The 60,948-nt window shown below is 39.5% G+C and overlaps 3 protein-coding genes, 2 non-coding genes and 2 pseudogenes across 9 annotated transcripts in view; 1 reads left to right on the top strand and 6 right to left on the bottom strand.

Annotated features, from left to right (window-relative positions):
* Nucleotides 1–6,444: 6,444 nt before the first annotated feature.
* LOC144636779 (uncharacterized) lies at nucleotides 6,445–13,117 on the bottom strand. Of its 3 annotated transcripts, none has more exons than XM_078495979.1 (7): nucleotides 12,352–13,117; nucleotides 11,022–11,332; nucleotides 9,135–9,179; nucleotides 8,376–8,551; nucleotides 7,817–8,150; nucleotides 6,889–6,933; nucleotides 6,445–6,656 (listed from the first exon to the last, which is right to left on the bottom strand). In XM_078495979.1, the coding sequence occupies exons 2-6, from the start codon at nucleotides 11,317–11,319 to the stop codon at nucleotides 6,890–6,892; spliced, it is 897 nt and encodes a 298-aa protein (XP_078352105.1). In that variant the 5' UTR covers nucleotides 11,320–11,332; nucleotides 12,352–13,117; the 3' UTR covers nucleotides 6,445–6,656; nucleotide 6,889. The 3 variants fall into 3 exon arrangements, with proteins under 3 accessions (XP_078352105.1, XP_078352106.1, XP_078352103.1); XM_078495980.1 differs by lacking the exon at nucleotides 12,352–13,117 and adding an exon at nucleotides 12,208–12,248; XM_078495977.1 differs by lacking the exon at nucleotides 12,352–13,117 and having other exon boundaries at nucleotides 11,022–11,696.
* A 445-nt stretch (nucleotides 13,118–13,562) lies between these two features.
* LOC144636759 (uncharacterized) lies at nucleotides 13,563–26,693 on the bottom strand. The gene is made up of 10 exons (XM_078495955.1): nucleotides 26,636–26,693; nucleotides 23,489–23,781; nucleotides 22,308–22,536; nucleotides 21,483–21,678; nucleotides 20,157–20,375; nucleotides 18,606–18,740; nucleotides 17,660–17,769; nucleotides 16,378–16,489; nucleotides 15,919–15,991; nucleotides 13,563–15,126 (listed from the first exon to the last, which is right to left on the bottom strand). The coding sequence occupies exons 2-10, from the start codon at nucleotides 23,777–23,779 to the stop codon at nucleotides 14,950–14,952; spliced, it is 1,542 nt and encodes a 513-aa protein (XP_078352081.1). The 5' UTR covers nucleotides 23,780–23,781; nucleotides 26,636–26,693; the 3' UTR covers nucleotides 13,563–14,949.
* Nucleotides 26,694–27,169: 476 nt separating this feature from the next.
* Trnal-uag (transfer RNA leucine (anticodon UAG)) lies at nucleotides 27,170–27,242 on the bottom strand. The gene has a single exon. It is a non-coding gene; the product is annotated as a tRNA-Leu (tRNA).
* A 165-nt stretch (nucleotides 27,243–27,407) lies between these two features.
* Trnal-uag (transfer RNA leucine (anticodon UAG)) lies at nucleotides 27,408–27,480 on the top strand. Its single transcript has one exon. It is a non-coding gene; the product is annotated as a tRNA-Leu (tRNA).
* Nucleotides 27,481–30,344: 2,864 nt separating this feature from the next.
* Nucleotides 30,345–37,827, bottom strand: LOC144636773 (acyl-CoA dehydrogenase family member 11-like). The gene is made up of 9 exons (XM_078495972.1): nucleotides 37,650–37,827; nucleotides 36,660–36,759; nucleotides 35,272–35,397; nucleotides 34,661–34,822; nucleotides 33,432–33,543; nucleotides 32,918–32,970; nucleotides 31,867–31,993; nucleotides 31,382–31,518; nucleotides 30,345–30,535 (listed from the first exon to the last, which is right to left on the bottom strand). Exons 1-9 carry the CDS (start codon nucleotides 37,808–37,810, stop codon nucleotides 30,419–30,421), a joined length of 1,095 nt encoding a protein of 364 aa, XP_078352098.1. The 5' UTR covers nucleotides 37,811–37,827; the 3' UTR covers nucleotides 30,345–30,418.
* Nucleotides 37,828–38,861: 1,034 nt separating this feature from the next.
* On the bottom strand, nucleotides 38,862–47,618 carry LOC144636761 (uncharacterized; annotated as a pseudogene). Its single transcript, XR_013567616.1, has 11 exons — nucleotides 47,588–47,618; nucleotides 47,440–47,508; nucleotides 46,962–47,015; nucleotides 46,788–46,871; nucleotides 45,733–45,967; nucleotides 45,221–45,374; nucleotides 43,140–43,364; nucleotides 42,429–42,494; nucleotides 41,935–42,072; nucleotides 40,127–40,408; nucleotides 38,862–39,580 (listed from the first exon to the last, which is right to left on the bottom strand). The product of XR_013567616.1 is annotated as an uncharacterized LOC144636761 (transcript).
* Nucleotides 47,619–53,497: 5,879 nt separating this feature from the next.
* LOC144636751 (uncharacterized) overlaps nucleotides 53,498–60,948 on the bottom strand; it is a 38,007-nt pseudogene continuing 30,556 nt past the window's right edge. The window contains exons 15-21 of the transcript XR_013567615.1: nucleotides 59,818–59,928; nucleotides 59,660–59,726; nucleotides 59,448–59,527; nucleotides 58,630–58,651; nucleotides 58,393–58,467; nucleotides 56,649–56,688; nucleotides 53,498–56,020 (exon numbers count right to left, since the gene is read on the bottom strand). The product of XR_013567615.1 is annotated as an uncharacterized LOC144636751 (transcript). The remainder of the gene's footprint in view (nucleotides 56,021–56,648; nucleotides 56,689–58,392; nucleotides 58,468–58,629; nucleotides 58,652–59,447; nucleotides 59,528–59,659; nucleotides 59,727–59,817; nucleotides 59,929–60,948) is intronic.

Below are 60,948 nucleotides of genomic sequence, written 5' to 3'. Positions count from 1 at the left end.
TGTGTCTTTTGCTTTTTAAAAATTGTCGATTTTACTCCTCATACGTACCCAATATCTACTAGGCTTTTCGTAATTCATTTCCGGCGTCTGATGGTTTTAATTTTTTACTGACTGTACAGCTTAAGCTTTCAAAGGATGTTGCCGATGGAAAGAAATGCTTATAAGAATCGAGCAAGAGAGTTAGGACATATTTGATATTCGATATTTAAAGTTTGAAATTTAATTTTTGATGTTGAATATTTGATGTTTGAATTATTTGAAGTTTGATATTTGATGTTTGATGTTTCATATTTGATGTTTGATGCTTGATATTTGATATTTAATGTTTGAATTGTTTGAAGTTTGATATTTGATGCTTGATGCTTGCAGTACAGTAGAACCCCGGTAACTCGAACTAACTTCCATTTCCCTTGGATTTGACCCCACTTTTCAATCATTTTTGCTCGGTTAACTCGAACACCCCGCTAACTCGAACTAAATTTCGTTTCCTTTGATCAAAATTTGGGTCAAATTTTACCCCGATAACTCGATATTCCGGTTCTTGCAACTCGCCACGGATGCCCATTGATAATGGAGCAACGAACAGATCGCGTATTTGACAGCCATACGCTGTATTGCATCAAACATCAAGCGGCGTGTATTGATTTGCTTAGGATCAATGTTGATGTTTGATGACTTATCAAGGAACAATAGTTTTTTTCGCCTGACAAAAAATTCTGAGCCTCCAAAGCTACTCCACGCACTTGACAAAATTTTGGTAGGCGAAAAAAATCCCTCGCACTTTAAATGGTTTCGTGTTGTCAGATCTTTTGTAAAACAAACAAAATTTCGCGTGATACTTCGTAAGTGTTTATATTAATTCTGTTTTCAATAATAGCCCAATTTCGATATTTTAAAATTCAGCCTAAAAGAGTAGACATCACTACGAGGCTCCGGGGAATAAACCCCACAAACTCTATAGTTTGGTCCCCGGAGCCTCGTCCTGAGGTCTATTGTTTAAGGTTGAATTTTAATATATCGAAATTGGGCTATTAAATACACATTTTGATTTGAACAACATAATTGCAATGATCAGTTAGTTTTGTCGCTGAATTGAGCAAAACGTTAAAGCATGTGTTTCAAATTGCTTTGAAAAATGAACAACGGTGTTTATCTTTTACATTATTTCCAAGAAAAGTGCAGGGAATGAGCTAGTTGAATTGCTTATGAATTGTGTTTGAGTTTTATGTGCGAGCTGATCGATTACCTGAGGCTGTCAGAGGGTTGAATTTATAAATTTGTTTTGTTCGCGAGTAGACGATGCTTTACACTGCCTTTTGGCCTAATTTACGAGATGTTTAAGCCTTGTTAATACGCCTTTAAAGCAAATAAAGTATCGAGTATTATTTCTTTTTAGAGAAGCGACTTATATCAATGCATTGTTGCGCTCGTATATCGAAGGAAAATATTTAACGGAGTTGCAAGATACTGCAATGGCCATTAAAACAATGTTCATCATGAGAATAGAGCGAGACCCACGCCGTGCGCCGTTTGCCTGAAAGGCTTTTGAAAAGGAGTTGCTGCTCGAACAATTCCTACAATTTGTGTGTAGAGCGGTGTGTCTTTTGCTTTTTTAAAAATTGTCGATTTTACTCCTCATACGTACCCAATAGCTACTAGGCTTTTCGTAATTAATTTCCGGCATCTGATGGTTTTAATTTTTACTGACTGTACAGCTTAAGCTTTCAAAGGATGTTGCCGATGGCAAATTAAATATTCAATAGACCCCGATAACTCGAAACCCCGCTAGTTACTCAAATTGCTTTTTGTTTCCCTTCAGAGCTCGAGTTACCGGGGTTCTACTGTATTTGATGTTTGAATTACTTGAAGTTTGATATTTGATGTTTGATGTTTAACATTTGATGCTTGATGTTTGATGCTTTATGTTTGAGATCTGATATTTAATGTTTATTATTTGAAGTTTGATATTTGATGTTTGATTTTTGATATTTTGATATTTAATATTCGTTTTTATATATATATTTGAAGCAAGCAGTATGGTAGGGACACAAAACGAGGCCCCTCAAGTCATAAAATTTTACAGCAATCGACTTTTATGTTAGTAAAGGAATAAGAAGAAGACGTGCTCAGTTTTAGTGAACCGTTTTTAAGAATAAAACATGCAGCTGAGTTTTGTTTTTAGGTGGAGATGATTTTATAATTGTGTCCCATTGCCTTATCGCATTAGCAAATTACTAGTCATTTTTGCATTTTCATTTGCTTCATTTGCGTTCTGTTTGCTGCGAGGACAGATGACTTGACAGCTTTCGGCCATATTTTGCCACACGAGCGGCCGTTTTTATTTGCATTAATAGTGACACTGGTGAAAAAAAGAACAATAACTCTAAATTATAAATAAAACTGTCTTTATTTATTTCATTTCCGGCTAGGACGCAGGGGCCCCTCACATCAGCTAAGAGGATAAATAAAAATAAAAGTTTACCTGCTTTTGTCGCGTCTTTGTTTCTTTATACGCGGCCTGCAAGTTGGTGGTCTGGAGCCGAAAAAATTATAGCCGGTCAGACGGAACGAGGAGACTGGAACCGAGAAATCTTCGGAAACCCTCGTAACTCTTAGTTTATGACAAGGGGTGAAACTTTGATGACAGCCTTCAAATTTGACATGAATTCACAGCCAAGTATTTGTCTGAATTTTACCATACTTACTTAGCAGACGAGAGAAAGGTTGAACGTGATATCCGTGGGTTTATTTTGCCCAAATGTTCCTAAGGATACGATATTTTGGCGTCGTTTTAAAACTCATTTTACTTCCTGTCATAATCGCCTGGTTTTTCTTTGGTTACCGTGACGACCAAGCCCATCTAAAGGAATTCACATCCTGTTTGCGTTTCCAGAAAGTTTTCCCCCTCGGGTTCTAAAGATCGAGCCAATCGGAAAGCAAGAACTCGCACTGTGTTTACGTTAACAGGATGAACATTTTTTTTTTTCATGGCACTGTTGGTATCTTAGAAATATTTTGTCGTTTAATAAATCAATAAACTATTAATCTTTTTCCAGCTGCGGTGCCTTTTACGAATGCCTTATTTGCTAAAAATAACAGCTTTCTTCATATCTTTGTCTGCCTAATAGCACCGCATTAAAAACAGGGGCGTTATGCTGGTGAATTGTTTATTGTCAAACGAAAGAAGATTTAGAGAAAAGAAATAGAATTTGAAGAAATGTTTCTATTTCATGTCGAAATACAGTAATAAAATGATCATCACAACAGATTTTTACATTGTGGAAAGTTTTGTTCAATCCATGAACTGTAATCGAAATATTTTGCTAATAAATTGATGAGTACATGTCTAGCAAAGTAAGGGGCATCTGTTGCACCTTATGTGCGCTCGTGTGTTTTAGAGAGCGAATAAATAAAGTACAGTAAAGTAAAGTACCGTTATTTAAACACGGTTGAAGGCAGGTTCGTAGGGCCGTGTGTATGCATGATATGAAACAAATACGAAACAAACAGTCATATTTAAGAATTCAAACCGGCATGAGGCTGACCTCTAGAAAATATGTAGGGGTTGAATTCGGAACAACCCAACACAAGACGATTAAAAAGTAAAATTGATATTGCAGACGTTATATATTGTTCGGCCGAGGTTCACCGACGCTTCAGCATTGCTGCCTTCCTCTGTAGTGGTTGGTTAAGTAACTGATATGATAGAAAGTACAAATTGTTATTTACAGTCGTACGAAACTGTTTGCGTGCGCCAAGATGTGCTCGTCTTACCGGCGACTCCATATATTATAGACTGTGAAATATTTGTTGTCGCTAAACTCTATAAATGCTGAATAAATGTTACCTTTAAACTTTCCCAGAGACCTATCCGTGGCCGTTTTAGCTGCCGTCAGGAAATGTTATCAGTATTTCCTGCATTTTGGGGTGGTCATTGTTTTGTAAGCAAAATAATGTTCCCCTTTTTAGTTATTTTAACCAAATTTAGACAGGCAGAAGAAAGGTTTACACGCACCCTTGCATTTTGACACATACACACACAACAAAAACAAAGAAATCAGCCCAATACTTTAATCCATCCATGTACCAAATTGTTGTCAAGCTTTACACTACCGGTAATATAAATATTGCTTGCCTTGTTATGAAAATGCCTCTTAAAGGGAATTGGAGTTAGGGAATGCAATTCCAAACGTCGTTTACACGGCTTTATAGCTCTGTCTTTTAAAACTCCTGTTAAAAATTGCAAACACGACCTGTTCGCTCTAGGCCGAGTTTTATTTTATTTTATTTTTTCGTTTTAGCCGACGGGAAGAAACGTTCGTATGATTCAAAGCGCCTTCTGTTTGAAAGTACTGCTGCTGGGGAGCGAGTTGAGAATCGTAAACTCGCTCTCATAAACTGACATTGCTGTGACTGTACCTTGTCTGCCTGAGAATAGCATTGATAGACTTAATAGTTGAAACAGAGTTGAACATCTGGATACGATGCATTTGGTACGAATGAATGGGAATCGGTTTTTCTCTCCTCGATAATAATTCATCTCTACTGTGTAAGCTACTAAACAGCGGCGTGTATTGATTTGCTTAGGATCAGTGTTGATGTTTGATGACTTGTCAAGGAACAATAGATTTTTTCGCCTGACAAAAAATTCTAGGCCTCCAAAGCTACTCCACGCACTCGACAAAATTTTGGTAGGCGAAAAAAATCCCTCGCACTTAAAATGGCTTCGTGTTGACAGATTTTTTGTAAAACAAACAAAATTTTGCGTAGCACTTCGTAAGTGTTTATATTAATTCTCTTTTCAATAATTTAATACCCATTTTGATTTGAACAACATAATTGCGATAATCAGTTACTTTTGTCGCTGAATTGAGCAAAACTTTAAAGCACGTGTTTCACGTATTTCACGTATTTCCAAAAAAGTGCAGGGAATGAGCTACAACCCTAGTCAGAAGTAGTTGGAACGCTTCCGCTAAGAAGATAAAAAATGCGGATACTTGACGCTTAAACTTTCTCAATGGTGCATACAAACATTTTAAGAGCCCCCCTCTCCCCTTTCAATGTTGAACCCATTGTGGCTAATGATTGTCTGTGCAATATGTTCGGGAGCTCAACATTGAGAAGGGGAGGGGGGAGAGAAGGAATTAATTTGGTAATCGTGCCAACACTTCTGACGATGGTTGTAGTTGCTTATGAATTGTGTTGGAGTTTTATGTGCGAGCTCATCGAAATTACCTGAGGCTGTCTAAAGGTTAAATTAATAAACTTGTTTTGTTGGCGAGTAGACGATGCTTTACACTGCCTTTTGGCCTAATTTACAAGATGCTTAAGCCTTGATAATACGCCTTTAAAGCAAATAAAGTATCGAGTATTAATACGTTTGAGAGAAACGACTTATATCAGTGCATTGTTGCGCTCGTATATCGAATGAAAATTTTTAACGAAGTCGCGAGATACTGCAATGGCGATTAAAACAATATTCATCATGAGAAGAGAGCGAAAACCACGCCGTGCCAGGGACCGCGCAGGAGGAATTTGAGGGGGGGGGGGGAGGCTTAAACTCGAACGAGGAGGTGTAAGCCAACTAGGGGGAGTGGTCCCGGGGCATGCTTCCCTGGGAAAATTTGGATTTCAATTTCTCTTAGATACCGGTAAAAGCATTTGTAATTAAAAATTTAAACATTCAGCGCTTAATTTTTTTTTTGTATAAGTATTGCATAAAGTTCGATATATCTTCCCACTGACCCTTTTAACCTTTACAAGACACGAACCTTTCTCACCATGTTGAATTACCGGTAACTGAAATGTTACCAGAACGAATGAAAAAAGACAATTTCACCTTAAAGTTCATTGTTACAAAATGAATTACCTTTAGCATGACCTCGAAAACTAACCGTATTGCCTTATAAACGTAACCGATTTGTTCGGATCGAAACTGACCAATGAGGACACAGGCCTTTTTCATGAGAAGTCCACTCGCTCTTAAAAAGCCAGTTTTTAATAAAGGGCATGATCTTGTAGTAGCCTAACATTTTTCGATTACAACTGAAAACCTCTAAGACAATTGTCCGCATTAACTTGTTTTTTTTTATGTATCTTAGTTGAAGGCGAATCTATTTTGGTGATAGTAACTGCTGTTACTTTCGTCCTTTACAAAATATGGCGTCCAGAGACGAAATATTTTCAGTAATTTTCCGTTTGTTTTTTAATTTATTATAATTTTTTTCATGTTACTGTAAAAAAATGGAGAGGGGGCTAAAGCCCCCCTAGCTGATTCAAGCGAGCACTTGTGTTTGTTGTTTCTGTGTTTTAGTTCTTTATTTTATAGTTCTTGATATTCACCTCTGAAAATTAGACTAAAACTTCGTCTCGGGGAATATTCGCCGAGATTCACTGAGCTTGAGGCGAAAAATTGTTATATATTTTAAAGTACATATTTCACAATATTTTTTTAATGCTTTATTTACTTTAAATCACTGATTGTGAGGCACAACACAACTATTAAGGGTAAGCAAGAAAAACGGACCACTGAATCCCACAACCAACAACCAACAACCCTGCATCTACAGCAAGCAAAATCAAATCTACTGCCTCATTAGGTTTCTTCACTCTGGTCACTAGTCACGTGTGCAAATGAGCTGTGCATGGTTCTGTTTCTGGAATTAAAAAAGAAGAAAATTACTAAATGTGTTTTTTATATTTCCTCTAGAATATGATCTAAGGATACTAGGATTAATTTCCTTTAACCTTAAACAATTTTTTTTAAACACTGCCAACATCAACATGTTTCTAACTAAGATTCCTTGTTAGAACATTGTTTACTGGTTTAGATGCTTATTCAAACCTTGTTACATTCATCAAAGGTTTTCCAGACGACTTATTTGTTACCTTAACGCAAGAAAACAACCAGCGTATCTGCAACTCCGACATTGCCTGCAATGCAAAAAGAAATAGTATTGATGAGTATTGAAGACAATACAATTTACTAAGTGATGATGATGATGATGATGATGATGATGATGATGATGAAAGTATTTATATAGCGCCAAACTCCACTAATTGCCCATGGCGCTTTACAATGAAAATATCAATAAGATGAAGTAAAAATGTAACAAACTCTAAAATTCAAAAGCGGAAATGTAATTACTGATGTATCCAGTAGTATTCATTGTGGCCCATGAAACAAAATCCGGCATATTTCAAATGAATTTAACATGGATGACCTGAATCCCATGCAGGAGACGGATTTTAATATTTTTTGTCGAAACAAAAAGACTTCGGTGGAAACAAACTGCATTACTTTTTTACCGACCCAATAGGCATCTATAAGCGGTTTCGGTTTTTCCTGAGACGTTGTTGCCCCGGGGGGGGGGGTACTCCCTTATAATGGCCTACACGGGGAGGCTCCGCCCGAAAGGGGTACCTTTTTAAGGCTTCAGGTATATAAAAGGGAAGGGATTTCACAAGTTTAGGTATACGAAAGGGTATACAAATCTGTCATTTAGGTATTTAAAAGGGCCTTTAATTAAAATATTTCGAACAGACGCAAATTATGGCTGTATTATTTTAATTTATTAAGCGCTACATGAAAATAACAAGAAAACGTCTTGTTCTAAGTCTATGCCATGCCTTTTAGGTATATGAAAGGGGTACCTTTTTTCAGCAAAAGGTATACGAAAACGGTACAATTTCTATCAAAATGGTATATAAGGGTATATAAGGGTAAGGGGTTAGAGATCGGGGCGGAGCCTCCCCGTACAAACCTTTTTTGAGTGCCCCCCCGGGCGTTGTTGATGGACAATGTTGTTTTACTTACTGTACTGGTTCCAATTGGTGCGACCGGGCTGCTTACTGTATAACACGACATTTTTACGAGGAAGGTAGTGCTTCTCCCAGTCACAGACCGGACCAGTGATCACCATCCAGCCGAGATCATTCGGACAGCCAGCATGCACGCTGCTGATGTAAAAGCTGCGTTGGGGTGATCCGTCGATTTGAAAAATGTTCCGTGGCGCGGTAGCAAGGTCATTCCAGGGGAGATTGTTTTGGTCCAATTTATTGAACTGGAACCAGTTCAGCTTGTCTGATCTCTTGGCGATGAATTTTAGGTCTTTGACCGCATTCACTCCTTTATAAAGGACAACCCTTGCCTGTTAAAATCAAGAACATTTTAATTTGATACTAGCCATACCGCGCGTTTTTTAATAACCATACGTAATTTTAGCTACCATGCAGGTAATCGAAAATTCTATACAAAATTAATTTAGGGCGATTTTAAGATCTCTTGAGTTTAAAATTAGGTAACAAATTCTCTAACCATTAAGCCAGTGTGTTTGCTGAAGCACTTTAGCCATGATAAGTTATATTCTGCTTACCTCAGACGCGCCGAAGGCTCCCCAGTTCAAAACGATCCTGTTCTTGTAGTCGTTTGGGTACTTGCTAGTGACGTTAAGAGCGTCCATTTCGAACTCAGCGTATGTATCAGCTGACTTGTAAGCGTCCTGTGCAAGTTGGTTGGCGCCGGTTACCGCCTTAAATATCATGGTCCAGCCTAGTGTATAACAGAACAAAGAAAACCGTTATAATACCCGATTCCCTCTATAGCGCGCGCCTGCAGGGAATCACGGTAGTTGTATTCATCAAACCATGCACGAGACTCAGCAACGTGCATCGTTGCTAAGTCTCGCGCATGGTTTGATAAATACAACTACCGTGATTCCCTGCAGGCGCGCGCTATAGAGGGAATCGGGTATTGGATCAAATATTTCTTATGATGGAGTATTTCTTATTTGGAGGCAAGCGTAGCCGAGTGGTTTAGGGCGCTGGTGTTGTAATCCGGAGGTCCCCGATTCAAGACCTGCCCTTGGCACTAGCTGGATTTGTTTCTCGGTTGTCCCGAGTTCAAATCCTCCACCACGCTTTGTATATAGCCAACTGGTCTGCCTCCTGCCAGTGGGGGTTTTTAACCTTGTTATGTTCATTTAAAATTATTTGTTTCCTCTGTTTCAGTGGCATGCCTGTAAACTAGCTATCTCGAAGCTTAGTGCATGACCACTATAAAAAACAGCATTTACATTTACATTTTTTTTTACATTATGTTCTAGCTGGGAAAAGCGTTCTCGTCTAATGCTTACCTCCGCCAGCCATGTCACAATACACTGGGAAGGCTTCCCTCCTGTCTGTTTGAGAAAGGAAAAAGTGTTAAGTGGCAGTTTCTCTTAAAGCGGTCCATCGCATTTCGGGTTCGGAAAAAAGTTTTCCCTCAAACTTTGCCCAGTGAACTATCTTAGGTTGTAAGTAAATGCAACGACTTTAGTTTTTGGAAATACGTTAAAATATATTTTTTAGAGCTCTCAACAGTGAAGGCTGCAAAAGGCCTAATTTTGAGCTTGGCCAGAACGAGAAATTTGATAAGTTGACGAGCTCGCCGCTCAAAAACAACCAAACGCACCAAATAATTATTATTATTTCTTAGTTAAGTGGTCCTTCAAAGGTTGGAAACGCATATTTATTTTGATACATTTTGATTTACGGGTCCGTGAAATTTTAAATATCAGCAACCGTTAGATCGCGTTTTGTAAACATGCAAAAGTATGGTGTCTTCGCCGGCCTTTATTTCACGAGTCCAGACCAGACCATTCTAAATTCCAACTGAATCATACTAAACAGATGTTAGGAAGCATAGAAATATAAAAATACCTTGCACTTTTTATCTTCCTTTGCCACCGCGACTTCGAAAATTTCGTGCTTATGCGAGTAAGTAAGCTCATTTGCATAATGTGTATGAAATACTCGCATAAGCACCAAATGTTCGAAGTCGCTGTGGCAAAGGAAGATAAAAAGTGCAAGGTATTTTTATATTTCTATGCTTCCTAACATCTGTTTAGTAGGATTCAGTTGGAATTTAGAATGGTCTGGTCTGGACTCGTGAAATAAAGGCCGGCGAAGACACCATACTTTTGCATGTTTACAAAAAGCGATCTAACCGTTGCTGATATTTAAATTTTCACGGACCCGTAGATCAAAATGTATCAAAATTAACATGCGTTTCCAACCTTTGAAGGACCACTTAACTAAGAAATAATAATAATAATTTGGTGCGTTTGGTTGTTTTTGAGCGGCCAGCTCGTCAACTTATGAAATTTCTCGTTCTGGCCAAGCTCAAAATTAGGCCTTTTGCAGCCTTCACTGTTGAGAGCTCTAAAAAATATATTTTAACGTATTTCCAAAAACTCAAGTCGTTGCATTTACTTACAACCTAAGATAGTTCACTGGGCAAAGTTTGAGGGAAAACTTTTTTCCGAACCCGAAATGCGATGGACCGCTTTAAGAGAAACTGCCACTTAAGTTTGTCCGGGAGGGGGTTACTCGGGATTAATATTTCAAGTGATGGGGATGATTGAAAGATAATGTTGGTTTGATGAAATTTTCGATTCGAAAATTTTTTGGGAAGGGAAATTTGACAAGTTTCTTTTTTTGGTGGCTTGATTTGAGAAAGGATTTTTTGGGGCATAAAAAGTAGTGCCTTCAGTGGTTAAGGGTCAGAAATTCGGCAATAATGTTTTGGGCGTTAATTTTTGGTACAGGGATTTTTTAGGGTTTTGTTGAAAGCCCTAGGGGTTTTGTTGGGTCTTGATATTTGCCTCCATTCGATCATCCCCGTCACTTGAAATCCTGAGTATACCCCCCTGGGATTACTTTATCGCACTGTGATGAAAACCATTACTTAAAACAATTAGGTATTTATACTGCAGTCGTAAATAGACTCCCAAGCTTAACTGAGGGTTAGGGTTAGGGTTAGGGTTAGGGTTGTCCTGTAATTCTTTTGGTTGTTGTGTGAATTTGCCAGTACACTTGAAGTCTCAGTTGATGATCTGTTCTGTTCTCACCTTTGAAAATGTATTAAGTTGAGATTGACTAACAAAGAAACAACTGACAAGCGACTTTGACGATGATTTTTCTTTTTCTTAACTTAAAACACATACACAACTCAAGAATGACTATAAATCAAAAAAACGTACCAGTTAAGGTGATCCAATAAACTCCATCAGCCGTTTGTCCTCCGATGTCCAACAGGTCTTTACACGAATAACCTGGATTGTTCCTTGAACCGAGTGGAGTTTCAAACTGTAGAGCCTTCCAGTCGTTACCATCACAAAAGAACAATTTTCCGCCACCCTGCTTCAACTCACCGGCTGTTTTGGACGTGCAGTCGCAGTTGCTTGCACGAACTTTGGTGCCACATTTCGGGCGCTTTCCAGCAATTGTGAAGCACATCGTGCTGGTCAAGATAATCCACAATATGGCCAGATATCTCATGGTTAACCAATATCTGCCAAGAAACGTAGAAGGGCATGAGTTCATATTCAATGCGCTGGTTTGTCAAAGAACAAAATGTGGCCAATAAGTGTCAATAAAACAGAATTTCAAGAAAAAGCCAAGAAATCATAGTTATTTAAATTAACATAAGCGTCGAAAATGTGCAAACGCGCACTCGAATTGGGCCAACTAATTCCTCTTTTCTTAGATGGTGGGCGATAGCACACATGCGAACAAAAAGCGCTAACAACAAGCACTCACAGATTTTCAGATGTGTTTTATTGTTGCGTGGTAATGGGTGCACTTTCGTTATTCGCTCGCAGTGCTAATGTTCACGACAATTAAACCAGCGAAAATTAATCTACATGAATCCGAAATTTAAAGAAAAATGACACGAGCATGGGACAAAGAAAAATTCTGAGTCCCCGACGGGAATCGAACCCATGGCCTCCCAGATCGATACCGGTTGGGCGCTCTAACAAACTGATCTACGAGAGACTCGTTGTGATCTGGGCCATTTACTAGGTTGATATGTGACACGCGTCCTGCATACAATTTGGATCAGCAATGTCGAATTCAACAAGTGTGTAGTAAATAATAAAGATGGTAAATTTTGAGTTCGTTGATAAATAATAAAGATGGCCAATTTTACACGATTTTTTGCATATGTAGCATATATGTTCTAAGCCTTGCGAATACAAAGGAAATCAAGATTTTTGAAGAGGAAAATTAATATTATAATATGGAAGTAGGCAAATGTTAAAACGCAGAGGTATTGAAGTGAAAATGCGAAAATGTAAAAGTCTTGCATTGACAAATGTAGAAGTGTAGAATTTTTTGTGAGGCTCTTAGTAAGCTAACAAGCTCTTATGGTATCTAATCACATACTTTTCAAACAACTCAGCGCATGTGTCGAAAAAGCGAAAGCGGCAAGCTAAACGGTAAGAGAGAAATAGAGTCAAAATGTTAGATGTAGCTTGCAAAAAAAAAACACAACTATAAACTTAAATCAGTAAATTCTCCAATACTTACTTAACGCTGTTCAACGGGGAATGAACTTCTCGTTGAAATACCGTGCCCCTGATTTACCCTTGTCGTGTTTGTCTTTTAATTTGTTTTTCACGTTTTGTTTTCTCACCATGATTTACTAGGATATAATTACATCTGAGTGTGATTCTGCCTGAATAAACAAAAGCGAAGGTAGATTTCTGATTTAATGGAAAGTATTTGTTCTTTATTAAAACCCCCTAATTCTGGTAGAAATGTTTTGGTTTAAGATTTTCTCACGGCAATAAATAAAACAGAAATATAGTCAGTATATTGAATTGGAGAAAAAGTAAGAAAAGAAACATTGCCTTTTAATTTATTATAAAATCAGCCGCATTTTCATAACGTGAGCGGTAAATTTAACTGTCAAAACTTCTGTTTGTCAACTATGGGAGCACGGTGGCTGTGTATATAAACCTCAATTAACTCTTTTAACGAAGACTTTAAAAACAAGGCGTTTTTTTTAAGGCTGAACCTACAACGTATATATTGTTTATTAATTTTATTATAGAATCAACAGCATTTCACTTGAGCAATAAATTTAACTGTTGAAACTTCTGTTTCTCAACTTTGGGGACACGACGCCTGTGTTTAACCTCAATTAACCCTTTTAACGAAGACTTTAAAAACAAGGCGTGTGTTTTAAGGCTGAACCTACAACGTTTATATTGTTTATTTATTCAGTTTATTATAGAATTAGCAGTATTTCTATAACTTGAGCAATAAATTTAACTGTCGAAACTTCTTTTTCTTAACTTTGGGAACATGGAGCCTGTGTACGTATTTTAACCTCAATTAACCATTTTAACGATGAAATTTAAAACAAGGTGTGTTTTTTAATCCTGAACCTACACCGTATATTTTTCAGACGAGAAAATTTAATTGTTATGTTTTTTTGATCCACTTGGAATTAAGTGCAACATTGTTTTTTATAGAGAGGAATAAGAATTCGTCTGACAAACATATATGCACTGTTAAGTTTTGTAAAAGTTTCTTTAAAGTTTATTATAGGTAAAGCGTGCAGGAAGGTTTGAATTTAAATAAAAAAATCTTCAGTTGGCGTTCTAGGGTCATTTCATGCATTAAAGAAGATTATAAGTCATAATTTTGAGCACTGTTTTGGCCAAAAATGCAGCAGAATCCCAGTAATAATGCCCGTGTAGATAATGATCGTTAACGAATGATTTAATCTTCCCTTATATTTTTTAACAAAGAACAAATATACGAGAAGAAATTTTGCGTGCGTGGAACCTTGCACATATTGCCATAACTTGAACAACGAACTGGAGGAGAGGTAACCTTACCCTGTTTCAGATTAAAATGAATTTTTCATACCCTATTATTTTATGACCTGGCAAAAACTTATTCTTCCTTTCTAATCAGACCCTTCCTAGGAATTACTTCGGTTTGCCTAAACACTTGAGAAGGGCTTTAAATTCTCTGTGTCTATTAAATCATACTTCTTAAGAGATGAATAAAAAACTATTCATTATCAAATGTTTTCTTTTCCCAAATTGCTGACTTTCAACGGTTTTTCAATCTTTCGCGCGGTCAGGCTGAAATAAAAGAACTACAAGCCTTTACTAGTCTCACGCGTTATTTGTGCGTCACGAAGTAAAGTTGGATAATGACATGGGTTATTAAAGCTTATTTACACCGATGCCATGCCAAACAGAATACGGGAGAGAGTTTAAAATATCCTTTGTTATATAAGAAAAATAGTAACGACCTAAAAAGGGTAGAGATTTTGACCATTTTGTTTGAAATAGGATATGGTTTATACGCTCAGGTAGAAATAAGGTATATTAGACGTTTTTATAGTCTTCTCTACATTTTTACTCTTCATTAGGTTTTTGAAAACTATTCGCAAGACTCATAAAAAATAATAAAATGTCCAACAAGATACATTTCTACCCCTTTATTGCGTGCTTGAAAACATGGCTGTGTTCATTGACTTAAAGATACATTGTCTCTTTGTCAATTTACCACCACGACTCAATCATGACGGGGATTTTTATGTTTTTTATTGCAATTCTAAAGACGGTTTTTGCTCGGCACGGAAGCTGCCAGCTATCAATTTGATTGTGAAAGATTGAATTTTAAGCGTTGACGTTTTCTGTCACAACAATGCAAACATGCCCAAAATGGGCTTTTAGCATTTTTGATATCGTGATTATTAAATTTGATCAATTTGAACAGCTGGGAGCTCAGGCTCTCGATATGAGCACTCGATCGTGTCGGCGGTAAAATATTATAAGGATTTGCATGAAACTTTATAGTTATTAGTAGCATTTAAGCAATTGAATTTGTTGATAAATGAAATAATAAAATGAAACCGCCTTTTAATGATAAGAGAGAGACCCTTCGGTTAACGATCTGAACAAAAAAACAAAAAAATTACCAGTGTCGACAGAAAAACTAGCGTAAACATTTCTTGTAAACATTGCTAAGTTTCTAATTATGTTTACAATAGATTTGTTTTATAAAACGGTGCGAGATTTAATTGAAAAGCTTAAAACAATCTTGGTTATAAGTTTTTAAATGTGACAACGATTAAATTTCGACTTTCGCTTTACGTCATTATTAAGAGGCTCTTTGTGTAACTTTTTGTAACGTCACGTTTCCAGTCCCCTCCTCCTTCTCTTTTACTGTTTCCAATGTAGGCTGGTACCGAGTCTCCGGCAGGAACATGCCCAAAAATCCGGCAACCAAGGCGTTCAATCCCATGATGCCATACGGTAAGATCGGATGAATACGTTGCTAAAATAATACAAGGTTGAGTTAATTATGTCTTAACAATATAAGCATTTAGTATCCAGGAAACTGAAATACCGTAAATGTCCGCCAAAAAACCCGATCCATCCCAATCACCCCCTGAAAGCTTGGTTATGATGTAACAGTATTATGAGCCTCTTGTAGTACTCATATAGCGACTGTAGAATTGTTTTAAAGTTTTTACCATGTTTTATCCTTGAACGCAATTATATTTTTCAGACTCAAACCCCTTCCAAATTAAAGCTGAATCATTGTAAAACCCAACAAATCTTATTTCGTTAAAAAGTCCCATCCAAGAAATAACCTCACCTAGAAGTCCACTTTAACAAATATAAGCCCACAGCTTATCGAAATTTTACGGTGTGAAACTATTCTTGTAATCATCTTTTTGAGTGTGAGCTTTACAAATAGTTTAAATGACACGACATATAACACAAAACAACTTTGTAGGCAAATTACTGTTTTTTAATATCGGATAGTAATGTCTTAATACTTGTCTGAAGAACATTACATTTTCTGCACAAATGGTCTACAAGATAAACTTTGTTTCCAGAGCTTTCTCCTACAGGTAAAAGACAATTTACAAATACTCAAAGAGATCAAGCAAATTTTCAGCAAATATGGGCCTTTCTCTTGTAATCTTGTAATTATAATACTTTGATCTGACTGTGACTTGTATTTGTACGTGTTAATTAACTTAACAAAAGCACGTATTCATTGGGAAAATCAACCTTAGTATAAAACATGAACTAAATCAGTATTACGGAAATCACTTACTAAAAAGATAATGTAGGGAGAACAAAACTGGCCAATATAGGATGCAGCACTGGAGGTTCCCATGGCAACATTCCTAAGAATGATAATTCAAAATAGTTACTAAAGTAATCAAAGGCCAGTTCTTGCTGACTACATAGTATATGCACAATATGACAAGAGGGACTCATTTCTCATTTATCTATTAATTTTTTATCCAACCATCTATGTTATACTTCCATTTGATAGGTTTTTTGTCTGTTTGTTTGTTTTTTGTTTGTTTGCTTATTTCTTTTCTTTTTCCTTTAACAGTTGGACGTATTGTGAAACCAAACTTTTACAAAAATTAATCATGCTGTTTGCACTTATTCGATTAATTTTTTGTTCAAACAAAAATCCCTTAAATATCAAATCCACACTCCAAGAGTATTCATTATTTTTTCGTTTTTCTGTTATTTGCGTAACTATGGTATTATTCATTACCTGACAACTGTGGGGAAGAGTTCTGCTGAATAGACATAGATACCATTAAATGATACCGTGATCCAAAACTTGGCCCAGATCATGGCTAGCATGATTTGCCCGACAAGATGTCCTGCCAACAAGAATTAAAACAATAGTAACTACTATGAGACATCCTTCAGGAGAGGTGGTGCAAGCAAACATATATTACAGCAATCCATCTCCAAAAAGATGTCAATGCGGTCTGTGGTCAATACGTCGCTTTATTGTACGACTACGACAGCTGAGAGGGAAAGTGACTCAACCAAACAAATACTTTTTTCCTGCCAGCCTACCGTTCCAACAAGTTTCTATTGCTCTTTTTTCAAAAAGTCGTGTAATAAATCTGTTATTAACCAGCTTGCTCGGGACCTATCATAACAGCCCTCGGTCTTGACTGTACGGATCACTGCTGCGCCCGGTTCGTACTCTCAAGACCCAACACCGGTATATCTAAGGGCCTCTTTACATGAGAGTTTTCGTCCCGGGATGAATTCATCTCGGTGTCTGGTTATTTTCTTGTTGCTGTTTATATGATGATACATTATTTCGTCCCGGGGTGAGTTCATCCCGTGACGATTTCATCCCGGGATGAAACACCGGGATGAAATGTCATCCCGGGATGAAACGTGACGAAAAACCCCATGTAAACAGTCCTTCCCGGGATGAAATGTAATGTTATGTAAGCGCGGGCGAGATGAATTCAACTCGGGCGGGACGACTTATCCCGGGATGAACACGCTCATGTAAAATGAAATTGTTTTCATCCCGGGACGAAACTCATCTCGGCTCTCATGTAAAGAGGCCCTAACAATATCTTGCGTAATCGCGCGAAGTATCGGCTGATACTTATCCTGACCACTTAGCCGACAGAAACTAAGGCCTCGTCGACTAGAATCAGACGATATTCCGCAAGATTGAGCAAGATTATTGTTTTTTTTATTTAATAAACTGTCAACGAAACTCATTTTGCAGCTACAAGTGCTGGGCATACCGTAATGCAGCTCTTCGCAAGACCTCGGACGGACCCTGGTAAACTATGGCAAATAACAAGGCCTTCTTGACCATATACGGGCATCGCGCGAACTTGTTGACTAAGTACCTCAGTTATCTTGATGACATTTCTTAAACGGAATGGATTACAATGCACCATGGGAAGAACTTGTTCTGAAAACAATTTAGCTAGTTTTGACTCGAATTAAGCTCGACAAAAAAATTGATATAAATTATTGAGATTGACCGTGATAGTATTCGACCTCCTTACCTGTGTTTACCTCGGCAGTTTGCTCGTCATAAGTTGTTAAAAGAACTGAGCCTGCAGCCCCAGCAGCGGCTAACAGCATGGAAATGAAAACACCTTTCTTGCGACCAAACCTTAAAAAGTTTTTAATCAAGTTAATGAAATACCAAATGAATTTCTTTCAATTTTCCACTTAAGCTCGGCACACTCAGGCCTAAACAAGTGAAAGTAGGTAAAGTCTGCGTTTGAGCCTAGTGGCTCATCAGGCCGGAGCTTATCCCAGTTTCAGTAGCATGAAGCGTCTACTCCCCCCTGGTTGGGATGCTAGTCCATCGCAAATCAGTGAAGAAAGCAGCGAAATCAGCCTACAAATAGGACAAGGATGACAGGAAAGAACACAATCTTTTTTATTTCGTACTCAGAAGCAAACGTATACCGTAGAATTCCGGAAGCCCTGGGCTTATACAACTTCGTAAGGAGTTTTGGGTGGGCTTATAAACGGAGGGGCTTATATCCGGGAGGGCTTATAAGCGGAATGAAAAAAACGTTTCGAAAACGAGCCACGGGAGTGTTGATGGAAATACGTTTTTAGTTAAAAACGCATATTAAAGCAACACAAGTTAGCGCTATTCAGTACTGTCATCCGGTAGAGGGGGGCTTATATCCGGGGGGGCTTATAATCGGATGTATTTTTTTGTTTCCAGGATGATGGGCCTATAACCGGGGGGGCTTATAAGCGGGGGGGCTTATAAGCGGGGGGGCTTATGACCGGAATTGTACGGTATGTACATGTTGATAATAGGGAGAGCACGACAAAGTAGATTATTTTAACTGTAAAGCATGCAAGTTTTAAAATAACTGGAAGAGCAGCCGGGCACAGATGGACGTTTTTCACGGTTTTTCGGCACAAATGGAAAGCGCTTGTAGTCTGGCTTTTGAGCGGTGGTTAAATAAAGGTTACCTGACTGACCTGTTATAAATCCAAATGCCTGATGGGATTGCCGGAAGTTCGACGACACTGGCAAGGAAGAAGTTCAGGTACATGTTTCCACCAACATACGGGATACTGAAAAATACCCCATAATACACCACGGCATTGACAAACCTAAAAGGTAATGATCACGAAAACAGCTTAACATGGGAGAACTTGAACCTGTCAAAAGAACATACGGTCATTCATTCCTAATTACTCATACACAATTAATATAATACAATGATTATGATTTTTACTGACTAATGGAGAAAAAACAGTTTTCTAAGTGTCCTAAGTGAAAAAATGATAAAGCAACTGTGCCTTTCAAATAAAATTGTTAACAATTTAAATTCCTCTTTCTTATTGAAAACAACATTGGCAGACGTTGCACCATCTTTGGACAACTAATTTTATAATGGGCTACGGGGATTTTCTCTCTTTTTACTTTAATTTCAGTGAAGAAACAACAACGATGGTACTGAAAACACAATCACAAACTTAACCACTTGCCATTTCATCGACGCGCTATTTACGGACCTACGTTAAACATACAACGTCCTCTCATTTTTTATAATATCATTAACTTGTGTTCGGCGGGTTGAAGGACGGAGAAGAGCTTTTTGAGGGAATAATGCCTTTTACTTATGGTTAAGGTGTTAAGTCTATCCCGACCGGGAATAGGGTGCCTTCACCGAAATCTATCAAAAGCAATTTAGTATGACATGCCTCTGTTCAAGGGATTGTTGTTGCCACGGGAAGAACTTTTTGAAAATTATTGATTTTCCTGTTTTTAGATGAAATTTTTGTTGAAAACGTTAGTCATAATAAGAAAAGCAATCCTTATGACGGCTTTTCGGAAATCATAAGGTCAAATGGCGTAATTCTCAGGTCATTACATGTAGCGGACTCGACGTCAAAGGAAACAACTTTGGATATATTATAACTCCTACAAGTTTTTTGGTTTAATATCTTTTGAGAAAAAAGTGAACACAGCCAAGAGTTTTACCATCATCATAGGAGGGAGGATTGGGCTGCCAGGCCAAACTAAGAGTTTGCATCTTATAAATATATAGCACCTGATGTTCAGTTTTACCGATTTTGGCACTGGTACTGACAATTTAACTCTCCTAGTCTAGTTCTTTCGATCTCGGAGAGTAGTAGACAAAATTTCGATCTATCAATTTTATTGGTCTCAAAATGTTAAATACAATATAGTATAAAAATAAATTGCATGTGGTTTTAAAAAAAGGAACAAATAGAAATTGCGCGAACGGGAAAAGTTACCCATGCGTGGCGCAACCCTAAAAACTAGTACAAATTGTGATAAAAATCTAAAACTTAATAAAAGATTACAATAAAACTACATTAATGACGTATGTTACCAGGAACCAGGTGCAGGGCATGTCAGTGTTATAGGTAGTGTCCAGTAAAGTAAAATAAGTGGCACGCAGAAAACTAAAAAACTTGTACTAAAAAATTTGTATTAAAATATGAATTAAAATATGAATTATTCGATTAACTTATTAGAACATTTGACACTTTTCTTACCAAGAATACCATATAATTAAAGTCTTCTTTGCCATAAATCTAGACCCGAACAAATCCCGAATGTCGCCCAGTCTTTCACGCCTCCCTTGGTTTTCCTCAAAGTGCAGCTCCCCCTCAGATATTTCTTTGCCGTTGACGCGCGCGATGTTTTTACACAGTTCTAACGCCTGCTCAGTCTTCCCCGTCACGATCAACCAGCGAAGGGACTCTGGAGTAAACCTGAAATCGAACAACTACTTCTTACAACAGCATTTAAATTATAACATGGATGAACAAAGAGGAAATAAGGCAAACGGTAAAAACTCTATCATAATGAAACGGATTTAGGAATGAGGTAACAGATATATTGAAAGCTTCGGTTTAGTGTGGTATGATCGTGCATGGAACGTATTTCGCTGTCGGTGTTAATCCTTAAAGCAAATTGGCCACCACACATTGGTGAGGAAAACGTCTGCGTGCGGTACTGATCGATCAGTTGCATGGGTTTGCAATCCTCGTCCAAATGGCAGCTGAAAGTAAATAATCACTGAGTGCGATTCTTAGGCAGGGAAGGGCCACGTCACTGTCTGCTTCGGTTGTTTTGCTACCTATGAATGTTTTCACCCGGCTGTGAACAAAACGATGTTGGAAATGTAGGGCTGAACCTACGGGTCTATCCAATAATCTCGGAATGCTTGACGAGAAATTGAACTTAAATATAACTACTTTAGGAATTCCTTGCTTGCTAAAGTAACTGAACGAGACAATTTTACCCACTGCTATACCACAACTCAGTGCACAATTGCACAAAGTGGCATACGAGGCAACTCCACCATGCAAGAACTGGCCTCGACAGCCACACAAGACGGCCACAACCAATTTAATTCTAAATGTCAACGCGGGCACAGACCATCGTCTAATACGATTGACTCAGGCCAATGCATAGAGCAGTTGAACTCACTTCGCTAAATGAGGGTGAGAAATAAAACTGTCAAATAAAGTGAGAATTGCCCTCACACACAGGACGTGCTAACAACGTCAACCTTAGTGCAACTTCGGGAGGTACGATGGCCAATAATGGCACAGTTGAACATTATTTGTAGATAAGGGTTTTGGGGCGGGGTCAGATGCCAAAGAAAATTGTTCAATAAATCAGAATTCTCTATTTTCCAATTGCCCATAATACACTTTGTTTGCCCCCCAAATTTTGCATAAACTATTGTTTTGGAAATATGCAGTCCTCCCAAGAGAATTTGAAAACAACAGTTTATGCAAAATTTGGGGGGCAAACAAAGTGAATTATGGGCAATTGGAAAATAGGGAATATACTTTAAATATCAGACTTACCAGTAGCCAATCACAAATGGAATTGCTGGTGCTCCAGTCACTATGCACAGAATCCTCCAGTCTCTGACAAGATAAGCAATTCCTGCCAAGGCCATCAAGGCAAGAGGAAACGAACAGAAAAATGATGTTCCCATCAAGCTTCTGCGGCGAACACCCACAAACTCGGAGACTAATACAAACATACACGATCCTTGTCCTATTGGGAGAAAAAACAGGTATTTAGTTTTTTTATCGATCCTCTTGATAATAGTAGAATGGAATACTCTAACAGCGTTTAAGAATGCTTGTCGTAACAAGATATTAAAGGAGATGTTAGTTCCACTGACAAAATTCGTAAGTGATTATGAATAAGCGACTTAAAGGTGATGCTATTTTAACTGAAAACAAGTTTTGGTAGTTGTTGGAGAATTCTATATGCCTACGATTACAAGTACAGTTACAAGTACTGCCCCCCCCCCCCCCCCCCGCTTCCCCCTCCTCCTTCTCCTTCTCCTCCTCCTGCCCATCATCATCATCATCATCATCATCATCAGCATCAATTTCGCATCATTCTTTGGTTCGTTGTTTGAAGGGGTCTAAACTTCTTGCTTCCCGTTCCTTTTACCCCTGGTAATCACTTCCCCGGAGGCTCACATTACTCTGTGTTTGCTTAATTGCAAATTCAGTATTAGGCAAATTTGTGGAGTCATTTTTTTTATACGTCCGCCTTGGGTCACTTCATTTCCCCTCTAGATCTTTTCCCGTCTCCCTTAGTCTTCTCACCAACTCTAAACCCGGATTCTAAAAACCCCTCTACCCCTGCCAATATGAAAAAAGTATACATACCAAAGCCAAAGCCAACGAGAAACCGGAGGACAGCAAACAGCCAATAAACATTCGGGAAAGCCGACAGTAAGCTGAATATGGCAATTCCAAATCCAGCGCCAAATATGGCCTTTTTCCTGCCGAATTTGTCTGAGAGAGTGCTGATAACTATACAACCAATCAACGAACCAAGGTACACCAAGGAAGCAGCTATGGTGCCAAAGAGTGCTTTGTCACAAACCAAGTCAAACTGAAAGGATGAAATGACCTGGTTAACTTAAAACGGCTAACGTGCAAAAGTGCTGCTCGGGGATATTGGTAGCGTGACTAGCCTGAATTTCAGGTCACGAAGTTCAAGTTCTTAGGCAAGACACTTAATTTTCTGCTGTGCCTCTTTCCACCCGAAAATATGAATAGGTACCAACAGGAGCCCCTTTGACGAACTGTGTCGCCTGGTTCACACTTGTTCGATAAGAACTAACATAAGGCATAATCAAAATCGTGTGTGAACCGTCATGAAATAGGTAAAAAGTAAAGTCTGTGTCCGAGCCAAGTGGCCCATACAGCCGGAGCTTATCCCGGTTTCCGTAGCATTAAGCAACTGAGAGTATTGCTACTGCCCCCCTGGATGGGATGCCAGTCCATCGCAGGGATTATCCTCAGCAGTAAATTCGCCGGTACCCATTTATACACCTGGGTGGAGAGAGGCACTGTGAGAGTAAAGTGCTTTGCCCAAGAACACAACGAAACGCCCCGGCCAGGACTCGAACCCGGGCCGTTCGACTCGGAGTCGAGCGCGCTAACCCACATGAAATAGGCACAAGCACAATATTTTGATGTTGACGTCTCTCATATCATGCAATGTTCATCAGAATTTCTAAAGCACTGTACTTGCGTATGTCGTCTTAGCTTGTGCTTCTGCTTATATCAACTGTAAACATCCTTGTCATTATGCTTGCGCTTATGCTTTTGCTTATCTCACAGGTGTAAGCCACGATTAAGATTCTTGAGGCGGGAGGGGGGAAAGCTGGTGTTAGACTGCTGTGTCAATATTTCTAGTTCCTTCACGATAGCTGTGCTCTAAGCGAACAAATAGACAGTGTAACGAGAGCTAGTGATCGACTTCTTTTGTAAGCAGTTCCAACAAAAATTATTAACAAAAGATTAGCGAGTTGAGACCAAAGCTGTATTATGATAGTTACCTCCGTGACTACTGATGTGAAGTCGTCAACAAACTCCCAGGCGTTCCTAGAGATGTCACACCTGTGTTCGTAGTTCTCGTCCCCAGGGAACACGGTTCCGTTCACTTTGCACTCGCTGCTGTTGCTTTTTACAACACAACGCCAGCCAGGTTCAGCGGCGATGAATGTTGACAGGAGCAGTGGCCAACCATACCAGAACCAAACAAGTATGTTACCAAAGATTAACAACAGAAGCTGATAACGACCGAAGCTGCCAATTTTCTCCAAAACTTGATCAGCGGTTAGCGCCATTGCTATCAGGAAAAGTTAAAAAAAATATCTGATAAGACTTCAAATTAGTATGGAATCGCTGTACATTTTTACGTGTCTTGCAGTGTTTTTGGCAAGCGTGGAAAGCAAAATAAAATTCAAATGAGAAATTAAAAATGCACGGTGATTAATAACAAAACATGGCAATGTTACACATAAGGTTGTCTTTCTTTCCCAAAATTGTTTGTTAGTCGTTCATTGATCGACACGTTATTTTGAAAGCAAGTATTCCAGGATAATATCAGATCCTAAGATTAGCTGCTACGTAATAGCTGTGCCCGCTCAACAAAAGTATTCGCCCCATGTAAGAGAATCCAAGAGAGTCTTGGATTCCGGATTCCGCATCGTGGATTCCGGATTCCAGTGACTGGATTCCGGATTCCAGTGACTGGATTCCGGATTCAATGCCTGAGGATTCCGGATTCCAAAAGGTGCGAGATTACGGATTCCACACCTTTTAAATCTGTTTTTTAGTGGTACCTCAACAGCAGATTACGCTATTTTTATAGCATATTCAGCTGTTTAAAAGATGCGATGTCGTCTATTTTCTTTCCTTTTTTGTATATTAAATTTAAATATACGTAAAAACGTAGAGCGTAAAGCGAGAAAAAAATTCAATTAAATTACAATATTGATTACTTCGAAATTACGCACGTATTTCTATAGAACAAAGAACAGCTGGACTTACATTTATAATTCCATGCAAAAAGCTTAATCCCTAGCCAGCTGTGTACAGCCGTCCCGCTCCCCTAAAAAAAATCGGGAGGGAACCGTTCCCACCCCGATATTTTGAGGGGAGCGGGACGGCTGTACACAGGCTACTTAATCCCGTAAATACTGTTTCACAGTTCGATACGCTAACTTAGCTTGCAGTCCCGCGCATCAAGAATTTGAGTGAAGAAGCGTGAGGCAACTAGGGGGTCCAGGGGGCATGCTCTTAGATACCGGAAAATGCATTTAAAATTAGAAGAAAATAAACGTTCAGCGCTTAAAATATTGCTGTAAAAATGATATATTCGCCACTGTTCTCGTTCAAGTCCAAATCCGCATTACATGAAAACTTTGTGTGGTATAGATTCTTATTGCTTCTTATGCCAACTGTTTCAGAAGGTTCGTTTCACTGCTTGTCAGTTGCGACAATTACGCCAACATACCGACGAAAACCGACCAAAGTGATCCGGACTTCGTTAAATATCTGTTGCAGGTCAAATTGGTTTTCAGGTTAAATCTGTTTTTAGTCGATTTCAACAAAGGCATTAAAATCTGTTTAATCAGGGGACTGCCGGTTACATTGAAAGAAATTTGAAAATACAGAACAATATGTACAATACATTGTGTGTCACATGTCACGTCACGCGGGAACCGTTATCACTAGTTACATGATAACGTTTTCCAGCAAGAATTTCCTAGCATGTCTGCAACACGATACGGGCTCGTTTCCGGTTTACATAAAATGAAACATTTCCCCACAAACACAAATTACATCTCTTGGTAATATTCGAATAAGACCTAGGCTGTTTAACTTTGCACCACTTGATGTCATGCTTAGTGTTCTGATCTTTTAAACTCCATACATACTTGCAAAAAAAAAAAATTTGAAAACTTTCTTTGGGACTTAAACTGATCTTACCTGATTTTTCTCCGGCAATGATACAGCGTACTATCTTGAGGACGGTTATTTAATTCAAGTGATGATGGGGAATATGCTAAAATGTGATGTTTCTAAATTGTGATGTTTCTACGGCCGAACGTAACATACGAAAAAAACGCTTAATACGGCCCAGAACGCGAAAAAAACACCACACATGAATAGATTAACATTTAATTCACCTTTATTGAAATATTTCGAAAGAGGTTCATTTATAAATGTAATTTTCAGAGCTTTATTCAGAGCTTTATTCGTAACTCTCATAGATTTCAACATATTTCTATTGTTCGTCTTGAGTGAACAATTATTAACCACGAACACATAGGGTGGTCTGCCTATGCCATAACAACAGAATTTGCTAGAAAACATTTGACGCCTCATCAAGAGGCAATGCGCTCTCGTTTTCTGTACATTCGGTCATGTTCTGATGTTGTGAAGAGAAATACAATTATAAATTAAATGAATAAAGCTGGATAACTTAAATAATTTTCTATACGTTTTTTTTTTCGCTGAAGATACAAACGTTTTTAATTTGCATATTTATAGACTAATAAAAAGGCATTGTGTCATTACAAAATATGCACGTTCTAATCTACGCCATCAGCAATATATAATTAGATCTCGTCTGTTTTCATCCCTGCTTCCCTGCTAAAACTATAGTGACCCATTTGGCTCAGCCTTTAGCTTCTGATCTTTAAACCATTTCAGATCATGGCTGGAAAATTTTGACAATGATGTCTTTCAAATTTTAGTGTATTCAAGAAAGCCTAATGTACAGATAGATAACGGAACAATAGGCTAGCTTTATCGATTGTCATTTTTTTCTAGCGGCATAAATGTTAAATAATAACAGTCGATCCAAATTTGATTTCATCGATTGGTCATACCGGGCTCGAGCGAGGAAAGCCCTTGCTCCTCCAACTGTCAAGCACAATCTGACGCAACCTCAACTTCGATCTACAAGTCCTCAGAAGAAATTAAGAACTCAAACTAAAGTCAAAAGCGCAAGGTAAAAGTGTTTTTGCATTTGCGGTTGATTCGCTTCGGTGCCCAGCAATTCACAGAGTCAGTGCAGAGTCCAGAAAATAAGTCACAAAAAAATGTCCAACTAAAATAAGTTTTCAGATCCAATGTTTTAGACATTATTTAGCAAAGTGCGTTTACCTGCTTTAATCCAAAAGCTATCTTACCTTAGTTCTCCTCAAAAAGACCAAAATAGATGAAAAGACCTTTGTTCGTAGCTCGATGCAAGTTGATGATGGGTAAATGAGTCTTAAATATGCTACGCCCAACAGTAAAAAAAAAACGTTGTATGGTAATTCTGTTGGTAACCAATAAAAATCCAAGTTATTTTTTAATTGATATTTCAGTGATATCTATATATCAGTGAATGAAACGCTTTGACGTCGTACCCAACCAGAGCCTGGGGAAAGCGACATCTGCTTCCACAACAGTTAACTTAAAAATGTAATTTTGTCGAACGACAAAATGATTGAGAACTTTAACGTCGCACGAGACTCTTGCGTTCATTATGACTATGCATGAACCGTGACGACCGCGTACCGTTACCAACGACTAAGCTTCTCTTCCTTATTCTTTAGAATTGGTTGAAAAAAATCTGTTTTCGGCTCTTTAGTGATAACACTTGTTGATTATCAACTGGAAGCTGATAAATATAGCATGATAAATTTTGCATTAACTGAAAAACTCGGAAAAAAATTCCGAGTACCAGATGGGATTTGAACCCACGACCCTCCGTGTTCTAGGACGGATGCTCTACCACTGAGCTACTGGGACTCTGTGGCGAGCAAGGGTGAAATGTGGGTCTTGACTAGAACCGCATCACGCAGTCACATAGTCAAATCAGTACAAGTACACATACATAGGACTCATAACTGCATCGCGCAGTCACATTAAAGCATACTTGAGATGCAACCATCCCGCTTACTTGCTCGCCACAGAGTCCCAGTAGCTCAGTGGTAGAGCATCCGTCCTAGAACACGGAGGGTCGTGGGTTCAAATCCCATCTGGTACTCGGAATTTTTTTCCGAGTTTTTCAGTTAATGCAAAATTTATCATGCTATATTTCTACATAAAGACTCACTTGGGCGAAGCTGATAAAGGTAATTAAACTACCAGAGCAAATTTTAAAAAGCTGACGTTTCCAAAGATGGTATTTAGATTTTTGTAAGATTTAAATTATTATTTTGTTCTATTTACAGAAATCATACAAGAATTAAATTAAAACATCAGCGAAGAAAATACCGTAAATAGAAGAAATAAAATATACAATAAAGAACAAAACTAAAATGTGCTCAGTGACCAAAGAAGCTTAAGCTTTCGAGTTGGTCACTGACACGTAGAAACAACATGCAAGACTGTAGCTGCCATAAGGCGAAATAAATTCTCGCGACCAGTAAACCACACAATAGTAAACTCTCACACAGTAAACAGTATATTTAGATTGAAGTTCAGTGTCTTTAGCGAGGTCTTTAGCGAGGTCTTTAGCGAGATCTTTAGTGAGATTTAAACTGAAAAGCAAAATAAAGAAACTTATAAAGCACAAATTACAAGGTAGCGAAAGCGAACTATAAACAAACTTACATTTTTTTTGGCGCTGTGGCCGCGAAAGTGGTTATCTGTATAAAACAGGCGAAAACTGCAGAAAACTGCGCTACAGCTCGTACAACACTATGACGGAAAACTAACTAAACGACGCCGTGAATTTAAATATAAAAGTAAAAACAAAAGCTAATGATGTAATCGAATTCCTAAGGGATCTGAAAGGGCGCGAAATATGTAAGATCCAACAAGACATATCTATTACAAAAAAACAATAGGGAAAAAAGTGCAAAAGAACGATTTCTTTAGTGAATTATAGCTTTTTTCACTGATAACAAAGTCATAGTTCTCACTTTTGCTCCCGTGAATTCAAATGTCGAGAATTTGCTCCGCGCGCTCGTAAAAACGACTGCTAAGCAGGATATTTGGCATGCTGGAAGCTCTTGAAAGCGACCGACTTCTACCTTTTCAGTGAGTTGTCGATAACGCATTAAACAAGGTCCTCTGGAATACAAATGTAAGGAGCACTTGTACAAACGGCAGCAAAGTGAAGCCGGACCTTGGCGTAGATCAGGATCAGCGATAAGCCGTCCGATCAGCCTTGCATTCGGTTTAACGCATTAAACGTCAGACAATTTTAACAGTTGTAAGCGTCTGGGAGGTGAATAAAATGGACGCTTTCTACGTTGTATTGTTTGTTAGGGCGTAAGGTAAAGAGTAAGGCAAAGATAGTAGGATAACCAGGATAAGTCTTTATAATTAGGAAAAAATCCGCTGGGTTGCCGGTTTAGCTTATTCTTCTTTGTATCGTGAATATGTTCCGACCGGTTCAATTGTTGACTGAGTTAATTTTCACACCTAAAAGCCTTAGGCTCAGGCCAAACGTCGAACTTCACATGAAACAAACTAAACTGAGCGAATTAAGTTCATAAAAAGTTCGACGTTTGACTCAGTTGAGTTCGCCGGTCCGACTGAATTAAGAGCGACTCACACGTTCTATCTGTCTGCTCCCTACGGATAGAACGTGTGAAGATCGACTGTGGAACAAACGTCGATCTTTTCATGAAACGAACTTAAGGTGATTCCCTAGTATTGCATTGCGCATCCTTACTGCGCAGAATTTTACGCGCAATTAGCGCGCGAAACAAAATGGCGGCTTTTTCTATGCGGCTTGGTTCGCGCGAGAGAGAAATCATCGTTTTCTCGTAAACGAGTTCGGTGACCTATCATTGTTTTCTCTTAAAGGGCCTGTTTACATGATTCCGGAATGACTTTCATTCCGGAACGAGTTCATTCCATCCCCATACATTTCTCTGTATCTGTTTACATGATACCGAGACGAAAGTCAAGTCATTCCGGAATGAGTTCATTCCGGTTTTCATTCCGGAATGAAAGTTTCGTTCTGGAATGACATTTCATTCTGGTATCATGTAAACACAGAACGAATTTCGTTCCGAGATGAAATCGCGACTAGAATGAAACCGCATACGGACTCCACAGTTTGAATTCAGAGCGAAAAAACGTAATAGAATTTGCTGTTTAGCCCAAAGAAGCAGCTCTATGGTCAAACTACTCGTTAAAATTGCAGATACGGCCATTAGTGGGCACAAAAACATGTTTGCGCGAAACACACGCCAACTTTGTTTTTGATCTCGCGCGAAAGCCACGCACGTGAAAACGCGTTAGGTTGAGCCGGTCGACTCTGTCATGTGAATGCAGAACGAACTTCATTCCGGAACTAGTTTCGTTCCGGAATGAAAGTCATTCCGGAATCATGTAAACAGGCCCTTAGTCCGAAAATAGCGATCAAATTCTTTCTATAAAATGAATACAGATCAATTTCTATGGCAGAAAAATACATTATCACCGAAGACGTGTACTTTGCCAGTACTCGCAAAGGAAATATAAGGAATTCAGTATATGGTAAGTACAAGGTCTTCCTGCTTCTAAACGAATACGGTGACCCCCCTTTTTTATTTCAAAATTTACCTTCCCTTAAGGTAAACAACCAACTGGCAAAACCCTTGGTTGCAAATCTATGAGCAGTTATATTTCAAGGGAATACCTTAAGAAATAAATTTTAAATTTGTATGTTAATGTATTTTAGCCTCGAAATATTCGTTCTTACTGCCCCGAATTTGGTTCGGTGACGTTCGACCCAACGGTCGAGCTTTACCTGTTTGGGTCGACCAAAACTGCAACTTAATTCGTCTCATGTGAAGTTTTTGACGTTTGGCCTGAAACTTAGCAGGTTATCTAAAATTTAATTCTTTAATAGAAAGTCAGGTGTTTCTGTTAAGTTAAATTTATATCAAACAAGAACGAAGCGAATTATTAATAATACTAGTTTTATTTATGTTTAATGGTATACATGTAATCTTGCATGTCAGATCTAAGAGCCGCTGAACAGTTTACTGGAGCCCTAAAATTGTACAGGCGTGTTTTACAAGGGGTTCCAACAAGTCATCTACGCCTTTGAAAGAAAATGGCAATTCAACACCACCGGCAGCTAACTGTGCAAACATGGTCTGAAATAAAGAAAACGGAACTCTTTTTAGGAGGCTCAAGACAGTTTTCAGTACTTTTATACTTTGATGGATCAGTGCTACAAACATTTATCAGTAACCACTACAAAAACTGGTATCAAACGAATGCCCAATAATTGCTGAACTAGTTGTGACCCTCATTTTCATTATTTAATAATGATCAGCATGTTACGATACAACTTTTTGCAAAGTTAAAAAAATTCTCCGGAGCATGTTTCAGAGCCACCTTGGTGAGCACCAAATTAACTACAAACAATGACGCCTCCCAAGCGTTCCACGAATGCACATGAATGTGGAGTTTTCACATTTTGAACATAATGAACCTTGCTTTGTGCTCGATCCACAAACTTGCAAAATAAAAAAAAAAAAAGATCCCGGCAATACTTCCTCCTACACTGATCAGGGCCGTAATCAGACCTTTGCCATAGACGAGGCAAGGTCTTGCTAGGAAGTTCTGGGGGCATGCCCTCCAGAAAATTTTGAAATCTAGAAGCTCTGAAACTATTTCAAAGACATTTTTCATGAGGTATTTCTTCAGGAAAATCAATCTTGTTCAATGGGGGATTATTTTCCCAACAAAACATATTTTGTTTTTAATTTTGGGTAAAAGTCTTGACGAGGCAAGTGCCTCGTCTTGCCTCTTGCTAGTTACGACCATGCACTGATGTTCTTTCGGTTCGTCACGCAATCTTTTCTCTCCACGGTTGGGGAAGAAAGTTGGCGTGACGAGCCAAAAGAACCCGAAACGAACCCACTGCGCTCTAATTTCATAACATCATATCTAGATATATAATAATAGGTTCGGGGGATGTTTATAGCTCAACTCACCTGGATATTTACGACCACACGGAGACATATTATTGCCAAAAAGAATGACCAGTTTGGAAGAGGAAGACTGTTACCGGTCAACTCACAGTATAAAGAAAGCAAAGCCTCCTCACTGGGGATCCCTTCTGAGATATAACCTAGGGGGGGAAAAAATTGATCAAGTGTCTTTAGACCCTTGCCTCGACAGAAGTTTTGCGGAAACAAAGGGTGGGAAGGAGGATTTCCGAGGATAACCACAGCTTTGTTTGCGAGGTGCGAGGTGCGAGAGGCAGGAAGTTTAAAACCCTGTTCACCCACCCCACCCACTTGCCTTCTTTCCCCGCTCCAATCCCCCCCCCTCCCGAAAAAAATGCCACTTCACGTTTACAAACCCAACTAACAAAAGCTACTAGAGCGAAGTAAGACTGATTGTCCTTTATCTGGGTTAAGGAAAAGGTTCCCGTCTTATTTTTTGGAAAGTAGCTAGGGTGCAGAACGTAACTTACGGACTTTAAAGCCAGGCATAATGTCTAATTCTTCAGGGTAGTGGTAAGAGAAACAGAAGTATGCAAGGTCCTCAAATGGATGTCCCCAGGTTGCTGCTTCCCAGTCTATCAGGGCCAAGACTTGAGCCTGAAACAAAAATGGCCAGATACAAATAGCGGTTAATTTAGTGATCACTCGCCAAGAAACTTCCAACAAGTGTATCGCCTTAGATGCTCAGTACCAGAGGTTTTTCAGCCCCTTCAAACTCGCTCGAAAGCGGGATTGTTTCACCCGATGAGGAGGATTGTCAATTGCTGTAGGATGTTCGGCTTAGTTTACCACGTTGTTTCATGGCATTTTACGGGCACCGCTGTCACCGTGTAGTATTTGGGGAAAACCTAGAGACTCGATCAAAGCAACAGAGTTTATTCTTATTCTTCACAAGTAGTAGTTCCCATCATGCAATGGTAACTGTATAATCCTTCACCCACCTTTTTGCGCCAGAAATTAAAGGTCCCGTCTTCAATTCGGGAGCCCCAATTTGAGCACCTGTGGTTCAATTTCCTTTTTCTCTTTCACACACAAACAGAAAGAACTTTCCGTTATAGAGTTTTAGTAGAAACTCAGTCATGTTCTATTGGAAATCCGCGAATCTGATTTGTTCTCCCGTTGTTTTCTATTCGCTGATAAAATATGATCGCGCGCGCGTTGCTCTTTCATGATCAGAAGACAATTAATCGTAATTTTTGGCTTAAAAGTGCATAAATTGCAAGTTTTGGACAGTGATCCTTTAGAGTTTCTACTAAAGCATTTAGACTACACGCGTTCGTTTTCTATGAGTGACAGTCAACTCGGCTGCGGCTCGTTAACTATTTCCTTAAAGAAAACTCGAGCTCGTAGTCTAACTGTTAAATAAAAACGCGACGACACCCAGCCAGTTAGAGTGCTTTATTTTTCCAGGGTAAATTTTTCGATTAGAATAGAAGGAATTGTCACCAGGAATTCAAATCAATGTATATTGACTATAAAACTGCAAATGGATTGAAATAATAGCAAAATGTGTATTATTACCTCCTCTGGGTGAAACAACATATTTGAAATCCTGAAATCAGTGTGGTGAATAACTGAAAATAGAAAAAGTCAATACTTAACACTTAGTGACTGGTTTCGAGGGAAACAGTCCCCTCGTCCCCAAGTCGGATTCCAGGAAAACAAAATTAACTGGTTTCCCGAGGGTGATTTTAAGTAATTTGTTATATAGCACAACAAAGACTTTAGAAGAACGGCGGTCGTCGGTCAACATTTTGGGTAACAGTGCACTGTTATCCTCCGACGTTATAGATTTTGCAATGTTCAGAGACATTTGGAGGGCAACAGTTTCATTGTTAGATGTCATGTGACCTCGAAGTAGCCAATGAGAGCGCGCGCTATTGGGAATATATTCCAGCATTATAACAAAGTTTGTGATTTCAGCAATTCCAGTACAAGGATGAAGGCAGAAAAATTCGGGGTACGTTAGCAATGTTATTTCCTCTCTTCTAACGAAAATTAAAGCAATCTGGAATAACTGTTTATCACTTCATACCAGGTTTCTTTCCGTCCTTGGGTATGTTATCTTTGAGCCATTCCACTAATCGATGAACTTTAGGAATTTCCTTCATTTCTGTTCGTTTGTAGCCTTCATATAGCAAATCAATCTGAAAGATGAAAACCATGTTACAGAGTAGCCAGTTCACATCACAAGAGAAAAAAACCTCAACCCAACCAATGTATTTGTTATTATGAGAACTAAGTCATCGTCCTAGCCTTCGTAGCTGGCGCCTGTGTAGTTTTCAAGCGTGCGTTTTAAAAGGGCGCGACATCGCGAGAAGGTCACGCGACAGGAAGAGGGAGAAGCGTTCTCCCCTCCCATACGCGCGCTCGAAAACTACACAGGCGCCTGCTACACATGCTATCATCGTTCTTGCAATGTGTTCTTAACAAAAATAATGGTAATTAAACGGTAATCAAGTACTGTTTGCGAACAACATATGCTTAATGGTTAAATCACGTGGTTTAATTACATTCAAAGCATTGAACAAAGATATTCCCTGCAGTGTAGTTTTGCTTTGACGTTTCAGAAAGTTATATTTAAAGTTTAATGCGAAGCAGTAAAAATTGCATTTAAACAAAACTTTTAAATTCTTGTTAAGTTCAAATCACGGATTAGCGCTAAAGGGTAGTTCAAGCTACTGCTCCCAGTTGCATAATCACTGCACATCTCGTAAAATTAAAAAAAAGTAATAATAACTTTTGATTTAAATTATAGAGTATTAATTAATTTTTCAGATTACAGCCTTCTGTTGCATTTGTTATAACACCTACCCCCGCGGGGGGGGGGGGGGGGGGTACTCCCTCAAAATGTTCTACGGGGGTGTGCCGCTGAGTCTCTGAGACTCTGGACCTGTTCCAGAGAAAAAAAGCTGAATTTGCGACCCTGTTCCAGACAAACATTGCAAAATAGGTACCCTGTTCCAGACAATATCCACAATGTAAATACATGTAGATAGATATAAAAACACTGGCATATATCACAAAGCGCTCACCTGACTTCGTCTGTGGCTCGGAGATAAAGCGATGAGAGAAGCGGAGTTTTATAGCTAAACTTGATCGTGTTTAATCAGGATTCTGGGAAAAATCGACCCTGTTCCAGAGTCAAAAGGCTGAATTCTATACCCTGTTCCAGAGACAGAGAGGCAAAAAGCATACCCTGCTGAGCGGCACATACCCGTATAGCCCTTATATGGGAGTACCCCCCCCCCCCCGGGCACCTACCCTCTGCTTAAAGTAGTTCTCTTTGTCACCGATGCCATCTAACTGAAGCTTATCTATTTCAACTGATTGAAGTTGCACCAGTGTTCTTATTGCAACCTCATAGATAGCCTTTCTCTGGTCTGGAGAAACATCGGGTAAATTGTGATCTGGGAACTGACGCGCCTGAAAAAAGAGTTATGTGAAAGGATAGCACCCGGATGTGGTATGTCAAGTTGACTAAAGGAAAACTGAGGGAATGTTCTTTCGAACTAATTTGGCTCTTATAAAAGAGTAAAATAGAATTCTTCTGGACGAAGAAAATCTTAATGGTGATCCCAGAGTCTCCTTCATACTCAAAAAGAAAACTCTTGTCATTACAATCTATTCCAATTATGCCTCACATGGGTCGGCAAGGCGGTATATTCTTTACACACAGCGGTGCCTTGAAGTAGTGACGAAATCCTGTTATTAACCTGTTGCTATGAATGGCAGCATCATTCTGTAAGTTCGCGTGCTAACGTCTGGAGTCCAGAAACGCCGAGGACAATGTCTTGGACAGCCAAGATAAGTTGATAAAAGTAAACCTTACAAGGTAGATAATTGCCCAAATTTTAATTCTTTTAACTTTATACCTTGATGTACTCCATAACGTAAAATTCTTCGCCCATAATTGTCTTGTCCTCACAGAAGAGATACATTTTAGGTACTGGAAAAGAAGCCTTTCCCAGGGCGGACATGATCTTATACTCCACGTCGACCTATTGAATGGAAATCATTAACAAAAAAAGAGTTAAGTGGAATAGTGACGTGGATAAAGTGGAATAAATAAAGAAGCGTTCTCAAGTCTCAAAAAAGAGTTCCTTAAGAAAATGTTATCTGTCCTCCGTGCATTTTCTTACCGTAATAATTGGCAATAATCACAATAATCACATTCCAGAATAAAAAACATTCCGGAGTAGCAAGCCCTTCAAGACCCTTCAATGAGAATTTTCTACCCCCGCATTTCCCCACATAAGGAGCTAGCGCGGCGCTGGTTTTGTAATCCGGAGGTCCTGATAAAAAGAAAAATATCTGAAGAATGTCAACACTTTCACCTGTCGCCTGCGTTGGAGACGACCTAAACCCTGGTACTATACCGGGGTTTAGTTCGTCTGCAACGCAGGCTATTACACATGACACCCTACATCAAATAGATAAGCTGACAGCCATTTAAAGGCCTCTGCCAAACCTATGTGCAGCTGATACTATTCGATTTTCTTTTTAACACCTTTGGCCCGTTTCTTGAATGTCTCGAAAAGTTGTCCCACCTGAAAAGGCAAAGCAAACTCTCAAACCTTATAATTACAGAGCTGTTTAATTTGATGATGCTTTTCATATGAACAGAACTTTCCTTAAACACTGAAATTGCAGTCAGGAATATTCATAAGTCAAATATTTGTCTGTCACTGACTATTATCAAACGTTTTAAACAACGTTTGTTTGAAACTTATAAAGACGTTTCGGCCGAGAATCTTCGGCCTTCCTCGGTTTTGAGAAAAGCCAACGGCTTACAACGGTTACATTATGCGCGTGCGAGAGTGTCTCACAGAACACGCGTGACATGGCGAAAGCGCGCGATCGCTGCGCGAGACTTTAAATGTCACACTAGCGACTTGTAAATGTCGGGAATGTCAATATGTTCATTTCCCGCGTTCTGGTCCCTTAGAGAATGCCATGCCTCACGTTGTTTAAAACGTTTGATAATAGTCAGTGACAGACAAATATTTGACTTAAGAACTTTCCTTTTTTACATGTAATTCATACAAAGTGTCAGGCCTATACACTTCTCTGTTTTTAAAATACAGATAATTTAAAATGGCTTTACGGGCCCGAAATGTTTTCGGGGCTTTCGAGAAACGGGCCCCCGGACTACGTTTGTCCATTGTCCTTTTAAATTTTCAGTATTTTTGCATCTGGAGACTGCCCGCCGAAACATCGATTTTAAATAATCAGCTCTCTCGGTGAAGGCCAATAGATTTACCTTGTGATAACCAGCGTAGAGCTCAACTGGTGACTTGTGCCGTAACACGAATTCTTTGCCATTTTTTCGAAGTAGAAAAGTTGGATTTGAGGTTCCAGCCCTGTGGGGATCAGTAAAAAAAGATCAAGAAATTTAGCCTTGGCTGACTATCAATGTTGCTGACAGGAATATCCATGTTGCAGAAACATGTAGCAAGGGCAAAATCACAAGGATGTCCCTCCAAACACATCCCTTCAGAGTTTCGGCACCTGCACACACGATGTGACATGACCTTAAAAGGGACAAGAAATGTACTGCTGCGGCATGATATGTTGTGGACCGCGCTTCCATACCCTGCGAAATCAGATCAGAGCAACATATACAGGCCGGCCTGTTTGTCTCCCGTCTGATTTTTAAGCAAACTAAGTACACACAGAAAAAAGTTTCGATCTCGGGAATTTGAAACGATGAAAATTTTTAACTGATATAAAATTTTAAACTAATAAAAATATCTCGACCGAAAACAGTTTCTCAAGCGATGCCAAATATCACTAATGTAGTAAACTATCATAATTTTATTATCTTGTTCATATAGGGAATCACTGGTTCCGAAATTAAAAAATCTTGATCGCGCTAGTTCCAACCGTGACCTGGTGAATTTTAAACAGCACATTTCAAAACTTATTTCGGGCCCATTTATCTTTGAATTTGTTGACTGGCTTTCGAATATAATTGATTATGTGGGGCTTTAGTACAATAAAGATTATGCAAATAATTCCTGTGGCTTATTTGTTCATTATGATCGTTTGAAGCGTCACGATCGATCAAGTTTACCGTTTTGTACAATTCATAGACGTCTTAAAACAAAACGAGAAAACTCAGTTACAGATTGTTAGCGCAAATTTCCAATACTGTGTGGCTAATATTAACAGTCTTAGCGAAATAAACACTTCAATCAAGTGAACCGACATTTAGCTATTAGATGTTACGCCGGTCTACTTCTTTCCATACCTGAACTTGAAAATTTTGAGCTCTCCGTCTCCTTCAGGAAAACCTACCAGGTTTTGTTTCAGATATTCGTGAAGTTTCGAGCTATCGGCGGTGTAATCTTCCATCGCCTGCTTCCAATATTCCTGAAGTTTCTTGGCCTCAATACTTTCGTCGTCCTCCATGGTTGACAGATTTGCAAACTTTGTGTTACCGGACATTTGTTTATTTGATCGACGTCATTTGACGGCGTGACGTCATGTCACGTTAAAATGTCACGTGATTGCATAAAACTCAAGTATTTCAGTCCAGATTACAATCGCCTTAGCTTTATTTCTAATACGACTTCATTCTAGTTAACAGAGACCTAATAACAACACAGACTTTAAGAAAAGAAATCATAATGCGAGTTTAGCCTGGTATTTTCCGACAGCACGCTTTGCCAGCACAATAACGGCCAAAAGAATAATCGTTTGTGAAAAACTTGTACCGCAGCCTCGATTACCTCGGCCGACTGGAACAGGAGTCAGTGTTGTTATTGGTGTTATTGAAAGGCGGGTTAAAAAAGTTCACGTGGAAGTGAAATAAAAGAAAAATTAAGACATCTTTGTAGTTTTTTCTTTGTTTTGATGTATGTACAAGTAGATTTCCAACCAATCCTCCGCTTCTTGAATTTGCCTCTTTTGCCATTATGCGGGAAAATGGGAAAGCAAGCTGATGCAATAGATACGAATCGAATTTAACTTAATATTGACCCCAACTTTTCTGTTTACCTAAAATTTGGGTAAGAACATTATGATTCTCAGACTAAAAAAATTGACAGCCCCACTTATTTTGATAAGTGAGGCTTAAAAATGTAAAAGACAAAACTTGGCTGAAATCGACATCACGTCTGACGCTGCCTTGAGTAAAACGTTGAGAGCTTGATAAATAAATCGTTGTTCTTTTTAACGTTTTGCTTAAGTCAACGCCAGGCATATTTTACATTTTATAACATTACTTATCTAACCACGCCCTCTCCATTTTGGTGCCCATTTCTTACAGCGTCCTTTCTTTGAGCTTCAAATTTTTTTTGTCGGTATTTATTACAAAGTATTTAACTTGCATTAGGAGTGAATGATAGACTACTGACTTGTAATTTAAGTTTCTTTTTCTTTTCAAAACGCCCAAAAACGCCGCTGTGAAGTTTAAAATATAGTGGCAAAAAAGGAAATTATCAACGAAAACTCAAGAGACTAAAATTTGAAGTCTTTTATTAGCTTGTGATTGACAAGTATTTCATTATTGAGTAACCGGAACAATTCACTCGTGTATTCGGTAAGCATATTTCTAGTCAAGTAGTAATGGAATGGACAGTTACTGTCCTGGATTTTTGTCGCTATGAAGTATTAACTGTTGAAATACTGACAAAGTGTATATTATATGAAAGACATATATTCACTTTGTCATCTACTCCACATGCATGCGGGACATTAGGACCCACAATTGACCTGCTCCCAACGTATCAAGGCTTCATATCTCAGGTGGTAGAGAAACGCACTGGTATCACTGAGGTCATGGGTTCAAATCCCGTTGTAGCCTTGAATTTTTTTTCAGGCTAAAAAAATGCAATTGCTAACACACTGCGAGGATCATTTCATTCATTTCATGTTAAAATACTGTTGTCTATGAAGAATGTTATTTTCCATAAATTAGCGTATTTGATAGTTTTTTTACTGTGTTAATTGTTGTGTTGTTGTTGTTGTTTTTTTTTTTTTATCAAAATCATGTTGTCATCCACCCTTCCACCCTAGCTGAGGACGAACCAATATGTTAGCCTTGCTGTTGCTGGCTTCTTTCCTTTGGTTTGTACAGAACTGCGTGTCCATTCGCCTTTTCTAAGCGCGTTGTTATCTGGTATGGCGGGATCTGTTTAACGCTAGAGCTGCTCGGTGGCTTCTGGACTGCTTTCATATCTAAAAACATAACAGTAGAAAAAGCTTTCAAAATGTGATCAAATTTCCTCCCTTATTCTGACTTAATAAATGAAATGATGTCTTGAATGTCTGGAGGGGGGTTGCTGGTATCTTAATTATCAGTTAAATTTTCTTTTCCCTTTCTAGAAAACTGCGGGAAAGAAACGAAAATCATGCATTGTTTGATTATCAAAATGTAAATTCTCTCTGTTTGTATCACCAGCTCGTGCTAGCTCTTTGTCTCCATCGGGATATAGATAGAAGCACAACGTTAAGCACGCGCTTTCTTTAACAGGGTTAGTTACTGAACTGGCCGGTCAGACCGGTATAACCGAGAACAGAATTCCCTTGTTAGTCAGATTTGTCCCGTTAAATCAGCCAATCAGCATAAGTATTATACACTGCTGTGGTGGATTTGTGAGAAAATCTCGTGGAAAAGGCACATTTCACATTCAAAACCACCGGACCGGCTGGCCAGTTCCCACTAATCAGTGGAAAGCGCCTTTAATAATGTTCTATCACGGGTTTTAGATTACGGTCTCTTACCCTGATTAGCAGCTTGAGCTGAAGGCTTCATGTAAGCCGCACTATTCTCAGATTCTGGCATGTCAGTCAAGAAAAACCGCTGTGCAAGATCATAGCGTCTGGGTCTAGAACCGCAGTCCACCCTTTCTGGCAGGTCGCAGTTCATGGTGTCCGCTCTGAGAAGTTGGGGAGGAGCGCACTTCTGGCGGTGTGCTTTACCGATGTTACAGATAATGAATCCCGCGCAGTCATCGGGGTCTGGGTACAAACCGCTTTTTCGATTCGCGCAGAAATCTGAGCCAGCTATAATAATAACACAGCGGACGTTAGAAGTGCCATGTGCCTATCTCTTACAGTTGTCTGACAGCTCTTGCAAGCTTGTGTTTCTCTAGCAGTTACTATGCTAGTGGCATTGTTCCTGTTGTTTGTTCTGTTGTTATCTCGAAGAGTAACAAGCCTATGTGAGACCTTGCAACAGCCGCTACCCTACCCATCTCTTATTGGGGTTGGGCTATTACAGAGGCGGCGGAGCGTTTTAGAACGTGGGGGGGGGGGGGGAGGGCGGGGGGCTCTTGGCGTTGGGAGTTGGATCTAAGACTTTCCCAAAAAATACCTCGGCAGATTTTCATATCTGGAGCAAATTTTTACCGTTCCAGAAAAATTGTATCCTGAGCAGTTTCTACACCGAAAATTTTCGAAGATTCGGATTGTTGTTCGAAAGCCATTCTCAGTGAAAAATACCTTTAATTTACAGGTGGATTTAACACAAGTTTTGGCTTAAGTTTTTTAAAGGACAGTTCAGACGATCTTACTTCATGGTGCTTCTAGACCCTTGCTTCTTGTGTAGCTCTTTTGTCGTCAGAGGGAATAAAATGAGGCTCTGAAGTCGCCAATGTCAAAGATAACGTCCAAAAAAATCTTAACAGATTGTCGACATCTACTGGTGTGGTTCTGGAGAGAGGAGGTTTGTTGATTGAAAGTCCTACCACACCAAAAAACGCCAAAAACGATTCTGTTGAAACGATCACGAGCACTGCGGTCGCGATATTTTCGGCACCAAAACGTGGGGGGGCTGCACCACCCCCACCCCCACCCCTGCTTCGCCGCCTATGTATTAGTTTCGCCAATATGAAAACTTTAGACGTACTAGGGTCACGCTATAAATAAACAATGATTGAAGTATACCTGCTTAATGTTACGCTATGTTGTTTTCAAACGAATACTATATATACAGTGGAATTCAGATTTCTCGTCCCTCGGATCCGACTTAGAAAGCAAATCCAGGGGGAACGACTTTTTTCTCGGTTTATCGGAGGCTCGATCAAGAAATCGAGGGTTCGGGAAGTCAGGATTCTGCTGTATTTATCTTAGCTGAAAAATCTAACTAGTTTCGTCTGTTTTGTCTGCTCGTAGCCATATTGGATTTTAAAGCGCAATTCTATGAAGCATGCAAGGCATCAAAAAACAACCTTGAAAGAAACAACAAAGCAGCTCGTCTCTAAGGATTCCGGGAACGATGCAACTGCTCTACGCCGCTATGCGAACTTTTCTACTTCACTAAACTGCTGTAAGCTTTTAGGGAGAAAAGAAGAGTAGGGATATTTCTTTCACTGAATACTGACAATTGAGCAAACTCTTTTAAACTGTACCGCAGTAAGTAGCCAAGCAAACAGACTGATAGAAATAAAGTGGAAATAAACATTCGGGTGTTCATTTCCTTGCGAGCATGCAACCCAAATATATTACACATGGTATAAAGAAGTTTTGTCCTGCAGTCTCTTTGGAATACGTCTGTACTAGATCATGTACTACATGATAACCTTCTTTACCAGCCCCTCCCCCAGAGGCCGTGCCTGGCGCTGATACACCTCCCCCTCCTCCTGTAGATGGTCTGGGGGGAGGCGAAGGTGGTGGTGACGGTGGTGGGGGTGGTAGTGGGGAACTTGGCCCGCTGCCTTCACCAGGAGCTGCCAAAGACAAAGTTAAGCAATAAAACACTTAAACGTATAACGATAACTGGAAACAAATCATCAATAAATTACTTGCAGGTTATGATATCGTTTCCTGAAAAAATGTTGGTTCTAAAATAAATAAACAAGAAAATAATTAAATGTATGATGGCACTTACAATTCACAATGTAGTTATTATAGACAACAAATTACACCTGTAAAAAATTAATTCAAGCATATATAAAAACGTTCCATTCTAAATTCAGTATCATAGTACAGAAATAGCGGTGTTACACCACTTTAGCATGCTTTGAAAAGCTCTGGTATAAATTTATCAATATCTTCCTTTAGCCAAGCACATAATCTTGCTTACCCATACCCCCTGCGGGATACGGAGGTTTGTTTCCCTGACCTGCGCATTTGATACTTGCTGGACCAGCTGCAACAACAACAACAACAACAACAACAACTACAACAACAAAAAGAAGCATGAATAATAGATCAGGAATATATTTATGCCTGTCGAGTAATTGGTACACACAATATGGCAATTATTAACGGATTCGTGTGAACCTATCCACGCTTACAACAACTAAGCGTTCTGTACTGAAAACGAGACGAAATCTCATGCGTTGTCAGTCAAAATTATAAAAGGATTTTGTATTGCTTTTATCCAGCCTAGTCACTAGGGCCTCCTGTTTTCCGGCAGATGCGATTTATTACAATGAGTCCTTGGATAAGGCAGTTTGTGAGCAGCTCCATCTTTCACGATTTGACGAAAAGAATCCAGGAACGTAACCAGACCTTTGCCATAGACGAGGCAAGATCTTGCTAGGGGGTTCTGGGGTATCAGTGCTCTCCAAAAAATTTTGAAATCTAGGAGCTCTGAAACTCTTTCTTCGACATTTTTCATAAGGATTTTTTGAGAGAAATCAATTTTGTTCAACTTGGGATTACTTCCCAAACAAAACATATTTTGTTTTAATTTTAGGTTAAAATCTAGATGTCGCAAGTGCCTCGTCTTGCCTCTTGCTAGTTACAGCCCTGGAATCAGGAGCTTTTTGGGCCCTTCTTATTAACTTACCACCAGCCGAAAATCCAGCAAACTGCACATTACTCAGAATGTTGTTATCATTTTGCATAGATGGTAAGACCGCTTCCCTCTGTTCTCCTGTCACCGCGGTCACTCGAACTGTCATGGGAAAGTCCACCGTGACCCAGTCCATCACCGACAAAGTAATTGTCACTAGTCCTTTTGAGGCAAGAATACTTTCCATTCTTTAAAATTTCCATACCAGCTACCGGGACTCTGAAAATAAATTAAAATTTTATTGTGAAGCAATATTGTGTAAGCGTGTATTATAAAGAAAATTATGCAAAAAAAAAAAAAAAAAGAATCTGTATAAAAGTAGTAAAAAAACTTTAGTTTATAGAAGTATTGTATAGTAAGTAATGTAGTATAAGTATTGTTTTGTAAGTAGTATTGTAACTAGCGTATGTTTTTGTTTTATAAGTAGTGTTCTTTGTGTTGCAATAAAAAATAAATAAAAAAATATATATAAATAACCAAAAATTAAAAATTGTAGCTTCCAAAAACGAAATCGAAAAACGCTATGTTACAATATCTTAAATCGTCTTTTGGCGCACAAAATTGCGTCCAAAGAAATGGGATTTCAAATTATTAGATCTAATGTAGAAAAGGGTAGAGAAAGTATTAAAGCCTTTTAGAAGCGCAAGCTAACGCAAATTAGACATTATAAGATTAATGGACCTTACAAATGATATGAATGTTAATAGAAATTAGGAAACTTATAATACATCTAATGTAGAAAAGGGTAGAGAAAGTATTAAGGCCATGTAGAAGCGCGAGCTAACGCAAATTAGACATTATAACATTTATTGATCTTACAAATGATATGAATGTTAATAGAAATTAGGAAACTTATAATACACTCAACAAATAACTGGATTCTGATTGGACGAAGACATTATAACTAATCTCAAATTGCACTCCGTAGGTATTCCTATTTCCGAGGATGACGTGAAGTCTTCCGAAGATTTTCGAAGTTAATCCGGAGCAGTCTGAAGATGAGCCGATAAGCTATAAAGCTTACCATTCCGGATAATTATGATTCGTAGTACCGGAAATATGCTCGAAATTGATATGAAATCTTTAGAAGATTTCTTTAGAAGTTGTTCGAAAGACTCAGTGCCGTAGCAAGGGGAGGGGCCGGGGGGGCCGTGCCCCCCCCCCCCCAGTTTGCTTTCCCAAAAAGTAAAAACAGACCTGTATAAAATGTTGAAAACAAAATTTTATCTCCCGAGAGGTTTGAAACAATAACATTTGTACTTTTTCATTTTTTAACGTACGTAGGGTGATGCACAACAATATTAAACAGCCAAAAACTAAAACAAACCAGAAATCGTGACTCTGAAAGGGGAAACATTTGCTGGTTTCACGATACAGAGACAGTCGGTTTTCTATTTTGTAATTGACGTTGCAAGTGTTATACTCTCTTCAATGTGCATTGGTTTTCTGAGACTGTGTAGGAAGTAATAATTCGCGATATGCGTAAATCAAAAATAGCTCTTGGAGAACGCTGGAAATAGCAAAGTTGGTTCGATGACTTGCGAAAGATTTCGATGGCTAACTGATAAACAGCAAAGATTTTCGTTTCGGTGAATGGCCATGATTTTTAGTACGGAAATATGCTCGTAATTGTATTAAAGGGACTATGTCAGGGAGATTTCGCAGATTTTTTATCTAAACTGTTCTGAAATTAGTGGTAGGCAACTTAACCCTAAATAAACATTTTCTTTGAACTTCTAAAGGATTATATAACCTTAATTTGCGGATAGAAATCAAGCAACAGCTACAAATATTGACATTTCGAAGACGCGCGGAAACCTTTTGAAAACGTTTGCCAACATTTTCAAATTGCAATCCGTTTCCATCCGAGCCATCCGCAGCCAAAGATGCTTGTTAACAGTTTCAGTGCTCTTATAAAATTATAGCAAGTTTTAATAAAAATGGACTATTATTTTTAAGTTTCCTACGACACAAATTTAAATTTTGGCGGTTCAAAAATCTGTTAAAATCCTGACAATAGTCTCTTAAAATATGATATGAATTAAAAACGTGACGAGGCTACATGCGGATCTTACTTGGTGTTTCGTGCTTGTAATTTGACATACCACGGATTGCTTCCGGTGAATCTAAACATGATGTTACCATTCTTTCCTGAGACAGTTGGACAGTCGATGGCTTTTGTCTTGATTTCCCATCTGCCATCACCAGGGATATACAGGTCATATCCACCTGCAGTCAACAAAATAATCACGTGATATATTCAGATCGGCGTACGATAACGAGATTGAGATTTTTAAAACTAGTGCTTATGCTTTCGATTGTCACATTTCACACCAATCTGGTTCCGATACAACCTCGTCCCCAGGGCTTTTCCCTTGGTAATTTAGAAGGAGTAAATTACCAAGGGAAAAGCCTTGGGAACGAGGTTGGCTACCGATAGTCTCTGTTTCAGCGGTCCAGCCACAGCGAGGAGTGAGGTCCCTGGGGACGTAACTGAATAAAAATTTGAAAAAAAGTGGTACTCGTACTCCGATCTAAAGGTCCCTTATGTCTCACTGGGCCAATTGTTACGTTCATATAAAATCACCTTTGCCACAACCGCCACACAAATCGTGAACAATGGCTTTGATTACTCCAGTGACGGGATCTGATCCACTTCCTTGTCCAGAACCTGTAATTTCCACGCACATCCCGCAGCCAAGAGATTTCTGAAAATCATCCCGACCAGCGGCTACTCTTATCCAACCAGGCTGGCTAGACATCGGGGAGAGGGGATCTAGAGCGCATGCGCCACCTCCGGGATACTCGCCATAGTAGGTAGCCTGAAATGATAAAAATTGTTAATTCACTAATACAAACCTACGATTGATACAGTGGATTAAATAATAGGAGAAGACCTCTCTCTCCTCCGCAGAAGCCTCTTATTTTTTCGTACAAGCTGGGAAATGGGGAGAGGTGAAAAGTAAGCGCGTGAAGCCTTGGGAGAATCGAAAGCGCGCGGGGGACACGGGGAAGTGCTTCGCCTTTTCCGTCGTCCACTACCATTTTTCGTGTTTTTCGCCCTCCCCCCTGAAAGAGCCTCTGCGGAGGAGAGAGGGAAAAGGTAGTAGTGATAAATTGCATAATTTACAAGGGTCTTCCTTCAGCCCGTCCCCTTGGTAGTGGGGTGAAGAATGAACTCTGAGAACGAGGCTGGATCGTGATAAAATTCCCACAGGGCCAGGGCAACAACAACATCAACAACCAATCATTGAAGCCCTTTTATTTTGCACAACGGCTCGGCGAGGAAAGGTAAGGAGAACTGAAACATTCAATGTGATGAACAATTAAATTTTCTAATTCTGAAACAAGGTGATCAAAAATATACAAATTTAGAGTCCATTACTGTCATTACTTCACAGTAATTAAGACGATTTTTTCAACAATGACACGAGATAGGACAAATAAAAATTCTAAGTCCCCGACGGGAATAGAACCCATGGCCTCCCAGATACCGGTTGGGCGCTCTAACCAACTGTGCTACGAGAGACTCGTGGTGAGCTGGACCATTTACTAGGTAGTTACCAACTTGAATCATTTCATGATAAAGACAAGAATTTTCTAAACCGCTGCATATAGGATAAAAAGAAACGCTTTTCCTACCTCAGACGTGTATGTTTGTTGGTATCTATTATAAATGTATTCCGCACTGGAGACATCAGTGGCTCGTTTGTGTGCAACAAAGTCCTTTACAAAAAAAAATAATAATAACAATTACAAAATACGTACAGTAAAATGTGAAAAAACAATCACGGACTTTTCTCATTAATTATTTACCGAACCAGTGTTGTTGACCTGAAATTGCTTAATGTCGTCTTTACAAGTAATTCCCTAAAAATAACAAGAAAACATATGAGGTTACACAAACTATTATATTTAAACCTATATTTATAGTTTTTTTAAGCAATAGACTTTACAATACCTTATTTTGTTGAATCGTTTACTTAATGAGGTTCATATATTAATTTTTACAATTTTTATCATTCACCGAGACCTAAATTAAGGGAGAAGAAAGCAACATTGTCTTCTTTCATCGATTTATCGGTGTTGTTAATCTTTTACCAATATTGTTTCTTTTTCTTTATTTCTCCTTACTTTAATTTTCATTTATGACATCAATATGGAACAAAGTATGAAGGGACTTAAAAATTATAAGTTAAATCACTTTTGACGTACAACTTGATATTTGCCTCTACGTAAATGGCAGTATATAAATTATAGCATATCAGCCATTCATTGTGAAATGGTACATTACCTCAATAAGAAAGCCAAAAACGAAGACCACAAAATATTCAAGGAAGCTACGCTTTCGATCCATTGAACCCTGTCAAATACAAAAATTTATCAACTGAAAAATTTTCAAGTTAAAGCAGTTCGAAGCAGTAAACAAATGGTTTCCTTACCAGCGTATTTACTTGAAAGTGTAGTCTTTTGTGTTGCAGTGGTTAATAAAAGAATAACTAAATCGAATTGGAAGTGCGTGAAAATTGCAAACAATGGCACTTGAAATTGACATAAACCACCGTAAAACCACCAAAAAACAATAATTGTATTTCACTTCCCTGTCATTTGGTTCAGGTGAACAGGACAAATTTTATTGAGATGTCCGATATTTGAGTGGCTTGTTTAAACAACCGCTTAGTTATTTACTGAATACTGTCTTTTTGTAATTAAAGCCGGGGACCGTGTCACGAAATTTAGCCAAACTTAGGCATAGGAAATGACCATCAAATTCGTTTAAATATATAAAATAACCTCTTAAAACAGTGAACGAATATTTTAATAACACACCAAATGCAAAAGAAGGTACGGATGGCCAAAAGTGTCGAAGATTAAAATGGATTGCGATATGATTTTTTGAAATATGGTCCGGCGGAACAGTTAATCTTGTCTGATTGTAACTTGACTGCAATGAAGCTATGGTTTTGTCATTTAGAATCAGAATTAATTTCTTTGCAAACATTTAGTTTCATAGCGAATATTCGACAAAATTTAATAACATAAAATTAACCTAGCCGTGACACAGTTAAAGTCCCTTTTATCGAATAATGATTGTGTTTAACGCATCAACAAGTCAAAAATGCAGTTCATTTTGTTTCATTTTTCTTATTACATTCGCTATCTCTCTCCGCAGATAACAAAACCATTTATTCGCGGCAGAATGGCCACATGAAAGTTAACCTCGTCCCCAGGATCTTCTCCGCATTTTAAAATCACGCCGGCTATTTTGAAAAGCGGAGAAAACCCTGGGGACGAGGTTGCATTAAAGTAATATCACGTAGGTGCAAACTGTAAGCTGTCTCCTGGGAATGCTGGGAAAGTTGGAGGAAGGATGGGGGTAGCCTCCCACGCAAAACCAAATAGACAAGGTTCGAAACGGATTCAGACCTTGCACTTTGTTCGATCGCGTTGAGTAAAATTCAAAGTTCTCAAAGCTTTGACCACGCATGGGGAGCGATTTCTGGGAATTTGATAAGGGCCGCTTTTAGGGGGTTTGGTAGTCGGTTTGTGGTGGTCATTTTGAATTTTAAATACAGTATTTATTCGATTAAGCTCCCAACCTCGAATAAGCGCCCACCTCGAATAAGCGCCCACCGTGAAGGCAAGAAAGGTTAATAAGCGCCCACCTCGAATAAGCGCCCACCCTATATGTAGGAAAACTCAATAAGCGCCCACCCCCACCCCCCTAAAACGAGGGCACAAGAGGAATTTGGATTATTGTTGAAGTTGAGTTTAAAAGTGACTACAGTCGAAGCTCTCTTAACGGACACTCTCGTAAGCGGACAGCTCTACTTACGGCCGCCTGGTTTGAAACCCCGTTTTTAACTCCCATACAAACTCTGTATTTTTACATTCTCGTAAGCGGACATTCCCGTAAGCGGCCGCGGACACTTTCAGAGATAACGAGTTAGACTTTTTCTTTGTTTTTGAGCTCCCGTAAGCGGACACCCCAAAGAAAATCCTATAAACAACCTCTGTATCTTGTTCTTACCAATCAACTTTACATCGCCGTTCGTCACAATGAGTCACAATGATTTTACAGTAATTACAGTAACATATTTCAGTGTTTGTTTTGTCGCCATCCACGTCCGGTTACATTTCGAAACACCACTTACACTTACGGCAAGTTCCTGTAAGCGGCCATTTATTCCTTACACCTCTAGTGGCCGCTTATGAGAACCATTCTCGTAAGCGGCCAGCTCCAGTTACGGACACTTTTTTCGCGTCCCGAGGGTGTCCGCTTACGAGAGCTTCGACTGTAAGTACTACTAAGAGACTATCCCGAAGACCGAGTTTTTTAGTTTTTTTTACTGAAACTTTACCCTGGGTACCAGTTTTTTTTCTCGCGCAGTGAATGCTTAATAAAGACATGACTGACACCGGAAACCACGCAAGAAAAACCTCTGGCACCCAGGGTAGTGAAACTTTCAATGAACATTTAAAATTCAGCTTTCGTGCACCTTCACTTTTAGTAATTACACATTGTTTTCTTGCAAGATAAACGAACTACTTGCTACTTGAAAATTAAATAAGCGCCCAGCCTCGAATAAGCGCCCACCTCGAATTAGCGCCCACTCTCAAGGTGCAAAAAATTTAATAAGCGCCCAGGGCGCTTAATTGCCAACGAGACAGCCGAGCCAAGAGGCGAGGCTGTCGAGGCGGCAGAATCTTAGAGCCGTGTGCGTATGAGTGTATAGGCAGAGAAAATCTAAAGTTCTGCGTAAGGGACTTTTTTTTGACCATATTTGGGTGTAAGTAAACCCCATATTTGGGTTGTATTGTTCTTCCCAACTGGTTCCCAGTCTCTCACTCCTTGCTAGAGAGCAAATGACCAAAATGGCGTCCACGCAGCTCGCTGTTAAAATTTTCAATGTGGTCATTCATCCCTTTACCGATAAATACACCTTTAGGGAATTATAAATCGAAAGAGAATACCCTACAGAATAATCGACCGCCGAAAAATGAACATCAAGGTCTTCAAAGTGATGAAATAATCTTTCGACTTTGGAGTCCTTTGATTTACGATCGAAGTGAGACATGAAAATCAAAAGCGGACTGTTGACTTCAAATAGAGTTTTCTTGACTTCTGAGAATGCTGAAGTCGGGTAAATGCTTCCTTTTAGTGTTGATTATGTTTATAGTAATTGTTTGACCGATGATTTATTCCAAATCAAATTCCGTTTATATTTTATTTGGCACGCATTTTCGTTCCGCGTAGGAATAACATCAATACAAAGCGACGCTCACTAAAATTACTGCATGTCATACACACAAGAAAGTCAAAAGTTTTTTTGCTTCTAACGGCAAATGTAATGTTAACTTGAATAAAAATTTTGTCTCCAAATAATCCTTGACCGTTCAAGTTTTGTTTTCTGTTCAAATTTTTCAAGTTTTGCGAAACTGAACATGACACTTCGCATGCGAGACTGAAATCTGACCCGTGCATGACTGTCTTTGATTACTGAAAATTATTTTTAAAAAAGCATCTTAGCAGTTTTGATGTTGGGATTTGATTTATAAGAAGTTCTTGAAATGCAACTATCCCTTTTGTGGACGGAAACATTTAAACCATCGCGTGTTGTATTTAAAAAACAGTGATTAAACCTCATTTATTGCCTACATTTTGTGACATTTTAACGTTGAAAAGAATTTAAAGATTTGTCAGGAGTTATCTGATCTGTCAAACCCGTAGCCTGCGTAGCAGACAGTCTGTGTACGTTTTGTAGTGTGTTTAAAAGTCTTAAAAAAAAAATACCAAAGAAAGGAGACTTGAGGGTCTGTAGTAACTACAGGGGAATCACACTTCTGTCAGTTCCAGGCAAAGTCCTAAATAGAATTCTTTTAGAACGAATGAAAGCAGCAGTTGACAACCAACTACGAGACCAGCAAGCTGGCTTTAGACAGGACAGGTCATGCACAGACCATATTGCCACTCTTCGCATAATAGTGGAGCAATCCCTGGAGTGGAACTCGGCTCTTTACGTCAACTTTATTGATTATGAGAAGGCCTTTGATAGTGTGGATAGAGAAACACTGTGGAAGTTGCTGAAACACTATGGCATACCAGAAAAGATCATAACACTCATTCAGCGAACTAATGAGGGAATGTCATGCAGAGTGGTGCATAGGGGCCAGCTCTCAGATTGCTTCAACGTCAGGACTGTTGTCCGACAAGGATGCTTACTATCACCTTTCATGTTTCTTCTTGTTATAGACTGGTTTATGAGAACCACCACCGAGGGAAAGAAGAATGGGATTCAGTGGACCCCTTGGACACAGCTGGAGGACTTAGACTTCGCTGATGATCTGGCTCTCCTTTCACATAACCATGACCAGATGCAGGGTAAGACCACCGGATTGGCAGCAACATCAGAAAGAGCTGGTTTAAAGATCAACAGGGGTAAATCAAAGGTCATGAGGATCAACACCATCAATGAGAATCCAATCACAGTAGAAGGAGAGCAGCTAGAGGAGGTGGACTCGTTCACATACCTTGGCAGTGTTATTGACAAGGGTGGACGTACGGATGTAGATGTAGGAGCAAGAATTGGCAAGGCAAGGGCAGCATTTAACATGCTCAAAAACATCTGGAAGTCCAAGGAAATCAGGACTGAAACCAAGCTTCGCATTTTCAATTCTAATGTTAAATCGGTTCTCCTCTATGGTTCAGAGACGTGGAGACGCACAAAAAAGGCACTACAGAAGATCCAAACATTCATAAACAGTTGCCTGAGACGTATCTTTAACATTTGGTGGCCTGAGAAAATTCGCAACGAGGAGCTGTGGCAGCGAGGAGATCAAGAACCAATTGGCAGGCAGATTCTAAAGAGAAAATGGGGCTGGATTGGCCATACCCTGCGGAAAGAACCAAGCAACATCACGCGCCAGTCCTTGACTTGGAACCCCCAGGGAAAAAGAAGGAGAGGTCGCCCCAAAAACAGTTGGCGTCGCGACACGGAAGCAGAGCTAAAGTTTATGGGTTTCGCTTGGCAAGATGTTGTGCGGAAAGCCCAAGTTCGAGCTCGACGGAGAGCTGTTGTCAATGGCCTATGCTCCACCTGGAGCGATGGGCCTAAGTAAGTAAGTAAGTAAGTAAAAGTCTTAAAAGAGTGCGCGATCGCGAGAACACGGCGCCTGCTACGCAGGCTATCAAGCCTGTGTCATTTATGAACACCAGAGAAAGAGCACTTTTTTCGCATATTACCTAAAATACAATTTACAATATTTTGGTCATTTCAAATATAGTTCTATCAAAAACTATTCAATATCTAGAAAAGGAAGAACCTGGTTACTCTCCCTCTCCATAGTAAAATGAATATTAGGATGTTGATTGTTAATGAAATTGAAAAAAAGGTCAGCCGTTGAAAAGGCAAAAAGTGTCGTCCACATAACGACGGTAGAAAAAAACCTGGGAATCCCTATACTGTTCCAACCAGATCTTCTCGTGATGACCCATGAAAAGATTAGCAAGAACGGGGGCTAGGGGGGAACCCATGGCTGCACCATCAACCTGATCGTAATATGTGCCCTTGAAAATAAAATGGGTTTCAGCGGTGGCAAATAGGAAAAGTCTTTTCAGGTCAGAAGAATTAAGTTTGATGCCGGGGTTGCCTTTGGAGGGGAAATTTATGGTTTCGTTTGATGTGGAAAGTTTGTTTACCAACATTACTTTGAGTGAATGTATAGACCTGGCGGTCGACTACATTACCAAAGGCAACCCCGGCATCAAACTTAATTCTTCTGACCTGAAAAGACTTTTCCTATTTGCCACCGCTGAAACCCATTTTATTTTCAAGGGCACATATTACGATCAGGTTGATGGTGTAGCCATGGGTTCCCCCCTAGCCCCCGTTCTTGCTAATCTTTTCATGGGTCATCACGAGAAGATCTGGTTGGAACAGTATAGGGATTCCCAGGTTTTTTTCTACCGTCGTTATGTGGACGACACTTTTTGCCTTTTCAACTCGGAACGGGATGCTGACCTTTTTTTCAATTTCATTAACAATCAACATCCTAATATTCATTCAATATCTGTTCTTATGAACAAACATGAGTATTTCGCTCGTTGGCACTTACCGATAGGTACAACTAGTTGAATAAATACGGTATGCAGTCACATGGTGAGATGGTGCGAAGTCTGCAACCAAAAAAATTACTGCCCCAGAGAAAATTCGTAATGATAAATCATTCGTGATCGGGCGCGTTTTGCTTATCTTTTTCTCATTCAACTGACTGTAGAAAAGCGAACTTTGAAGTTCACTATGAGAAAAAATGCACTGACGATTACCCAAATCACCTCATGAAAAAGTACAAATACAAAAAAAGTTTTAAAACTTTATAAAGTACTTTTCAATGTATTATTATTTTCCATAATTATAATGTACAAAAGCCTAAGACAGCCGAAATGGTCCAGAATCACTAAAGCATAGATTGGTTAAGCGTTAAATAATCTGCTCTGACAGGCTGAAGTTTCGAGCATTAGCTCTTCGTCGGTGCGGAGCATTTTTCTTTTTTTGTGTGTGACCTTCAGTTGAAAATTAAATTATTGCTTCAAGTTTAGGATATTTTTTTCAACATTTTGAACGTGTTTGAGATTTCTACAGTTAAAGTTTGGAAGAGCTGAAAAAAGGGCTTCGGAAACATCCTCATATACAGTTTATATTGCCACAGTATTTTTCGTTTCGCCAAATTTCCACTTTAGAAACAAAAGTTATACTTGTCTTAGCTATCAGCGACCTTTAGATTTGACTACAAGTACGAGATTGAGTACGAATACGAGTTTTCAAACCAAATTCGTGAGCCTCATGTTATCACACCAATCTTATCCCTAACGTTTATTTATGTGTTAGACAGCAACAGGAAAAAGCTATAGTTCGGGAAATAAAATTGTCTCGAAATTCCGAACTCGTAGTCAAATCTATAGATCGCTATTAGTTTTTTGTAGTTCATGCAACCTAGACGACTAATTAGAGCTTGTTTTATAGTGGTCGAACCTCCATTATCGGCTGCCTCGACAACGGCGCATCGGGGTTGTTAGTCCTGATCTTGCACTAGTTTATATATAATACTGTCTTTAAAACCTCCATACCACGACTATACTTCTGCCGTTGTAAAGAAGTTCACCTGTACAGTTCAATGTTTACAAAAACGTTTGTAAATAATTTATTTGCGATCGCACTATAAACAATCCCAGGTCAATCATCCGCTCCTTCATGTATATTATCAGCTTCTGAAGCAGGATTTGCATCTTCTTCAATAACGGGGTCAAAAAGAAGGTCATCCAGAGAGAAAGATGTACATGCGCTGTCCAAGTCTTCAAACAACGGTAGACGATACGTGACAGGAGAAACTGGTGCTGGTTGAGTTATGTCACGCTCTTGCGATGCTGGTTGAGTTGTGTCACGCTCTTGCAATTTTGGTTGAGATGTGTCACGCTCTTGTGAAATTTCTGTAGCATTACCATCGCTTTCAGAAGCTACGATTGGAGAGACACTGCTTAGTCGAGCTGTTTTCATACTGGCGATTTCTGACCTGAGCTGTGACAGTAGGCTGCTGGCTCTTTCTCCCAAGTTAGGTACGCTTTCCTGGGACACCGTGCTGCTTGATTGGTCTGCAATTGTTTCTTTTTCAAGTTTTTCGGTACTTGCCTCTTTGGAAACCGAGTAATCTTTTGTGCTCCTAAAAGGCAAGAGATTACTTTCGTGGAGTATTTTGGAGATGCCAGCTTCCTGTTTGGGGCACGTGTTGTCCTCTTTGGTTTCATCAGTGAATGTATCTTCTTCAGATTCATGACTTTCCTTTTCTGTAGAAGATCTTGGTGACTTCCGAGACGAATCTGACTGAGACTGGTTGTCAGCAACGTCCCGCCTCTCTTTCCTATTGTCCTCAACTTCCTGTTGCACGTCATGCGTGTCACCTTCAGCAGCAGACCCCGCATCACTACCTTCATCATCTGTAGGCACAGGACTACTCACAATTATCTCCGGTATGCTAACATGTAAGGTTTCTTCCACAGAAGCTGCCTCGTTTGGAGCTTCGTCAGTCAGCTCCAATCCTTCACACACTACAACACTTGGTGGCATTACCGCACATGAAGGACGTGTCCTCTTCTGAGTTATCTAAATGAACATCATCTGCATGAGCCTCGGTTTCACTTCGAGGTTCCTGCTGGCCAATAGGCAACAGAGCTCCACTGTCCTCCTGAAGATCTTCTTCATTGTGAGTAGAGGGAGCTACTTCGCCGTTTTTAAGTTCTGTAGGTCCATCAAATGCTTGCTCTTCGTCGTTGTCATCATGTTCCGTGGGGTCAATGGATGACGATGACGACGATCCATCTTCCTTCTCTGTTAGAGTTGATGTCACCAGATTGCCTTCTTCAAGATCAATCGATGTAGTGACTCTACTCGATCCAATGTCCATTTTATACGAGTTTGATAAAGCCATTTCATACGCTTCATTGTCCATTTGACCACCTAAAGATGGCACCGTTTTACCCACTTTAGGATGCAATGGAACAGAAGCACTTGGACACACAAACTCTTCTTCAGACTCAATTTGACCTGGCTCAGGTATGTTGTTTTCAGGCGTTCTCAGATCTCTTGTCTTGTCAGCCTGTGCATCGTCTAACGAGTGGGCGGCAGATGCATCTAACTTGGCATCTGCTCTCTGAACAGCAGTCGCACCCGTGCGAGTGTCGGTGTGATTCAATTCTCCTTCAGGTAATGGGGAGATGGTGTCTTGAGATGAATCCAACTGACCGACTGTGTCATAGAACTGGTCCTGCCCTTCTGAATCCGTCTGCTCTTCGGGCAGAGATGTTTTGCTTTGTTTTGCACCTAAAATAAATAAAATAAATAACTTTATTTAAGTGTCAATGTATTTAGCACTGTTGTGCTAATTGTGGACACTGTAAATAAGAAAACAAATATTGCAAATCGAACATAAACTTGTTAAAAACCCCAACTGGCAGGAGGCTAACCAGTTGGCTATTTACATAGCGTGGAGGAGTTGAATTCGGGACGACCGAAGACAAATCCATCAAGTGGCAGGGAGGTGGATTTGAATTGGTACAATAATCACTTTATTTAATTGTTAGAGTATTTGGAACTTTTCTGCTAATTGACGATCCTGTAAATAAACAAGCAAATATTGGAAATACTTGTTAAAATACCCAATCGCCAGGAATGAATCTGACCAGTTGGCTAATTCCATATCGCGAAGGAGTTGAATTCAGCACCACAGGACACAAATCCATCCAGTGGTTCAGAAGATAATTTACTGTGACAAATGTGTTCCAAGGCTTGTGTAAACTTTAAAACGTGTTTTCAGATTTTTTTGAATAACTAAACTTGTGACTACAATCACGGCACAGTTAAAAATGTTGTAACACAAGCACCTCATTATTAACACGTAGACATGGCATCATCAAACGACTTGAATTGATACTCAAAAAACATAACGTACCTTTCGTAATTTCATTTATCTGTGACGTGACTACATCCAACTATGGAAGAGAAAAGAACAATACTTTTATTATACCAGGAAACTGCGCAAAACAAGTTTTTTCGCCCCAAAAGAACAGTACTGGACAACACGAAAAAAGCAAGCCAACAAACAAACAAAAAAAAAAACAAAGAAGGAAACAAAAACAAACCAACAGACAAACACCAAATAAGCCCCAACCATCTTGACACTAAATCCTTTGAGGTTAACTCTCCCCAAATAGAGCAGTTTTCAACTGAGCGTCGTAAAACCAAAAGCAAAATAGTTACTCGGGCCAATCACAAAGGACATAGACAATCCAGGGAACCAATCAAAACGCGAAGCAAATACAATTCATGTAGCCGGTAGGAAGCGCGGGAAAACGTGCGCAAGCGAAAGACGATTGGTTTTGGTTTTACTCCTGATTGGCTGACAAAGTGGCGCGAGATTTTTAGGCCAATCACTGAGCGTAGTAATGCAAAACCAAAGCAAACGCAATTTACTTTCGACACTCAAGTGAAAACCGCTCTTTAATACAGTGAAATACCGATTTCTCTAACCTCCAAGGAAAACAAAAATTGGTTCAAGAAATCAGGAGTTTCAGAAACATGGGCTAAAATTGCAGTGTTCGACTTAGTGAAGCAAATCTATGGGGGACGACGTATGGTTCGAGTTATCGGAAGGTTCGAAAAATCGGGATTCGAGTGTTGTCCGTGCAGTGAAAGTATACCGTAGAATTCCGGTTATAAGCCCCCCCCGGTTATAGGCCCATCATCCTGGAAACAAAAAAAAATACATCCGGTTATAAGCCCCCCGGATATAAGCCCCCCTCTACCAGATAACAGTACTGAATAGGGCTAAATGTTGCTTTAGTATGTGTTTTTAACTTACCGTAATGATTCGATTTAGCGCCCGGGGCGCTTATTTACTTTTTGCACCTCAAGAGAGGGCGCTTTATCGAGACAGGGAGCTTATTCGGGACAGGGCGCTAATTTAATTTTTCGAGAAATAACCAAATGTTCAAAAGAAAACTTTAATAAATATTAAGAAAACTAACAATAACAGAAACTGTAACAGCAGCAAATTGTTGCACAAGTTCAGCTACTTTTAAAAGAATTGTTCATTTTAGCAGTAATTATATACATGTACGGTATGGTAAATGTTCATGCGTTTATTTACTTAAGTAGATGACTTCACTAGGGGCCGTTATCCACAATAGGGGGCGTTTATTAGAATAGGGGCACTTATAAGAATGAGGGCGCTTGTTTGAATGGGGGCGCTTATTGGAATAGGGGCGCTTATTGACAAAAACACATTCGAAGGGGGGGCGCTTATTCGGAAGGGGGCGCTTATTGAAAGGAGGGCGCTTAATCGAATCATTACGGTAAAAACGTATTTCCATCAACACTCCCAAGGCTCGTTTTGAAACGTTTTTTTCATTCCGCTTATAAGCCCTCCCGGATATAAGCCCCTCCGCATATAAGCCCACCCAAAATCCCTTACGAAGTTGTATAAGCCCAGGGCTTATAACCGGAATTCTACGGTAGTCGTGAAAAAGACTGTTCTTGGAAACAGATGTTTGAACAACCTGAGCAGAACATTCAGTCATGAAGATGAGTATGGCTCAGGTCATCGAAACGATAGTCGAGACAACGCTCATCCGGACGGTAAAAAAACAACATTCTTTTTTACTTAAAATTGGTCACACCACACAAACTGTTATTACCTGCTTCTGTAGCTTGTGACATAAGGTGAAGAGCATAGTAACTTTATCTCTGTTCACATTCTTGTGGGGAAACACCTTAAATAATGAAATAACAGTGCATTGAAAAGTGTTCTTAATTTTCCAACTGCTTGTCGTACATTTTGTACATTATTCTTGGGTGAATTTTTGTTATTTAGATCTCTAAATATTTTCATGCGATGACCAAGTACTTGATTCTCATATAAAACTGCCACTTACCTTTCTGGACATACATCCCCTCCTGAAATCGAAGGAAATAACATTAAAAAAACACTTTCTAAAAGACTGACGTATGTGCATACAATGTACATGTACAGTCGAAGCTCTCGTAAGCGGACACCCTCCGGACGTGAAAAAAAATGTCCGTTACTGGAGCTGGTCGCTTACGAGAATGGTTCTCGTAAGCGGCCACTAGAGGTGTAGGGGATAGATGGCCGCTTACGGGAGCTTGTCCAGCTAACAATAACTGAACGGACGTGTATGACGACAAAACAAACACTGAAATATGGTCAGTACTGTAATTACTGTAAACTTTGTGACGAACGGCGATGTGAAGTTGGTTGATAAAAACAAGATACAGAGGTTAGAACAAGGATTTTCTTTGGGGTGTCCTCCTACGGGAGCTAAAAACAAAGATAAAGTCTAAGTCGTAATCTCTCAAAGTGTCCGCGGCCGCTTACGGGAATGTCCGCTTACGAGAATGTAAAAATACAGAGTTTGTATGGGAGTTAAGATAGGGTTTCAAACAAGGCGGTATGCACATTAACAGTATACAATGTACATGTATACTGTTACATGTATACAATGTACATGTATACTGTTAACCTCTCTCAGAGAAGTTAATGCTAAGATGAATTAGGAGTTTGATGCCTACAATGCATGGAGATAATCCGATGTCCAGCATATGCACAAACGTACAGACGGCAATAAAGCTCAAAAGAACAATAGTTGATTTACGCCGAGATCCCAGTTTTCCTGATCCAACTTTCCTACATTTACATAAAGCAAAACATTATTACTTGTGTTTTTGTACTCACCACCAAGCTTGAATTTTAATTGCCGCCTTTTCTTGTTCTTTGTGAAGTTGAATTTGATTCAATCTTTTCTGTTCCGTGATCTAATAGGAGGACACGAGCAAAAATAAAAAAAACGATTTTAAGGTACCATGACATTTTTGGTTGTAGGACCTCCCTGAAAAACCACCTTGGTGAGTGGAGCCTCCTAGTTAAATACAATTACTATTACCTACCTGATACCAAAGATATTTTATAGCTGTTTTTAACTGTTCTCTGCTCTTAACAGCATCCTCATGTTCTCTACAGGAAAGGCAAAGAAATATTATTCAATTGAATAACAATTTGTTTGAGTAACTACTTCTACGTTTAAAAGGAAGTTACAAATGTTTACCTCTCTAGTGTATTATATAAATTGTTTATCAGGGAAATTAGTCTTCGGACTCTTAATTCATTTCTGATGTTGACAACTTTGATGTCCCTTGTACGTGCACAGTATCCCTTCCTAGAAAAAAAATACATGTAACTTAAATTACCATAATCATGACAAATTAATTGTTGCAGGCAGGCAGGCAGGCAGGAGGGAAGGGAGGAAGGGAGGGAGGGAGGGAGGGAGGGAGGGAGGGACGAATGAAGGAAGGAAGGAAGGAAGGAAGGAAGGAAGGAAGGAAGGGAGGGAGGGAGGGAGGGAGGGAGGGAGGGAGGGAGGGAGGAAGGAAGGAAGGAAGGAAGGAAGGAAGGAAGGAAGGAAGGAAGGAAGGAAGGAAGGGAGGGAGGAAGGAAGGAAGGAAGGAAGGAAGGGAGGGAGGGAGGGAGGGAGGGAGGGAAGAGAGGGAGGGAGGAAGGAAGGAAGGAAGGAAGGAAGGAAGGAAGGAAGGAAGGAAGGAAGGAAGGAAGGAAGGAAGGAAGGAAGGGAGGGAGGGAGGAAGGAAGGGAGGGAGGGAGGAAGGAGGGAAGAGAGGGAGGGAGTGAGTGAGGGAGGAAGGAAGGAAGGAAGGAAGGGAGGGAGGGAGGGAGGGAGGGAGGAATGAAGGAAGGAAGGAAGGAAGGAAGGAAGGAAGGAAGGAAGGGAGGGAGGAATGAATGAAGGAAGGAAGGAAGGAAGGAAGGAAGGAAGGAAGGGAGGGAGGGAGGGAGGGAGGGAGGGAGGGAGGGAAGAGAGGGAGGGAATGAGGGAGGAAGGAAGGAAGGAAGGAAGGAAGGAAGGAAGGAAGGGAGGGAGGAAGGAAGGGAGGGAGGGAGGAAGGATGGAAGACAGGGAGGGAGTGAGTGAGGAAGGGAGGGAGGAAGGAAGGAAGGAAGGAAGGAAGGGAGGGAGGGAGGGAGGGAGGAAGGAAGGAAGGGAGTGAGGAAGGAAGGGAGGGAGGAAGCAAAAGAGAATCAGAGGAAGGGAGAGAGATTGAGAAAGTGAGGGAACAAGGCATACAATGTAAGTAGAACGAGGAAGGGCACTTGGAGGGAGGGAGGGAGTATTAAAGGAAGGAAGAGAGAAAGACAGGGTTCGTCCTCTTTTGAGCTTTCGAAA

The sequence above is a fragment of the Oculina patagonica genome, chromosome 13 (genome assembly GCF_052425735.1).
Source record: "Oculina patagonica isolate OP01 chromosome 13, crgOcupat, whole genome shotgun sequence".
In the NCBI taxonomy this organism is placed as follows: domain Eukaryota; kingdom Metazoa; phylum Cnidaria; class Anthozoa; order Scleractinia; family Oculinidae; genus Oculina; species Oculina patagonica.
This window is presented reverse-complemented; position numbering and strand designations above follow the sequence as displayed.

What these genes read in the sequence shown, in the direction of transcription:
- LOC144636773 (XM_078495972.1), bottom strand. Translation starts at nt 37,810, where the DNA reads ATGGAGGACGACGAAAGTATTGAGGCCAAGAAACTTCAGGAATATTGG. An exon ending in AGAACTACTTTAAGCAGAGG is followed by an intron (nt 33,544 to 34,660) that starts GTAGGTGCCCGG and finishes TTCATCTTTCAG; the next exon opens with ATTGATTTGCTATATGAAGG. An exon ending in GTGTGGTCGTAAATATCCAG is followed by an intron (nt 30,536 to 31,381) that starts GTGAGTTGAGCT and finishes TCTTTATTTCAG; the next exon opens with ACCATGTTTGCACAGTTAGC.
- LOC144636779 (XM_078495977.1), bottom strand. Translation starts at nt 11,364, where the DNA reads ATGAACTCATGCCCTTCTACGTTTCTTGGCAGATATTGGTTAACCATG. An exon ending in TTGTGACATGGCTGGCGGAG is followed by an intron (nt 8,552 to 9,134) that starts GTAAGCATTAGA and finishes GTTATACACTAG; the next exon opens with GCTGGACCATGATATTTAAG. An exon ending in CACCAATTGGAACCAGTACA is followed by an intron (nt 6,934 to 7,816) that starts GTAAGTAAAACA and finishes TTTGCATTGCAG; the next exon opens with GCAATGTCGGAGTTGCAGAT.
- LOC144636759 (XM_078495955.1), bottom strand. Translation starts at nt 23,779, where the DNA reads ATGGCGCTAACCGCTGATCAAGTTTTGGAGAAAATTGGCAGCTTCGGT. An exon ending in CCATTTGTGATTGGCTACTG is followed by an intron (nt 20,376 to 21,482) that starts GTAAGTCTGATA and finishes GTTCGATTTCAG; the next exon opens with GTTTACTCCAGAGTCCCTTC. An exon ending in AACTGCCGAGGTAAACACAG is followed by an intron (nt 16,490 to 17,659) that starts GTAAGGAGGTCG and finishes TCTTGTTGGCAG; the next exon opens with GACATCTTGTCGGGCAAATC.